The sequence below is a fragment of the Passer domesticus genome, unplaced genomic scaffold, assembly GCF_036417665.1.
Source record: "Passer domesticus isolate bPasDom1 unplaced genomic scaffold, bPasDom1.hap1 HAP1_SCAFFOLD_201, whole genome shotgun sequence".
In the NCBI taxonomy this organism is placed as follows: domain Eukaryota; kingdom Metazoa; phylum Chordata; class Aves; order Passeriformes; family Passeridae; genus Passer; species Passer domesticus.
The window spans coordinates 1-67,326 of record NW_026989982.1 but is presented as its reverse complement, the minus strand read 5'-3'; the positions used below and the strand labels follow the sequence as shown (position 1 = coordinate 67,326).

Sequence of the window (67,326 nt, the reverse complement as noted above, 5' to 3'; positions counted from 1 at the left end):
TAGGGTCTCAAATCCCATTTTTTTGGTCCCCAACCCCAATTTTGGTGTCCCCAATCCCAATTTCGGGGTCCCCAATCCCATTTTTGGGGTCCCCCAATCCCATTTTAGGGGTGCCCAACCCCATTTTTAGGGTCCCCAATCCCATTTTTGGGGTCCCCAATCCCATTTTTTGGCGTCCCCAACCCCAATTTCGGGGTCCCCAATCCCATTTTTTGGGGTCTCATCCCCATTTTTTTGGTCCCCAATCCCATTTTCGGGGTCCCCCCCCATTTTTGGGGTGCCCCGGGCCTCACCTGCTGCGGGGTTTGTTCAGGTACCCCCCCCCCGGCCCCGCCCTGCCCCCCGGAAGGTTTCGTAGCTGCCGCGACCCCCGTAGGGCCCGGGGGGGTACGGGTGGGATCCTGCAGGAAACAAGGGGTTAAAAAACACCCGAAAACGACCAGAATACCACCAAAAAAAATCCAAAAAAATCCCAAAAATATCCACCAAAAAACCGCCCGAAATATCCCAAAACCAACCAAAAAAACAACCAAAATATCCCAAAAATATCCCAAAAACCACTCCCCCCCCAAATCCCCCAATTTTCCCCAAAACCCCCCAAATCCCCCCAAAATCCCCCCCAATTTCCTCCAAATCCCCAATTTTCCCCGAAATCCCCTGAATTTTCCCCCAAATTCCCCCCAAACCCTCCCAAAATCCATTAATTTTCCCCAAATGCCCCCAAATCCTCCCAAAATCCCCCCAATTTCCCCCAAACCCCCCCAAACCCCCCCAGTTTCCCCCCAAAACCCCCTAAAATCTCCAAATTTTCCCCCCAAGTCCCCCCCAATTTTTCATAAATCCCCCCCCAAAATCCCCCCAAACCTCCTCAAACCCTCGCAAAATCCCCCAGTTTCCCCCCAAATCCCCCAATTTCCCCCAAAACCCCTTAAAATCTCCAAATTTTCCCCCCCAAATCCCCCCAGTTTCCCCCCAAATCCCCCAATTTCCCCCAAAACCCCTTAAAATCTCCAAATTTTCCCCCCCAAATCCCCCAGTTTCCCCCCAAATCCCCCAATTTTTCATAAATCCCCCCAAAACCCCCCAAACCCCCCCATCCCCGGTACCTCCGTAGCCCAGCATGGGGGGCCGGGGGGTCCCGTAGGGCATCAACCCCTGGGGGGACTGGGGGGGGTACGGGAGGGTCCCGGGGGCCAGGCCTGGGGGGACACAGGGGTCACACAGGGGTCAGGGGTCACACCGGGGTCACCCAGGGGTCAGGGGTCACCCCGGGGTCAGCCAGGGTCCCCAGGAGTGGCCCCAAGGCTGGGGAGGGGGGGGTTGGGGACAACGAGGGGGACACGGAGCACAGGGAGGTGGCACGGGGGGCACAGGAGTGACACACATGACACAGGAGTGACACACGTGACACACGTGACACAGGAGTGACACACAGGTGACACCGAGGTGACACACAGGTGACACACAGGTGACACAGGAGTGACACAGAGCCCAGGGGTGGCACTGAGGTGACACTCGAGGTGACACTGAGGTGACACAGAGGGTGACACAGAACATGACAGAGAAGACACAGGTGTGACGCAGGGGTGACACTGAGGTGACACTGGGGGTGACAGGGGTGGCACAGGGATGACACACAGGGGTGACGCAGAGCCCAGGGGTGACACAGCTGACACTGAGGTGACACAGGTGACATTGGTGACACACAGGTGACACACAGGTGACACTGAGGTGGCACTGACCGGCGTTGGGCCCCCCGGCGGGGCCCCCCTTGCCCCCCTCGGGCAGGGCCGGGCGCTTCGGGTCCATCAGGAAATTGTTGAAGAACAAAACCTCCTTGCGCACGGCGCCCATCTTGTCCCCGTGCTTGTTGAAGATGTGCTTGCGCACGAACTCGGGGCCCTGGGGGACACCGAGGGGGACATTTGGGGACATTGGGGGACACCCGGGGGATTGGGGACACCAGGGGCACCCAGGGGATTGGGGACATTTGGGGACATTGGGGTCACAGTGCCCATCCTGTCCCCGTGCTTGTTGAAGATGTGCTTGCGCACCAACTCGGGGCCCTGGGGACATTGGGGACATCCAGGGGACACTGAGAGGTTTGGGGACACTGACAGGATTGGGGACATCAACTCTCCATTGTCCCCAGGGTGTCCCCAAGGTGTCCCCACCTTGAACTTTTTCCCGCTGAGGGGGCACAGCCACTTGTCCTTGCCCAGCTCCTGGGTGTCCCCAATGGTTCCTGTGTGTCCCCAATGACCCCAAGGTGTCCCCAATGACCCTGACAATGTCCCCAAGGTGTCCCCAAGGTGTCCCCAGTGTCCCCACCTTGAACTTCTTGCCGCTGAGGGGGCACAGCCACTTGTCCTTGCCCAGCTCCTGGGTGTCCCCAATGGTTCCTGTGTGTCCCCAATGACCCTGACAATGTCCCCCAAGGTGTCCCCAAGGTGTCCCCAGTGTCCCCACCTTGAACTTCTTGCCGCTGAGGGGGCACAGCCACTTGTCCTTGCCCAGCTCCTGGGTGTTGGCGCTGACGAACTTCTCGAGCTCCTGCTCGGGGTCCTTGCGGCCGAGGCGCTGCGCCTCCTCCTCGGGGGACCGCGCCGGGGCCGGCCAGCAGCGGGGCCAGGCGCGCCTCGAACCCGCGCTGCCACTCGGCCACTGGGGACAGGACACTGGGGTTACTGGGAGAACTGGGAATGGGGAAAAACCTGAAAAAACCCCGTAAAAATGGCATAAACGGGGCAAAAACGGGGTAAAAACGGGGTTTGGGGTCACTGCAGCAGGGCCAGGCGCGCCTCGAACCCGCGCTGCCACTCGGCCACTGGGGACAGGGGACAAAGGGACACTGGGGTTACTGGGAGAACTGGGAATGGGGGAAAATCCCAAAAAAAACCCCGTAAAAATCGCATAAAAACCGAGAGAAACGGGGTAAAAACGGGGTTTGGGGTCACTGGGATCGGGGCCAGGCGCGCCTCGAACCCGCGCTGCCACTCCCACACTGGGGACAGGTTTTGGGGTGAATTCAGGGTTTTTTGGGGTCATTTTGGGGTGAATTTGGGGTCACATTCCCCGTGGGACACGCGGTTGGCTTTGGGGTCGTTCTGGGGTGGTTTTTTGGGGTGAATTCAGGGAATTTTGTCTCACCTTCGCCGTGGGAGACGGGGTTGGTTTCGGGGTGTTTTTTTTGGGGTAAATTTGAGTTATTTGGGGGTTTTTTTGCCTCACCTTCGCCATGGAGACGCGGTTGGATTCTGAGGGTTTCTGGGGTGATTTTTGGGGTTCTTTTGGGGTAAATTTGGGGTTTTTTGCCTCACCTTCGCCGTGGGAGACGCGGTTGGGCGGGCAGCGGGGCCCCGCACGTGGATGATCCCGCAGCGGTTCGGCATCTCGTCCTCGTTGGGGTACTCGGAGGTGTTGTAGTAATCCACCGAGTGCACGATGCGCAGGTACAGCAGGAGGCGGTCCAGCACCTGGGGGGACATTTGGGGACATTTGGGGACATTGGGGACATTGAGGGGATTTGGGACATTGGGGACACACCTTGAGCAGCTTCTCATCACACTCCATGATGACACCCTGGTGACACCTTGGTGACTTTTTGGGGACACCTTGGGGAGACTTTGGGGAGACCTTGGGGACACTCTGAGGACAGTTTGGGGACACCTTGGTGACACTCTGGGACACACCTTGAGCAGCTTCTCATCACACTCCATGACGACACCTTTGGGACTTTTTGGGGATACCTTGGTGACACCTTGGGGACACCTTGAGGACACCTTGATGACACCTTGGGGACACTTCAAGGACACTTTGGGGACACTTTGGTGACACTGGGGACGCACCTTGAGCAGCTTCTCATCGCGCTCCACGGTGACGCTTTGGGGACACCTTAGGGACACCCTGGAGACACTTTGGTGACACTTTGGAGACACTCTGGAGACACTTTGGGGACACCTTGGGGACACTTTAAGGACACCTTGGTGACACTTTGGGGACACTTTGGGGGACACTTTGGGGACAGTTTTGGGACAGTTTTGGGACAGTTTGGGGACAGTTTGGGACGCACCTTGAGCAGCTTCTCATCACACTCCATGATGACACCTTGGTGACACCTTGGGGACACCTTGGGGACACTTTGGGGACACTTTGGGGACAGTTTTGGGACAGTTTTGGGACAGTTTGGGGACAGTTTGGGACGCACCTTGAGCAGCTTCTCATCACACTCCATGATGACACCTTGGGGACACCTTGGGGACACCTTGGGGACACTTTGGGGACACTTTGGGGACAGTTTTGGGACAGTTTTGGGACAGTTTGGGGACAGTTTGGGACGCACCTTGAGCAGCTTCTCGTTGCGCTCCACGGGTGACACTTTGGGAACACCTTAGGGACACCCTGGGAACTTTTTGGGGACACTTTGATGACACCTTGGGGACACTTTGGGGACACCTTGGGGACAGTTTGGGGACACTTTGGGACTCACCTTGAGCAGCTTCTCGTCGCGCTCCATGGTGACACCTTGGTGACACCTTGGGGACACCTTGGGGACACTTTGATGACACCTTGGGGACACCTTGGGGACACTTTGGGGACACCTTGAGGACAGTTTGGGGACAGTTTGGGACGCACCTTGAGCAGCTTCTCATCACACTCCATGATGACACCTTGGTGACACCTTGGGGACACCTTGGGGACACTTTGGGGACACCTTGGGGACACTTTGGGGACAGTTTGGGACGCACCTTGAGCAGCTTCTCGTCGCGCTCCACGGTGACCTCGGCCGGGTTGGTCTCGCGCGCGGCGTCCTCGGCCGGGGCTGCGCCCTGGCCCTGGCCCTGGCCCTGTCCCTTGTCCCTGTCCCTGTCCCTGTCCCAGCAGCTCCTCCTCCTCGGCGCTCACCTCCTCGATCAGGTAATCGGTGATGTGCCGCAGCACCGGGTTCTGCGCCTGGGGACAGCAACGGGGACATTGGGGACACGTTGGGGACATCACTGGGGATGTGCCGCAGCACCGGGTTCTGGGCCTGGGGACAGCAATGGGGACACGTTGGGGACATTGGGGACATCAATGGGGACATCACTGGGGATGTGCCGCAGCACCGGGTTCTGGGCCTGGGGGGACAGTGGGGACAATGGGGACATCAATGGGGACAGCATCGGTGATGTGCCGCAGCACCGGGTTCTGAGCCTGGGGGGACAGTGGGGACATTGGGGACAATGGGGACATCAATGGGGACATTGGGGACATCACTGGGGATGTGCCGCAGCACTGGGTTCTGCGCCTGGGGACATCAATGGGGACATTGGGGACACGTTGGGGACATTGGGGACATCACTGGGGATGTGCCACAGCACCGGGTTCTGGGCCTGGGGGGACATTGGGGACACCCTGGGGACACCTTGGTGACATTGGTGACCCCACTGGGGACACCGGGGATTCCCTGCTAACACCTCAAAGAACCCCAGTGACACCCTGGTGACACCCTGGGGATACTGGGGACACCGGGGATCCCCTGGTGACACCCTGGTGACACCCTGGGGATACTGGGGACACCGGGGATCCCCTGGTGACACCACTGGGGACATTGGGGACACCCTGGGGACACCGGGGATCCCCATGTGACACCACTAGGGACATTGGTGACACCCTGGGGACACTGGAGATGTCACTGGGCACACCCTGGTGACACTTCAGTGGACCCTGGTGACACCGGGGATCCCCTGGTGACACCACTGGGGACATTGGGGACACCCTGGGGACACCAAGGATCCCCCTGGTGACACCCTGAGGACACTGGTGATCCCACTGGTGACACTGGGGATCCCCTGGTGACACCTTGGGGACACCCTGGTGATACTGGGGACACCAGGGATCCCCATGTGACACCACTGGGGACATTGGGGACACCCTGGTGACTCCACTGACAGTGCTGGTGACACCCTGGTGATACTGGGGATCCCACTGGGGACCCCTGAGGACACCCTGGTGACACAGGTGACACCACAGGTGACACCCTGGTGACACCCTGGGGATACTGGGGATCCCACTGGTGACCCCGAGGACACCCTGGTGACACCCTGGTGACACCGCTGACACCGCGGCGCCGCGTCTCACCCCGGGCTCGGCGGCGGGCGGCGGCTCGCTGTCCCCGGCGCTGTCCCCGGCGCTGTCCCCGGCGCCGTCCCCCGCGGCGGCGCCGGGGGGGCTCCAGAGGCGCGCGCGGGCGTCCAGCGCCTGCACCAGGCGCGCCGCCAGCTTGATGTCGTGGCGCACGATGGGCCGGTGCTGCGTCAGCCCCGAGACGTTGCGCACGCGCCGCGTCAGGTCCCGGTTCACGCCGGGGCTCAGCTCGCACTCCCGCAGCTGGGGACCCCGAAAATCATCAGAATCACCCCAAAAAAATCCATCAAAACAACCCCAAACCCCAGCCCCGGGACGTTGCGCACGCGCCGCGTCAGGTCCCGGTTCACGCCGGGGCTCAGCTCGCACTCCTGCAGCTGGGGACCCCAAAAACACCCCAAAAACACCCAAAAAAACATCAAAATACCATCAAAATCTATCAAAACCAGCCCAAAATCCATCAAAACAACCCCAAACCCCAGCCCCGAGACGTTGCGCACGCGCCACGTCAGGTCCCGGTTCACACCCGGGCTCAGCTCGCACTCCCGCAGCTGGGAACCCCGAAAACACCCCAAAAAACCATCAAAAACACCCAAAAAACCATCAAAATAACCCAAAAATCCATCAAAATCCATCAAAACCAGCCCAAAATCCATCACAATAACCCAAAAAACACCAAAACCAGCCCAAACCCCAGCCCCGGGACGTTGCGCACGCGCCGCGTCAGGTCCCGGTTCACGCCGGGGCTCAGCTCGCACTCCCACAGCTGGAGACCCCAAAAACACCCCAAAAACACCCCAAAAACACCCAAAAAACCATCAAAATAACCCAAAAATCCATCAAAATCCATCAAAACCAGCCCAAAATCCATCACAATATCCCAAAAAACACCAAAATAACCCCAAACCCCAGCCCCGGGACGTTGCGCACGCGCCGCGTCAGGTCCCGTTCACGCCGGGCTCAGCTCGCACTCCCGCAGCTGGGGACCCCAAAAACACCCCAAAAACCATCAAAACATTCCAAAAAACATCAAAATCAGCCCAAAAAACCTTCAAAGTATCCCAAAAAACACCAAAACCAGCCCAAACCCCAGCCCCGAGACGTTGCGCACGCGCCGCGTCAGGTCCCGGTTCACGCCGGGGCTCAGCTCGCACTCCCGCAGCTGGGGACCCCAAAAACACCCCAAAACCACCCAAAAAAACCATCAAAAATAATCCAAAAATCGATCAAAATCCATCAAAATTGATCAAATCCATCAGAATCACCAAAAAAAAACCCATAAAAATTCACCAAAATCCATCAGAATCACCCCAAAACCACCCCAAAACCCAACCCAGTTCACGCCGGGGCTCAGCTCGCACTCCCGCAGCTGGGGACCCCAAAAACACCCCAAAAACACCCAAAAAATCATCAAAATAACCCAAAAATTCATCAAAATAACCCAAAAATCGATCAAAATTCATCAAAATCCATCAGAATCAGTCAAAACCACCCCAAAACCCAACCCAGTTCACGCCGGGGGCTCAGCTCGCACTCCCGCAGCTGGCAACCCCAAAAACACCCAAAAAACCATCAAAATAACCCAAAACCCATCAAAACTACCCAAAAATTCATCAAAATCCATCAAAATCTATCAAATCCATCAGAATCACCGAAAAAACCCATCAAAATTCACCAAAATCCATCAGAATCACCCCAAAACCACCCCAAAACCCAGCCCAGTTCACGCCGGGGCTCAGCTCGCACTCCTGCAGCTGGGAACCCCAAAAACACCCCAAAACACCCAAAAAAACCATCAAAATAACCCAAAAACCATCAAAACTACCCAAAAATTCATCAAAATCCATCAAAATCTATCAAATCCATCAGAATCACCGAAAAAACCCATCAAAATTCACCAAAATCCATCAGAATCACCCCAAAACCACCCCAAAACCCAGCCCAGTTCACGCCGGGGCTCAGCTCCCATTCCTGCAGCTGGGAACCCCAAAAACACCAAAATCAGCCCAAAAAAACCCATCAAAATCCATCAAAATCACTGAAAAACCCAACAAAATCAGCCAAAAACCTGTCAGAATCACCCCAAAACCCAGCCCGGGGTCAAACCACGGCTCAGCTCACACTCCTAAAGCCAGAAACCAAAAAAATATCAAAATCACCTTGAAATTACCCCAAAATCCATCAAAATCAGCCCAAAATCCTTCGGAATCACATCAAAAACCATCAAAACCACCCCAAAAATCATCGAAATCACCCCAAATCCTTCAAATCGGCTCGATGTGCCCCAAAACGCACCCGGATGTTCTGCAGGCTCCAGCAAATCTCCTTGATGTTCACGCTGCGGTCGAAGGTCACCCAGCCCCTCCTGAAAAACCTGGGGGGAAAATTGCTGTGAGTCCCAAAAATCCCGAAATTCCACCCAAAATTCACCCAGCCCCTCCTGAAAAAACCTGAGAGAGGAAAAATCCCATTGTGAGCCCCAAAAACCCCAAAATTCCACCCAAAATTCCACCCAAAATTCACCCAAACCCTCCTGAAAAACCTGAGAGAAAAATTTCTGTGAGCCCCAAAACTCTAAAATTCCACCCAAAATTCACCCAGCCCCTCGTGAAGAACCTGAAAGGGGGAAAATCCCAGTGTGAGCCCCAAAAAACCCCAAAATTCCACCCAAAATTCCACCCAGACCCCCCTCCTGAAAGCCCTGAGGTGACCCCAAACCCCCCAAAAACCCCCAAAATTCACCCCAAAAATCCCCAAAATTCCACCCAAAATCCACCCCAAAATCCCACCCAACCCCCCCAAACACCCCGAGGTGACCCCAAAAGCCCCAAAATCCCCCGAATTCAGCCCAAAAGGGCCTCACCTCCTCTCGGGCTGCGGCTCCGACAGCGCCACGCGCATGAACCCGGGGTAGCGCTTGCACAGCTGGGGGGACAGGGAGATTTTGGGGAAATTTGGGGGATTTGGGGGTTTTGGGGGGATTTTGGGGGGCACTTGGGGTTTTTTGGGGTGGTTTTCGGGGCATTTTTGGGGTCCCAGGGCTGGTTTTGGGGTTCCCAGGATGTTTTTGGGGTGATTTCAGCGTATTTTCGGGGCTTTTTTCGGGGTCTCTGCCCCCTCTCACCGCCACGATCTCGGGTTTTGGGGTATTTTGGGGTGTTTTTGGGTATTTTCATGGTGGTTTTGGGTATTTTGGGGGCATTTTTGGGGTATTTTTTGTTCCCAGGATGTTTTTGGGGTATTTTGAGGGTCTTTTGGGGGTCTGTGCCCCCCGCTCACACGCCACGATCTCGGGTTTTTGGGTATTTCTGGGTATTTTGGTGTGGTTTGGGGTATTTTCTGGGTGTTTTGGGATATTTTTGGGGTGTTTTGGGGGTCTGTGCCCCCCGCTCACCGCCACGATCTCGGGTTTTTGGGTATTTTTGTGTGTTTTTGTGTATTTTCAGGGCGTTTCTGGGTATTTTTGGGTGTTTTCAGGGTATTTTGGGGGTCTGTGCCCCCCGCTCACCGCCACGATCTCGGGTTTTTGGGTATTTTTTGGTGTTTTGGGGTGTTTCCAGGGTATTTCTGGGTGTTTTCAGGGAATTTTGGGGTATTTTGGGTTATTTCAGGGTCTGTGCCCCCCGCTCACCGCCACGATCTCGGGTTTTGGGGTATTTTTGGGTATTTTGGGGTGGTTTGGGGTATTTTCTGGGTGTTTTGGGATATTTTTGGGTTATTTTGGGGTCCGTGCCCCCCGCTCACCGCCACGATCTCGGGTTTTGGGGTATTTTTGGGTGTTTTGGGGTGTTTCCAGGGTATTTCTGGGTGTTTTGGGATATTTTTGGGTTATTTCGGGGTCTGTGCCCCCGCTCACTGCCACGATCTCGGGTTTTTGGGTATTTTTGGGTATTTTGGGGTGGTTTGGGGTATTTTCTGGGTGTTTTGGGATATTTTTGGGTTATTTCGGGGTCCGTGCCCCCCGCTCACCGCCACGATCTCGGCCTGGGCGATGTTGGGCGCGATGTTCCTCATGAAGAGCGAGCAGGTTTTGTGCAGGGGCCGCGGCCGCGCCTCGGGGACCCCCCCCGGGCCCCCCCCCGGGCCCCCCCCCCGGGGGCCCCTCCTTGGCCTTGGGGGGAGGGGAGCCCCCCGCCGCGGGGGGAGGGGTCCCCGGGGCCGCCTCGGGGGGGGGTTTGTCCTCCTTGGGCTCCTCTGGGGGGCACACGGGGACGCGGGGTCACGGGGAGACCCCCGAAACACCGCGGGGGGACCCCCGGGATCGGAGCGCCCCGGAGACCCCAACCCAAATACCCCAGAGACCCCCAGAGACCCCAAACCCAAATACCCCAGAGACCCCAAACCCAAATATCCCAGAGACCCCAAACCCAAATATCCCAGAGACCCCCAGAGACCCCAAACCCAAATATCCCAAATATCCCAGAGACCCCCAGAGACCCCAAACCCCATCCAGAGACCCCAACCCAAATACCCCAGAGACCCCCAGAGACCCCAAAGCCAAATACCCCAGAGACCCCAACCCAAATACCCCAGAGACCCCCAGAGACCCCAAACCCCATCCAGAGACCCCAACCCAAATACCCCAGAGACCCCCAGAGACCCCAAACCCAAATATCCCAAATATCCCAGAGACCCCAAACCCAAATATCCCAAATATCCCAAACCCCACCCAGACACCCCAAAGACCCCTCCAGAGACCCCAAATCCAAACCCAAATATCCCAGAGATCCCAACTCCCCCCCAGAGACCCCAAAGACCCCAAACCCCAACCCAAATATCCCAAATATCCCAGAGACCCCAAACCCCAACTCAAATATCCCAAAGACCCCAAACCCCATCCAGAGACCCCCTCAGAGACCCCAAACCCCAACCCAAATATCCCAAACCCCACCCAGAGACCCCAAATCCAAACCCAAATAACCCAGAGACCCCAAACCCAAATATCCCAGATATCCCAGAGACCCCAAACCCCATCCAGAGACCCCCCAGAGACCCCCCCGGAGAACCCAAACACCCCCAAACCCCCCCCCAGAGACCCCAAGAGACCCCAAACCAAATATCCCAGAGACCCCAAACCCCATCCAGAGACCCCCAGAGACCCCAAACACCCCCAAAACTCCACCCCGAATACCCCAGAGACCCCAAACTCCCGGAATGTCCCCAATGTTCCCTCAAGGACCCCCCCAGGACCCCTCCCCTCACTGTCCCTGTGTCCCCATGTCCCCTCAGTGTCCCCAATGTCCCCAGTGTCCCCTCACCGTCCTTGTGGGGCTGTCCCCTGTGTGTCCCCTCAGTGTCCCCTCGCTGTCCCCTCAGTGTCCCCACTGTCCCCTCAGTGTCCCCTCACCGTCCTTGTGGGGCTGTCCCCTGTGTGTCCCCTCGCTGTCCCCGCTGTCGCTGTCCCCTCAGTGTCCCCAATGTCCCCAGTGTCCCCTCACCGTCCTTGTGGGGCTGTCCCCCCCGTGTCCCCTCGCTGTCCCTGTGTCCCCAATGTCCCCAATGTCCCCTCACCATCCTTGTGGGGCTGTCCCCTGTGTGTCCCCTCGCTGTCCCCGCTGTCGCTGTCCCCTCGCTGTCCCCAATGTCCCCAATGTCCCCTCAGTGTCCCCAATGTCCCCACTGTCCCCTCAGTGTCCCCTCACCGTCCCGGGGCTGCTGTCCCCTGTGTGTCCCCTCGCTGTCCCCTGTGTGTCCCCTCGCTGTCCCCTCAGTGTCCCCTCAGTGTCCCCAATGTCCCCTTGCTGTCCCCTCACCATCCCGGGGCTGCTGTCCCCTGTGTCCCCTCGCTGTCCCCTCAGTGTCCCCACTGTCCCCTCAGTGTCCCCTCACCGTCCCGGGGCTGCTGTCCCCTGTGTCCCCTCGCTGTCCCCTCAGTGTCCCCACTGTCCCCTCAGTGTCCCCAATGTCCCCAATGTCCCCTCAGTGTCCCCACTGTCCCCTCAGTGTCCCCTCACCATCCTTGTGGGGCTGTCCCCTGTGTGTCCCCTCGCTGTCCCCCGCTGTCGCTGTCCCCGTCCTCGCTGTCCCGGCTGCGCTGCCGCGGCCGCGCCTGCGGGGAAAGGGGCGGGGCGTAAGCGACTTAATGAGGGGAGGGGCCACCCACAGGGGTGAGGCTTGTGGGGAGGGGCGGGGCTTCGCAAGGGGAGGGGCTCTTGGGGTGGGGCTAACAGAAAGGGGTGTGGCTGAAAGAAAAGGGGTGTGGCTTGTTAGAAAGGGGTGTGGCTGAAAGAAAAGGGGTGTGGCTTGGTAGAAAGGGGTGTGGCCAACAGAAAGGGGGCGTGGTTTGTTAGAAAGAGGTGTGGTTTGTTAGAAAGGGGTGTGGTTTGTTAGAAAAGGGTGTGGCCAACAGAAAATGGGTGTGGTTTGTTAGAAAGGGGCGTGGCTTGTTAGGAAGGGGGTGTGGCTTAGCTGAAAATGGGCATGGTTGGTTATAAAGGGGTGTGGTTTGTTATAAATGGGTGTGGCTTAACATAAAGGGGTGTGGCTTGTTAGAAAGGGGTGTGGCTAACAGAAAATGGGTGTGGTTTGTTAGAAAGGGGTGGGGTTTGTTAGAAAGGGGTGTGGCTAAAATAAAGGGGTGGAGTTTGTTAGAAAGAGGCATGGCTTAACACAAAATGGGTGTGGTTTGTTAGAAAGGGGTGTGGTTTGTTAGAAAGGGGTGTGGCTAACAGAAAAGGGGTGTGGCCAGTTGGGGGCATGTCCACTGACCTTGGCCCCGCCCTCCTTGTCGCCTTCCTCGGCCTTGGGCCCCTTGTCCGGCCCCTCCTCCTCCTCTGGCCCCGCCCCTGCTGCAGGCTCCGCCCCTGGCTCCGCCCCTTCGGCCTGTGGGGAGGGGGGGGGGTCAGAGGGGACCCCAAAGAACAAGAGACCCCAAAAGAGACCCCCCAAAAAAACCCCAAGAATTAAAACAACCCTAAAAAAACCCAAAAAAAGACCCCAAGAATCAAAACAACCCTAAAAAACCCCCAGGGGACCCCAAAAAAAGACCCCAAAGTGACCCTAAAGAACCCCTGAGAATCAAAAGAATCCCAAAAACCCCCAAGGGACCCCAAAACCTCCTCGGGGACCCCAAAAAAGACCCCAAAGAACCTCAGAGATTCAAAGCAACCCTAAAAATCCCCCAGGGAACCCCAAAAATACACCTTAAAGAATCCCTGAGAATCAAAGAAAACCTTAAAAATCCCCCAGGGAACCCCAAAAAAACACCCTAAAGAACCCCTGGGAATCAAAACAATCCCAAAACCCCCCAGGGGACCCCAAAACCCCCTGGGGGACCCCAAACCTTGGCGCTGTCGTCGCCCTCGGGGCGCTCGGGGGGGCCCTTCCCGGGGGGCTCTGGGGGTCTCGGCTCCTCTTTCTTGGGGCCTTCGGCCTTGTCCGCCCGCTCCTCCTCCTCCTCCTGCTCCAGGATCCGCAGGTCGTGCTCCGTGCCCCCCTCCATCTTAATCACCGCTGGAAAAACGGGGGGAAACGGCCAAAAACTGGGTTAGAAACGGCCAAAAACGGGGTAAATGTGGCTGAAAATGAGTCAGGAATTCATGAAAATAGGATTAGGAATTGAGGAGAAGAATCCTTCTCCTCTTCGGTTTAATTGTTGCTTCAAATGAGGAAAAACATTAAAACTGGGAAAAAAACCCAAAACTGGATGAAAAAACCCTCAAAGACTGGCTTAAAAGAACCCAAACCCAGGCAATAACCACTTCAAAATGAGTTAAAAACACCTGAAATTGGAATAAAAACATTTTCAATTGAGTCGGAAACCTCCAAAATGGGTGTCCCCTCATGACCTCCCTCCACACCATTCCCTCACACTTTTCCTCCCTTTTCTCCCCTCACAGTTTCTCACCTTCTTTCTCCCCTCACACTTTCCTCTTTTTCTCTCCTCATTTTCCCCTTGTTTCTCCCCTCACACTTTCCCATTTTCCCCCCTCATTTTCCCCTTTTTTCTCCCCTCATTTTCCTTTTTCTCCCCTCATTTTCCTCTTTCTCCCCTCACACTCTCCCGCCATTTTCTCCCCTCACTTTCCTCTTTTTCTCCTCACATTTCTTGCCTCTTTCTCCCCTCACCCTTTCCCTGCTTTTTCTCCCCTCATTTTCCCTTTTTTCTCCCCTCATTTTCCTCTTTCTCCCGTCACACTTTCCCGCCATTTTCTCCCCTCACTCTCCTCTTTTTCTTCCCTACTTTCCCTCCATATCTCCCCTTTTTCCTTTTTCTTCCCTCACACTTTCCCTCCTTTTTCTCCCCTCATTTTCCTCTTTCTCCCCTCACACTTTCCTGCCATTTTCTCTCCTCACACTTTCCCGCCATTTTCTCCCCTCATTTTCCCTTTTTTCTCCCCTACTTTCCCTCCTTTTTCTCCCCTCATTTTCCTTTTCCCCCCCTCATTTTCCTCTTTCTCCCCTCATCTTCCTTTTTCTTCTCACATTTCTTGCCATTTTCTCCCCTCACGTTTTCCCGCCTTTTTTTCCCCCTCACGTTTTCCCGCCATTTTCTCCCCTCACACTTTCCCGCCATTTTCTCCCCTCATTTTCCCCTTGTTTCTCCCCTACTTTCCCTCCTTTTTCTCCCCTCATTTTCCTTTTTCTCCCCTCACTTTCCTCTTTTTCTCCCCTCATTTTCCTCTTTCTCCCCTCACACTTTCCTGCCATTTTCTCCCCTCATTTTCCCTTTTTTCTCCCCTACTTTCCCTCCTTTTTCTCCCCTCATTTTCCTTTTTCTTCTCACATTTCTTGCCATTTTCTCTCCCCTCACGTTTTCCCGCCATTTTCTCCCCTCACACTTTCCCTCCTTTTTCTCCCCTCATTTTCCTTTTTCTTCTCACATTTCTTGCCATTTTCTCTCCCCTCACGTTTTCCCGCCATTTTCTCCCCTCACACTTTCCCGCCATTTTCTCCCCTCATTTTCCCCTTTTTTCTCTCCTCATTTTCCCCTTGTTTCTCCCCTCACATTTCCTTTTTTCTCCCCTACTTTCCCTCCTTTTCTCCCCTCATTTTCCCTTTCATGGAAACCTCCCTTGTGGGGAATTTTCCGGGGCGTTTCCGCTCCTCCAGCACCCCCAAAAGACCCAAAAATCGCCATTTCGGGGTTACCCGCGTCCAGGGTCTTGATGATCTGCGGGGCGCGGTCGATGTCCAGCAGCAGGTTGTCGAACCAGCCGTGCTCCCAGAGGTAGAGGAAGACGCCCAGGCGGTTCCTGAGGGCGGCCTGCGCCTCCTGCTGCCGCCGCCCGGCCTCGTCGGGGTGGTACTTGGAGCGGAACCTGCGCATCGGGGCCAAAAACGCCCGGATCGGGGCTCAGCGCCGGCCCCGCAGCCCCCCCGGGCCCGCACGGTCCTGGAGGGGAGCCCCCCGAAAATCCAGGGGGTGGGGAGGGGGTTTGGGGGGGAAAATGGGGAGGGGGGCGCAGAGTTTTTGGGGGATTAATTTGGGTTTCTTGGGGGAAAAATGGGGAGAGGGGCTCAGAGTTTTTGGGGGATTAATTTGGGTTTTTTGGGGGAAAAATGGGGAGAGGGGCTCAGAGTTTTTGGGGGATTAATTTGGGTTTCTTGGGGGATTAATTTGGGGTTTTTTGGGGGAAAAATGGGGAGAGGGGCTCAGAGTTTTTGGGGGATTAATTTGGGGTTTTTGGGGGAAAAATGGGGAGAGGGGCTCAGAGTTTTTGGGGGATTAATTTGGGGTTTTTTGGGGGATTAATTTAGGGAGAGGGGCAAAAAGTTTTTGGGGAGGACTCAGAGTTTTTGGGGGATTAATTTGGGGAGGGCGCAAAAGTTTTTGGGGGATTCATTTGGGGAGCGTCCAAAGTTTTTGGGGGATTCATTTGCAGAGAGGGGCGCAAAGTTTTTGGGGGATTAATTTGAGGAGGGCTCGAAGTTTTTGAGGGATTAATTTGGGGTTTTTGGGGGGAAAAATGGGGAGAGGGGCTCGAAGTTTTTGAGGGATTAATTTGGGAGAGGGGCCCAAAGTTTTTGGGGGATTAATTTCTGGAGTCTGGTAAAACTGGGGAGGGGGACACCCCAAATTTATGGGGTCTGGGGGAGAGCTGAGCCCCCACAGAGGGGGTTGAGGTTTTTGGGCTTTTCTGGGGTTTTGAGGCATTTTTGGGTTTTTTGGGGGTTTTTTTGGGTGGTTTTGGGGTTTTTTTGGGGTGTTTTTGGGGTGTTCTGCACTGGTTTCAGAGGTATTTTGGACAAGATTTTCAGAGATAGTTTCTGGAATTTTTGGGAATTTTTTTGGCTCTCGGGAGTGTGATTTTTGTGTGATTTTATGGGTTTTTTGTCACATTTTTGGTGTGTTCTGGGCTGGTTTTGAGGCTCTTCTGAGAGCACTTTTGGGGGGTTTAGAGACGTTTTCAGGGCTGGTTTTTGTATTTTTTGGGGGTGTTCTGAAACATTTTCAGGGATGTTTTTAGGGGCTTTTTTTCATTTTTTGAGTGCTTTGAAACATTTTCTGGGGTGCTTTTAGGGCTCTTTATTGCATTTTTGAGGCCGTTTTGAGACATTTTGAGGGATGTTTTTGGGGCTGTTTTTTGCACTTTTGGGGGTGTTCTGACACACTTTCAGAGATGCATTTAAGGGTGTTTTTTGCCTTTGTGGGAGTGTTTCAACACATTTTCAGCTTTTTTTGTGTGTTTTTGGGGGTGTTTTAACACATTTTCAGGGCTGTTTTTTGCATTTTTGGGGGTGTTTTAACACATTTTCAGGGCTGTTTTTTGCATTTTCGGGGCCATTTTTTGGGGTATTTTAACACATTTTCAGCTCTTTTTTTTTTTGCACTTTTGGGGCCGTTTTTAAACAAGCATTTCCTTCAGATTCCTGGCTGTTTCCAGGATTTTTTTTTGGGCCGTTTTCACACCGTTTTGGGATCTTTTCCAGCACATTCTGCCCCATTTTTGACGCGATTTGAGGGAGTTTCCAGCAGTGGTTTTGGGGCGTTTTGAGGCCATTCCTGGGGGGTTTTTGGGGCGTCCCTGGGAGCAGTTTTGGGGTGTTTCTGGGGGGTCTCGGGGCTCTTTTGAGGGCGCTCCAGGTGTCCCGTGGGGGGGTTTGGGGGGGTCATACCTAAACTCGCCGCGAGCGTCGCCGTCCGCCGGGCCCCGAAAACTGCGGCGCTTTTAAAAACCCCAAATTCGGCCGCGCCTTTTTTTTTTTTTTTTTTTTTTTTTTTGGGGGGGGGCGTTTTTTTGGGGGGGCATTTTTCAAAACCGACCCCCGCAAAAAAAAAATTTTAAAAAAATAAAATAACAAAGGTCCCTGGCTAAGTCCTGCACTGTGACCTCGCCGCATTGTGCGCGGCCCCCGCCCTCTCTGCCTGCCCCGCCCGGCGGCTCCGCGGCTCCCGAGGGCGCTGGGGGAGAAGGGAAGCGTTAAAGCTGCAGAAATCCACCCAAAACCGCCCCGAAATCCACCCAAAACTGCCCCAAACACGCTGGGGGAGAAGGGAAGCGTTAAAGCTGCAGAAATCCACCCCAAATCCGCCCCGAAATCCACCCAAAACTGCCCCAAACACGCTGGGGAGAACGGAAGTGTTAAACCTGGAGAGAGGCGGAAAATGCAACCCAAAACTGCCACAAATCCGCCCCAAAACTGCCACAAATCCACCCCAAAACTGCCACAAATCCACCCCAAAGCTGCCCCAAAGTCCAGCCCAAAACTGCCCCAAACAGACTGCGGGAGAAGAAAAACGTTAAACGTGGAGAGAGGCGGAAAATGGAACCCAAAACCGCCCCAAAACCGCCCCAAAAACCAGCCCTGGGAGGGCTGGGGTACAACGGAAGTGTTAAACCTGGAGAGAGGCAGAAAATCCACCCCAAATCTGCCCTAAAACTGCACAAAATCCAGCCCAAAACTGCCCCAAATCCACCCAAAACCAGCCCTGAGAGTGCTGGGGTATAACAGAGATGTTAAACCCAAAAATCCACCCCAAATCTGCCTCAAATCCACCCAAACTGCCCCAAAACCAGCCCTGAGAGCGCTGGGGTACAACGGAGGCGTTAAACCTGGAGAGAGCTGAAAATCCACCCCAAAACTGCCCCAAAACTGCCTCAAATCCACCCAAAACCAGCCCTGAGAGCGCTGGGGTACAATGGAGGCGTTAAACCTGGACAGAGCTGAAAATCCACCCCAAAACTGCCCCAAAACTGCCCCACATCCACCCCAAAACTGCCCCAAATCCAGCCCTGAGGCGTTAAACCTGGAGAGAGGCGGACAATGCAACCCAAAACTGCCCCAAAACTGCCCCAATCCACCCCAGAACTGCCCCAAAACTGCCCCAAATCCACCCAAACGCGCCGGGGGAGAAGGGAAGAGTTTAACCTGGAGAGAGCTGGAAAACCCACCCCAAAACTACACCAAAACCTCCCATTTTTCCCCTATTTTTCACCACTTTTTCCCCATTTTTCCACCATTGTTTCCTCATTTTTTCACCATTTTTCCACCACTGTTTCCCCATTTTTCCACAAACACTCCCATTTTTTCACCACTACTTCCCCATTTTTCCACCATTTTCCCACCATTTTCCCACCACTTTTTCCCTATTTTTTCCACCACTGCTTCCCCATTTTTCCACCATTTTTTCACCACTATTTCCCCATTTTTTCACCATTTTTCCACCATTTTCCCCCTATTGTTTCCCCATTTTTCCACCATTTTTTCACCAACCCCCCATTTCTCCAGCCATGTCCTCCAGCAATGTCCTCGTTTTCTCACCATTGTTTCCCCATTTTCCCCCACTTTTTCCACCATTTCCCACCACTTCTTCACCACTATTTCCCCCTTTTTCCACCATTTTTTGCCATTTTTCCACCGCTTTTTCACCATTTCTCCCCCCTCCCTATTCCCCCCACCCCATTTCGGGGTCCTGTCCCCATTTCGTGCCCCGCCATTTTGGTGCCCCCCATCCTGTCCCCCATTTCGGTGTCCCCCCCCCCATCTCATCCCCATTTTGGGGTCCCCATTTTGGGGTCCTGTCCCCATTTTGTGCCCCCCATCCTGTCCCCCATTTCGGTGTCCCCCCCCCCCATCCCCTCCCCATTTCAGGGTCCCCCATTTCGGTGCCCCCCATCCTGTCCCCCATTTCGAGGTCCCCCATTTTGGGGTCCTGTCCCCCATTTCGGTGTCCCCCCATTTCGGGGTCCCCATTTCAGGGTCCCCATTTCGGGGTCCCCCCTCCCCATTTCGGGGTCCCCATTTCGGGGTCCCGTCCCCTCCATTTCGGGGTCCTGTCCCCATTTCGTGCCCCGCCATTTTGGTGCCCCCCATCCTGTCCCCCATTTCGGTGCCCCCCATTTCGGGGTCCCCATTTCAGGGTCCCCCATTTCGGTGCCCCCCATTTCGGGGTCCCCGTTCCGGGGTCCCCCCCGTCCCCCCGTGGTGGGCACGCACCACTCCTCGTCCTTGTGGGCCAGGAAGAACTCCTGCAGCTGCTGCCGCCGGAAGTCCAGCTTGTAGTCGTTGTAGCGCTTCACGGCCTCCGTCTCGTCCACGGCGTCGTCCAGCGACAGCAGGAACTCCTTGAAGCTCTTCATCACGGGGGGCGCCGCGCCCAGCTCCACCTCCGCGATCGTGCCCAGCCTGGGGGGGTATCGCGATATTAGAGACCGTATCGTGACATTTGGGATCGATATCGGGGGGTTAGGGGTGGATATTGGGGGGTTTGGGGTCACTATCGGGGGTTTTCATCACGGGGGGGCCGCGCCCAGCTCCACCTCCGCGATCGTGCCCAGCCTGGGGGGCATGTCGTGACATGGGGGAGTCATATCGGGGGGTTTGGGGTCACTATCGCGACATTTGGGGTCACTATCGTGGGGTTTGGGGGCGATACCGCGAGGTCTTGGTTGGATATCGTGACATTTGGGGTCACTATCGTGGGATATCGGGGGGTTTGGGGTCACTATCGTGACATTTGGGATCAATATCAGGGGTTTGGGGTCACTATCGGGGGTTTTCATCACTGGGGGGGCCGCGCCCAGCTCCACCTCCGCGATCGTGCCCAGCCTGGGGGGCCGTATCGCGATATTGGGGGCATATCGTGACATTTCATATCGATATCGTGACATTTCAGATCAATATCGGGGGGTTCGGGGTCACTATCGGGGGTTTGGGGTCACTATCGGGGGTTTTCATCACGGGGGGGGCCGCGCCCAGCTCCACCTCCGCGATCGTGCCCAGCCTGGGGGGGCGTATCGCGATATTAGAGATCATATCGTGACATTTGGGATCGATATCGTGAGGTTTGGGATCGATATCGGGGGGTTTGGGGTCACTATCGGGGGTTTTCATCACGGGGGGCGCCGCGCCCAGCTCCACCTCCGCGATCGTGCCCAGCCTGGGGGGCCATATCGCGATATTGGGGGGCATATCGTGATATTTGGGATGGGTATCGGGGGGTTTGGGATGGGTATTGGGGGGTTTGGGGTCACTATCGGGGGGTTTGGGGTCACTATCGGGGGTTTTCATCACGGGGGGGCTGCGCCCAGCTCCACCTCCGCGATCGTGCCCAGCCTGGGGGGCCGTATCGCGATATTGGGGTCACTATCGTGACATTTGGGATCGATATCGTGACATTTGGGGTCATTATCGTGGGATATCGGGGGGTTTGGGGTCACTATCGGGGGTTTTCATCACGGGGGGCGCCGCGCCCAGCTCCACCTCCGCGATCGTGCCCAGCCTGGGGGGGTATCGCGATATTGGGGGCATATCGTGACATTTGGGATGGATATCGGGGGGTTTGGGGTGGATATCATGAGGTTTGGGATCGATATCGCGGGGTTTGGGATGGGTTTTGGGGGGTTTGGGGTCACTATCGCGACATTTGGGGTCGATATCGTGGGGTTTGGGGTCACTCTTGCGGGTTTTGGGGTCGATCTCGTGGGGTTTGGGGTCACTCCGGGGCACTTTGGGGCAATTTCAGCAGAACTTGGGGTCGCTCTGGGGGGCTCAGGGGTTTGGGGGTCCCGAGTGTGATTTTTGGGGCCGTTTTGGGGCCGTTTTGGGTCTGGGTAGCTCAGGGAATTCCGGGATTTTTTGAGGTGATTTTTGGGGTCCCGAGTGGGATTTTTGGGGTGAATTTGGGCGGTTTTGGCTCACCTGGCCTGGATGGGCAGCAGCTGGTGCTGCAGGAGCTGCTGCTGCACCCCCCACACGTTTGGGGCCGTTTTGGGGCCGTTTTGGGGCCGTTTTGGGGTCTCACAATCTCAGGGAATTTCGGGATTTTTTTGAGGTGATTTTTGGGGATTTTGTCTCAGTTTTTGGGGTGAATTCGGGGGATTTTGGCTCACCTGGCCTGGATGGGCAGCAGCTGGTGCTGCAGGAGCTGCTGCTGCATCTCGTGGGGGCCCCAGGGCGCCTGGGGGGGGCCGTAGGTGGGCCCGGCCCCTCCCCCGCCGTAGGGCAGCTCGTAGCCGCTGTGGTAGGGGTCGCTGCCGTGGTCATCCCTGGGGTCACGCGGGGGGCAAACAGGGGTCAAAGGTCACCGAGGGGTCACCGAGGGGTCACCGAGGGGCAGGGGGTGGGGGTGGGGGGGAGTTTTGGGGGGAGTTTGGGGGGTTTGGGGTCTCTGGGCAGTCCCTGCGCGGCCGTTTCTGGGGGGGGTTGGGGACATTCTGGGGGTTTTTTTGGAATGTTTTGGGGATATTTTTGGGATATTTTTGATATTTTTGGGATTTTTTTAGGATATTTTTTGAGTATTTTTTTGATGTTTTTGGAATATTTTTGGGTGTTTTTTGGAAATTTTTGGGACATTTTTCGGGTATTTTTTGGATATTTTTGGGATGTTTTTTGGGTATTTTTTGGATAGTTTTAGGATGTTTTTTGGGTATTTTTTGGGTTATTTTTGGGATATTTTTGGAGTATTTTTTGAGAATTTTTGGGATATTTTTGGGGTTTTTTGAATATTTTTTAGATATTTTTGGAAATTTTTGTATATTTTTGGGATTTTTTGGGGAATTTGTCAGGTAATTTTTTGAGTATTTTTCCAATATTTTTGGGGATGTTTTTGGGTATTCTTTTGATAGTTTTGGGATATTTTCTGGGTATTTTCTGGATATTTTTGGAATATTTCTTGGGTATTTTTTGGATATTTTTGGGGATTTTTTGGGATTTTTTTGGGTATTTTTTGGGTTATTTTTGGGATGTTTTTGGGATATTTTTGGAGTATTTTTTGAGAATTTTTTGGGATATTTTTTGGTTATTTTTTGAATATTTTTTGGATATTTTTGGAAATTTTCTTGGGTATTTTTTAGGTATTTTTTGGATTTTTTTGGGATTTTTTGGGTATTTTTTGGGATACTTTTTGGGTATTTTCTGGATATTTTTGGGATGCTTTTGGGATATTTTTTTGACTGTTTGGGATATTTTTGCGATATTTTCTGGGTATTTTTGGGATGTTTTTGCGATATTTTCTGGGTATTTTTGGGACGTTTTTGTGCTATTTTTGGGGTGAATTTGGTGTAATTTCGGGCTCTCTCACCAGTCCCTGTGCAGCCGTTTCTGGGCCGGTTTTGGGGACATTTTTGTGATATTTTTTGTGATGTATTTGGGATATTTTTGGGATTTTTTTCAGGATATTTTCAGGGTGTATTTGGGATATTTTTGGGGTGAATTCCATGGATTTTGGGGTCTCTCACCAGTCCCTGCGCAGCCGTTTCTGGGGTGGTTTTTGTGGTATTTTTATGATAATTTTGGGATATTTTGAGGATATTCTTGTGATATTTTGGGGATATGTTCAGGATATTTTCGGGGTGTGTTTAGGATATTTTTGGGGTGAATTCCAGGGATTTCGGGCTCTCTCACCAGTCCCTGTGCAGCCGTTTCTGGGGCAGTTTTGGGGATATTTTTACGATATTTTTGGGATATTTTGAGGATACTTTTGTGATATTTTGGGGATATTTTCAGGATATTTTCAAGGTGTATTTGGGATATTTTTGGGGTGAATTCCAGGGATTTCGGGGCCTCTCACCAGTCCCTGCGCAGCCGTTTCTGGGGCGGTTTTGGGGATATTTTTACGAGATTTTTGGGATATTTTTGTGATATTTTGGGTATATTTTAGGGATATGTTCAGGATATTTTTGGGGTGTGTTTAGGATATTTTTGGGGTGAATTCCAGGGATTTCGGGGCCTCTCACCAGTCCCTGCGCAGCCGTTTCTGGGGCGGGCTCAGCTCGTGCCGGGGCGGGGAGAATCGCTCCCGCCGGCTGCGCTCGTAGTCCCGGTAATCGCGGCTGCGGCGCTCGCGGCCCCGCTCCCAGTCCCTGCGCCAAACTGGGAATTAGGGACCCCCCAGTGACCCCCCAGGGCCCAAACTGGGAACCAAGAACCCCCCCAGTGCCCCCCAACCGGGACAAACTGGCACAAACTGGGACAAACTGGGAGCGGGGCAGTGCCGGTAATCGCGGCTGCGGCGCTCGCGGCCCCGCTCCCAGTCCCTGGGGGAAACTGGGAATTAGGGACCTCCCCAGTGCCCCAACTGGGACAAACTGGGAGTGAGGGACCCCCCCAGTGCCCCCCAACCGGGACAAACTGGGACAAACTGGGACAAACTGGGAGCGGGGCAGTGCCGGCAATCGCGGCTGCGGCGCTCGCGGCCCCGCTCCCAGTCCCTGCGCCAAACTGGGAATTAGGGACCCCCCAGTAACCCCCCAGGGCCCAAACTGGGAACCAAGAACCCCCCCCAGTGACCCCCAGCTGGGATAAACTGGGACAAACTGGCACAAACTGGGACAAACTGGGAGCGGGGCAGTGCCGGTAATCGCGGCTGCGGCGCTCGCGGGCCCCGCTCCCAGTCCCTGGGGGAAACTGGGAATTAGGGACCCCCCAGTGCCCCAACTGGGACAAACTGGCACAAACTGGGACAAACTGGGAACCACAGACCTCCCCAGTGCCCCCCAACCGGGACAAACTGGCACAAACTGGGACAAACTGGGACAAACTGGGACAAACTGGGAGCGGGGCAGTGCCGGTAATCGTGGCTGCGGCGCTCGCGGCCCCGCTCCCAGTCCCTGCGCCAAACTGGGAATTAGGGACCCCCCAGTGCCCCAACTGGGACAAACTGGGAACCACAGACCCCCCCAGTGACCCCCAGCTGGGACAAACTGGGACAAACTGGGACACACTGGGAGTGAGGAACCCCCAGTGCCCCCCATCCTTCCCCAGTCCCTCCCAGTCCGTTCCCAGTCAGTCCCAGTCCCTCCCAGTGCCCCCATTGTCCCTCCCAGTGCTCCCAGTCCATTCCCAGTCCATTCCCAGTCACTCCAATCAGTCCCAGCTCATTCCCAGTCCCTCCCAGTTCAATCCAGTATCCCCAGTCCCTCACCGGTCACTCCAGTCCTCCCTCCTCCTCTCCTCCCTCTCCCGGGAGCGCTCGTAGTCGCTCCCAGTGCTCCCAGTTCATTCCAGTCCATTCCCAGTCCCTCCCAGTCCCTCCCAGTCCCCCCAGTGTCCCTCACCGGTCACTCCAGTCGTCCCTCCTCCTCTCCTCCCTCTCCCTGGAGCGCTCGTAGTCGCTCCCAGTGCTCCCAGTCCATTCCCAGTCCATTCCCAGTCCATTCCCAGTCCCTCACTGGTCACTCCAGTCCATTCCCAGACCATTCCCAGTCCCTCCCAGTTCAATCCCAGTCCCTCCCAGTATCCCCAGTATCCCCCCACCGGTCACTCCAGTCGTCCCTCCTCCTCTCCTCCCTCTCCCGGGAGCGCTCGTAGTCGCTGCGCTCCCGCCGGAACTTGTCCCTGCGCCGCCGGTCGTACTCGTCATCGCTGTCCCCCATCCTGCCCGGGGGTCACTGGGGTCAGCGAGACCCCCAGAGACACCCCCAGACCCACAAAGAGACCCCAGACCCACAAAGGGACCCACAAAGAGACCCCAGACCCACAAAGGGACCCCCAGGACACCCTCAAACCCCCCTTCCCATCATCCCCCGCGGCCCCGGGACCCCCTCAGACCCCCGGGACCCCCCCCAAAACCCCCTCAAACCGCCCCAAAAACCCTTCCCATGATCCCCCAGACCCCCCAGCCCCCCTCAAACACCCCTTCCCATCATCCCCCGCGGCCCGGGACCCCCTCAGAGCCCCTCAGAGCCCCGGGACCCCCCCCCCAAACCCCCAAATCCCCCTCAAATCCCCTCCCACGACCCCTCAGACCCCCTCAAACCCCCCTCCCATGATCCCCCGCGGCCCCGGGACCCCCAAATCCCCCTCAAACCCCCCTCCCATGATGCCCCGCGGCCGCCCCCAGACCCCCCGCGCCCCTCAGCGCCCCCATCCCGTCATGCCCCGCGCCCTCCCTCACACCCCCCCCCCGCCCCCCCCACACCCCTCAGCGCCCCCGTGACGTCACACCTCCCCTCCGTGACGTCACTGGGGACCCCCCCCCCCCCGGCCCCTCCCGGACCTGCCCGCGCGGCCCCGGCCCCGCGCGCCGCTGCCCGCTCCGCTTCCGCCGGAAGTGACGCGAGAGGGGGGGCGGCAACGCCGGAATGGCGCCGCCGGAAAACCGCGGAGGGGAGGGAGGGAGGAAGGGAGGACGGGGTCGGCTCCCGCTGCCCCAACCCCACCCCGGGGTCTCACCCGGGGCTGCTCCGGTGGAGGAGCGGCGGGAGGAGCCGCCCGAGGCCTCCGGGGCCGCTCAGGCCGCGCTCGTCTCTATGACCCCCGGCGGGGCCGCTCCGCCCCGCTCCTCTCTATGGTTGCGCTCCGAGGGAGCGCCCGCGCACTGCGCCTGCGCGGCCGCCGCGCTGCCATTGGCCGCCGGATTCTCCCGCGCGCGCTCGCGGCGGGCTCCGCCCCCCCGGTCCCGCCATCTTCTCCGCGCGCGTCACGTGACGCCGCCATTTTGTCGCGGCGGGATCCGCGCAGGCGCAGTGCGGCGCCGGGGGGCGCAGTGGGCGCCGCCATCTTGCCAGTGCCCCTCCCCCAGTGATCCCAGTGCCCTCCCAGTGCTCCCAGTATGACCCCAGTGGCCCCCTAGTGACCCCCAGTGCCCTCCCAGTACCACCCCAGTGCTCCCAGTATGACCCAGTGCCCTCCCAGTGCTCCCAGTGCCCCCCAGTGCCCTCCCAGTGCCCTCCCAGTCCGTACTGGTCTGTACTGGTCTGTACTGGTCCATACTGGTTTGTACTGGTCTGTACTGGTCCGTACTGGTCTGTACTGGTTTGTACTGGTTTGTACTGGTTTGTACTGGTCTGTACTGGTTTGTACTGGTCTGTACAGGTCTGTACTGGTCTGTACTGGTTTGTACCGGTCCGTACTGGTCTGTACTGGTCCCTACTGGTCCGTACTGGTCTGTACTGGTTTGTACTGGTCCGTACCGGTCCGTACTGGTTTGTACTGGTCTGTACAGGTTTGTACTGGTCTGTACTGGTCCGTACTGGTTTGTACTGGTCCATACTGGTCTGTACAGGTTTGTACTGGTTTGTACCGGTCCATACTGGTCCGTACTGGTCTGTACTGGTTTGTACTGGTCCGTACTGGTTTTTACTGGTTTTTATTTGTCAAAAATAGGTCGGAAACCGGACCCCAAATCCCTCCCAGTTCATCCCAGTTCCATTTTCAGCCCCCCCCAGTCCCTCCCAGTTTACCCCTGTCCCTCCCAGTATAAACCAGTTCCCCCCAGTCCCCCCCAGTTTATCCCAGTTCCATTTTAGGCCCCTCCAGTTCCATCCCAGTCCCTCCCAGTTCATCCCAGTTCCATTTTCAGGCCCCCCAGTTCCTCCCAGTTCCCGTCCCAGTCCCCCCCAGTATAAACCAGTTTCTCTCAGTCTCTCCCAGTCCCCCCCAGTCCATCCCAGTTTATCCCAGTTCCATTTTAGCCCCCCCCCCAGTGCTCCCAGTCCCCTCCCAGTTTATCCCAGTCCCTCCCAATCCCCCCCAGTATAAACCAGTCCCCCCCATTTCCCCCCCCAGTGCTCCCCAGTTTATCCCAGTCCATTCCAGTCCCCTCCCAGTCCATCCCAGTCCCCCCCTAGTCCATCCCAGTCCCTCCCAGTGCTCCCAGTTTCTTCTCCCAGTCCCTCCCAGTCCATCCCAGTTCCATTTTTGGCCCCCCCAGTTCCCCCCCCACTGCTCCCAGTCCCCCCAGTCCATCCCAGTTTATCCCAGTCCCTCCCAGTTCCATTTTTAGCCCCCCCAGTCCCTCCCAGTGCTCCCAGTTTCCCCCCCAGTCCCTCCCAGTTTGTTCCAGTCCCCCCCAATAACCTCCCAGTCCCCCCCCAGTCCATCCCAGTTTATCCCAGTCCCCCCCAGTCCATCCCACTCCCTCCCAGTGCTCCCAGTTTCTTCTCCCAGTCCCTCCCAGTTTATTCCAGTCCCCCCCAGTTCCCCCCCAGTCCATCCCAGTTTATCCCAGTTCCATTTTTGGCCCCCCCAGTCCCCCCCAGTATAAACCAGTTCCCCCCCCAGTTTATCCCAGTCCCCCCCAGTCCATCCCAGTCCCTCCCAGTGCTCCCAGTTTCCTTTCCCAGCCCTCTCAGTCCATCCCAGTTTATCCCAGTTCCATTTTTGGCCCCCCCAGTCCATCCCAGTTTATCCCAGTCCCTCCCAGTTCCATTTTCAGCCCCCCCAGTATAAACCAGTTCCCCCCCAGTCCCCCCAGTTTCCTCTTCCAGTCCCTCCCAGTTTATCCCAGTTCTATTTTAGCCCCCCCCAGTCCATCCCAGTTTATCCCAGTCCCTCCCAGTTCCATTTTTGGCCCCCCCAGTCCCTCCCAGTGCTCCCAGTTTCCCCCCCAGTCCCTCCCAGTTTATCCCAGTCCCCCCCAATAACCTCCCAGTCCCCCCCAGTCCCCCCCCAGTCCATCCCAGTTTATCCCAGTCCATCCCAGTCCCCCCCCAGTTCCTCCCAGTCCATCCCAGTCCCCCCCAGTTTATCCCAGTCCCTCCCAGTTCCCCCCCCCAGTCCATCCCAGTCCCTCCCAGTTCCATTTTCAGCCCCCCCCAGTTTATCCCAGTCCCTCCCAGTTTATCCCAGTTCCATTTTTGGCCCCCCCAGTCCCCCCCCAGTCCCCCCCCAGTATAAACCAGTCCCTCCCAGTTCCTCCCAGTCCGGCCCCTCCCGGGAAGCCCCGAACAAAGGCTCCTTTCCCGTGGGGGGAGGGGCTCCTTCCCGCGGGGGGGCCCCGCCCCTCCCCCCCCGCGCCCCCCGCCCCAAACGCGCCCGAATTCGCCCCAAAAACGGCGCCGGGACCCCCCGCGGCTTTTGGGGACCCCCTGGAAATTTTGGGACCCCCCCCCAAAGATTTTTTTTGGGACCCCCCGGAGTTTTTTTGGGAATTTCTGGATTTTTTGGGACCCCCTGGAATTTTTTGGGACCCCCTGGAAATTTTAGGACCCCCCCCCCAAAGTTTTTTTTGGGACCCCCCCGGATTTTTTGGGACCCCCCTGGAATTTTTTAAGACCCCCCTGGAAATTTTGGGACCCCCCCCCAAAGTTTTTTTTGGGACCCCCCGGGGTTTTTTGGGAATTTCTGGATTTTTTGGGACCCCCCTGGAATTTTTGAGACCCCCCCCACCGGATTTTTTTTGGGATCCTCTGGAATTTTTTGGGGTCCCCCGAATTTTTTGGGGCCCCTGAAGATTTTTTTTTGGGACCCTCCGGGACTTTTTGGGGTCCTTCCAAAAAGTTTTGGGACACCCCGGATTTTGGGATCCTCACTGGATTTTTGGGACCCCCCCCGGATTTGGGGACCCCCCCGGATTTTTGGACCACCCCCAGATTTGGGACCCCCTGGATTTTGGATCTTCACTGGATTTTTGGGACCCCCCCCTCGGATTTGGGGACCCCCCGGATTTTGGGATCCTCACTGGATTTTTGGGACCCCCCCGAATTTGGGACCCCCCCCCGAATTTGGGCCCCCCCCCCCCGCCATGGGGCTGTGGCTGTTTTGGCTCTGGGTCCCCCTGGGGCTGGCGGAGGAGGGTGAGTGACCCCCCAAAAACCCCCCAAAAATCCCCGAGACCCCCAAACCCCCCCGGCACCCCCAAAACCCCCCAAAATCCCCCCAAAACCCCCAAAACCCCCCCAAAAAAAACCCCAAGACCCCCAAACCCCCCCGGCACCCCCAAAACCCCCCGGGACCACCTGAGACCCCCCAAAATCCCCCCAAAACCTCCCCGGGACCCCCCTGGCACCGCCCAGGGACCCCTGAGACCCCCGGAACCCCCCAAAACCCCCCCAAAAACCCCTCCGAGACCCTCGAGACCCCCCCAAAACCCCCCAAACCCCCCCCAAACCCCCCAAAATCCCCCCCAAAACACCCCGAGACCCTCGGGACCCCCCCCAAAATCCCCCGGGACCCCCAAACCCCCCCAAAACCCCCCCGGGACCTCCCCAAAACCCCTGAGACCCCCCCGAAACCCCTCCTGAAACCCCCCCGGGATTTGGGGGGGGGGGATTGAATTTGGGGTCCCTGGGGATGGAATTTGGGATTTTTGGGGCAAATTTGGGGTCTCTGGGGGGTGTTTGGGGGTTTTGGGGGGCGAATTTGGGATTTTTGGGGCGATATTTGGGGTTTTTGGGGTTTTTTGGGGGGGGTATTTGTGGGGGTTTTTTGGGGTATTTGGGTTTTTTTTCAGGTAATATTTCAGGTTTTGGGGTGAATTTTGTATTTTTTGGCTTTTTGGGGGATTTTGTGGGGTTTTTTTTGGTTTTTGGCGGGCATATTTGTGGTTTTTTCAGGGAATATTTGTGGGGTTTTTGTCTTGTTTTGGGGTTTTTGTGGTTTTTTTGGGCGGATATTTGTGGTTTTTCCGGGGAATATTTGGGGCGGGGTTGTGGTTTTTGGGGTTTTGGGAGGTTTGTGATTTTTGGAGGGTTTTTGTGGGTTTTTTGGGGTTTTTTGTGGTTTTTTTTGGGGGGATATTTGTGTTTTTTCCAGGGAATATTTGAGGTTGTGGGGTGAATTTGTGGTTTTTTGGGGTTTTTTGTGTTTTTTTGTGATTTTTGTGTGGTTTTAGGGGGGGATATTTGTGTATTTTCCAGAGAATATTTGAGGTTTTGGGGTGAATTTGGGTTTTTTTTTGTTTTTTGGGGGGTTTTGTGGTTTTTATGTTTTTTGGGGGGGATATTTGTGTTTTTTCCAGGGAATATTTGAGGGTTTGGGATAAATTTATGGTTTTTTGGGTTTTTTGTGGTTTTTTTTTGGTTTTTTTGACCCCCCCAGAGACGCTGCTGGACACGCGGCTGGAGACGAGCGAGCTGCGCTGGACCGTGCACCCGCCGGGGGAGGGGCAGGTGACACACCTGGGACACACCTGGGGGGTGGGGACACACCTGGGGACACCTGGGGACATCACAGACACACCTGGGGACACCTGGGGGGTGGGGACACACCTGGGGACATCACAGACACACCTGGGGACACCTGGGGACACCTGGGGACATCGGGGATACACCAGGGGACACACTTGGGGACATCACAGACACACCTGGGACACACCTGGGGGGGTGGGGACACACCTGGGACACACCTGGGGGGGTGGGGACACACCTGAGACACACCTGGGGACATCGGGGGACACACCTGGAACAGACCTGGGGATGTCACAGACACACCTGGGACACACCTGGGACAGCTGGGGACACCTGGGGACATTGGGGACACACCTGGGACACACCTGGGGGCATCACAGACACACCTGGGACACACCTGGGACACTTGGGGGGGTGGGGACACACCTGGGGACATTGGGGACATTGGGGCCAGCGCCGCTCACCTCTCTGTCCCCCCCGTGTCCTCCTGTCCCGTGTCCGTCTGTCCCTGTCCGTCCGTCCGTCCGGCAGTGGGAGGAGCTGAGCGCGCTGGACGCCGAGCTGGGCGGGGCCGTTCGCACCTTCGAGGTCTGCTCGGGGCGGGGCGGGGCCGGCCCCGCCCACAACGACCGGAGCCCCGCCCACAACAGCTTTAGCCCCTCCCATCACAGCTTTAGCCCCTACCACAACAGCTTTAGCCCCGCCCACAATGACCGGAGCCCCGCCCAGAACAGCCTTAGCCCCGCCCACGATGGCCGTGGCCCCACCCAGAACAGCCTTAGCCCCGCCCCTGAGGGGCGTGGCCCCGCCCAGAACAGCTGGCTGCGCTCGCGCTGGGTGCCGCGCGGCGACGCCACCACGGTGCTGGCAGAGCTGCGCTTCACCGTGATGGCGTGTGACGGCCTGGGGACACCGGGGGGGACACGGGGGGGGACACGGGGGGGGACACGGGGGACACGGGGGACACGGGGGACACGGGAGACACGGGAGACACGGGAGACACGGGACAGTGACGGCCTGGGGACACCGGGGGGGACACGGGGGGGGACACGGGGCACACGGGACACGGCCAGGGACAGGGGACACGGGGGACACGGGAGACACGGGAGACACGGGACAGTGACGGCCTAGGGGCACCGGGGGGGACACCGGGGGGGACACGGGACAGCCCGAGGACACGGGGGACACGGGACAGTGACGGCCTGGGGACACCGGGGACAGCTTGGGGCAGCTCAGGACACACCTGGGGACACACCTGGGGACACACCTGGGGACACACCTGGCGACAGCCACCTCGATCTCCATGGCAACGGCCCCGAACACCTGGATCTCCATGGAAACAGCCCAAAACTCACTGATCTCCATGGAAACCACCCCGAACCTGTTGATCTCCATGGCAACGACCTCGAACTCTTCAATCTCCATGGCAACCACCATGAACTCCTTGATCTCCATGGAAACAACCCCAAACTTGTCGATCTCCGTGGAAACGACCCCAAACCCATCGATCTCCATGGCAACGACCATGAACTCCTTGATTTTCTTGGAAACCACCCCAAACCCATCGATCTCCATGGCAACGACCATGAACCCCTCAATCTCCATGGAAACCACCCCAAACCCATCCATCTCCATGACGACCACCCCAAACCCCTTGATCTCCATGGAAACCAACCCAAACTTGTCAATCTCCATGTAAACGACCCCAAACCCATCCATCTCCATGGCAACCACCCAAAACCTGTTGATCTCCATGGAAACCAACCCAAACTTGTCAATCTCCATGTAAACGACCCCAAACCCATCCATCTCCATGGCAACAACATCGAACTCCTTGATTTTCATGGAAACCACCCCAAACACATTGATGTCCATGACGACCACCCCGAACCCCTCGATCTCCATGGAAACGACCCCGAACCCCTCGATCTCCATGACGACCACCATGAACCCCTCGATCTCCATGGAAACACCCTGAAACCCTTGATCTCCATGGAAACCACCCCGAACCCCCCGACCTCCACGACAGCGACGCCCCTCCCCAGCTGTTCCACCCGCGGGGCCCCGCCCGGCGCCGCCGCGCCGCGCCGCGCGCCTGCAAGGAAACCTTCTCGGTGTTCTACCACGAGTCGGACGCCGACACGGCCACGGCCACCTCGCCGCCCTGGATGGAGAACCCCTACGTCAAGGTGGACACCGTGGCCGCCGAGCACCTGGCGCGCTGGCCGGGGAGCGGCGGCGCCGGGCCGCGGGGCCGCGTCAACCGCAAGGTGCTGCGGCTGGGCCCGCTGAGCCGCGCCGGCTTCTACCTGGCCTTCCAGGACCTGGGCGCCTGCATGGCGCTTGCTCTCCGTGCGCCTCTTCTTCCGCCGCTGCCCGGCCGCCACCGCGCGCCTGGCGCGCTTCCCGGCCACCGTGCCCGCCGAGCTGGTGGCGCCCGTGGCCGGGGCCTGCGTGCCGGGCGCCGTGCCGGCGGGCGAGGGCCGGCCGCTGATGTACTGCCGCGAGGACGGGCGCTGGGCCGAGCCGCCCGCGCTGGGCTGCGTCTGCGGGGTCGGCATGGAGCCCAGTGAAGAAACGGGGTGCCGGCGTGAGTCTGGGGGGATTTGGGGTCTTTTGGGTTGATTTTGGATGTTTTTTGGGGGTTTTGGGGTGGTTTTGGGGTGTTACAGGGTGTGGGAAGGGCGCTGGGCCGAGCCGCCCGCGCTGGGCTGCGTCTGCGGGGGTCGGCATGGAGCCGAGCGAAGGGACGGGGTGCCGGCGTGAGTTTGGGGCGATTTCAGGGGATTTTGGGGTGTTTGAGGGATTTTGGGTGGTTTTGGGGTGTTAAAGGGTGTGGAACGGGCGCTAGGCCGAGCCGCCCGCGCTGGGCTGCGTGGTGCGCGGTGGGGATGGAGCCCGGCGAGGGGACGGGGTGCCGGTGTGAGTTTGGGGTGGTTTTGGGGTGATTTTTGGGATTTTGGGGTGTTTTGGGGCGTGTTTGGGGTGGTTTTGGGGTGTTTTGGGCTGTTTTAGTGCATTTCAAGGTGTTTTGGTGAGTTTTAGGGTATTTTCCTGTATTTTAGGGTGTTTTTTGGGTATTTCAGTGTGTTTTAGGGCATTTTGGTGTATTTTGGGGTGTTTTGGTGTGGTTTTGGTGTCTTTTAGGGTGTTTTGGTGCGTTTTAGGGTATTTTACTGGTTTTGAGGTGTTTTTGGGTATTTTGGTGTTTTTTTGGGGTGTTTTGGCGCTTTTTAGAGTGGTTTTGGTGTGTTTCAGGGTGTTCTGGCGTATTTTGGGGCGTTTTTGGGCGTTTTAGAGTGGTTTTGGTGTGTTTTTAGGCTATTTCCCTGTACTTTAGGGTGTCTTTTGGTTATTTCAGCGTGGTTTTGAGGTGTTTTAGGGTATTTTGGTGTATTTCAGGGTGTTTTTGGATATTTTACTGTGTTTTTGGTGCATTTTAGGGTATTTTGGTGTGTTTTGGTGTGGTTTTGGTGTATTTCAGGGTGTTTTTTGGATATTTTACTGTGTTTTTGGTGTATTTCAGGGTGTTTTTTGGATATTTTACTGTGTTTTTGGTGCATTTCAGGGTATTTCAGCATGGTTTTGAGGCGTTTTAGGGTATTTTGGTGTATTTTAGGGTATTTTGTGGATATTTTATGGTGCTTTTGGTGCATTTTAGGATATTTTGGTGTGGTTTTGGTGTGTTTTAGGGTATTTTGGTGTGTTTTGGTGTGGTTTTGCTGTATTTCAGGGTGTTTTTTGGGTATTTCAGCGTGGTTTTGAGGTGTTTCAGGGCATTTTGGGGTGGTTTTGGGACATTTTACGGCGTTTCAGGCCATTTCCCCGTACTTTGGGACATTCCGGGGGGGTCTCCGGCCCCTCCCCGGTGACCCCCCCCCCCTTGTCCCCAGCCTGCCCCCCCGAGACGTTCAAGGCGGAGGCGGGGGGGGGGTCGCTGCCGGCCCTGCCCCCCCCAGAGCGAAGCCCCCTCCCCCGGCGCCGCCGCCTGCCCCTGCCGGGCCGGCTTCTTCCGCGCCCCCGGAGAGGGACCCCCGGACCGCTGCTCCGGTGCCGGATCTGGGGGGATTCGGGGGGATTCGGGGGGATTCGGGGCATTTTGGGTGGGATTCAGGGCGTTTTGGGTGGGATTCAGGGCGTTTTGGGGGGATTTGGGGGGATTCGGGGGGATTTGGGGTGTTTTAGGGGATTCGTGGGAATCTTGGGGGGATTTGGGGGGATTTTGGAGGGGATTTTGGAGGGGATTTGGGGGGATTCGGGGCATTTTGGGGGGATCTTGGGGGGATTCGGGGGGATTTGAGAGGGATTTGGGACATTTTGGGGGGATCTTGGGGCATTTTGGGGGGGATTTTGGGTGGGATTCGGGGTGTTTTGGGGGGATCCTGGGGGATTTGGGGCATTTTGGGGGGATTTGGGGTGGATTTGGGGGATTTGGGGGGATTTGGGGCATTTTGGGGGGATTTGGGGGGATTTTGGGGCATTTTGGGGGGATTTGGGGCATTTTGGGGGGATTTGGGGGGGATTTTGGGTGGGATTCGGGGTGTTTTGGGGGGATCCTGGGGGGATTTAAGGGGATCTTGGGGGGATTTGGGGCATTGGGGGGGATTTTGAGGAGATTTGGGGGGAGTTTGAGGGATTTTGGGGGTGTTTGGGGAATCTTGGGGGGATTCGGGGGATTTTGGAGGGGATTTGGGGGGATTCAGGGCATTTTGGGGGGATCTTGGGGGGATTCGGGGGGATTTTGGGTGTTTTGGGGGGATTTTGAGAGGATTTGGGGGGATTTGGGGGGTTTTGTGGAGATTCGAGGGGATTTGGGGGGATTTTGGGTTTTTTTGGGGGGATTTTGAGGGGATTCGGGGCATCTTGGGGGATTTGGGGGATCTCGGGGGAATTTTGGGGGTCCTGGGGGAGTTTCTCTCCCGGGTGTGATTTTTGGGGGGGGTCCTGAGTGGTTTTTGGGGGTCCCAACGAGGGGGGATTTGGGGGGTCCTGGGGGAGGATTTTGGGGGTCTCAAGGGGGGGGATTTACCGGGTCCTGGTGGTGATTTTTGGGGGGTCTCAGGGTGGATTCGGGTGGTCCTGGGTGGTTTTTGGGGGTCTCAAGGGGGGGGGGATTTGGGGGGTCCTGGGTGGTTTTTTGGGGGTCCTGGGGTTGATTCGGGGGGGTCCTGGCTGTGTTTCTGTCCTGGGGATTTTTGGGGGGTTCTGGGTGGGTTTTGGGGGTCCCAAGGGGGGATTTGGGGGGTCCTGGGTGGTTTTTTGGGGGTCCCGGGGTTGATTTGGGGGGGTCCTGGCTGTGTTTCTGTCCTGGGGATTTTTGGGGGGGTCCTGGGTGGTTTTTAGGGGTTTTAAGGGGGGGATTTGGGGGTCTCAAAGAGGGAGGACTTAGGGGGTCCAAAGGGGGGATTTGGGGGGTCCTGGGTGGTTTTTTGGGGGTCCCGGGGTTGATTCGGGGGGGGTCCTGGCTGTGTTTCTGTCCTGGGGATTTTTTGGGGGGGGGGGGTCCTTGGCGGATTCCCCCCCCCAGCGGCGACTCGGGTGGCCCCCCCTGACCTCGCCCCCCCTCCCCAATTCCGCGCAGCGCCCCCCTCGGCCCCCCGCGCGCTGGCGGCGCAGGTGAACGGCTCGGGGGTCCGCCTGTCCTGGAGCCCCCCCCGGGCGGGGGGCGAGCGCCCGGACCTGCGCTACCACGTGGGGTGCCGGGCGTGCCCCCCGCCCCGGGGCGCGCCCCCCGCCTGCGGGCCCTGCGCCGGCCTGGCCTGGACGCCCCCTCCCCAGGGGCTGCGGACCCCCGCGGTCAGCGCGGCCGGGCTGCGCCCCGCCTCACCTACAGCTTCCGCGTCAGCGCCCGCAGCGGGGTCACCCCCCCCGGGACCCCCGAGCCCCCCGCGGCCGAGATCAACGTCACGGCGGGGGCCGACGGTGAGACCCCCGAAAACAGCCAAAACACCCCAAAAACCAGCCTAAAACGGCTCAAAACGGCCCAAAATACCCCAAAATACCCCCAAAACCCACCCAGAGACCCCCTAAAACCCACCCCAACCCCCCCCCCGAGCCCCCCGGGGCCGAGATCAACGTCACGGCGGGGGCCGACGGTGAGACCCCCGAAACAGCCCGAAAATAACCCTAAAACAGCTCAAAACGGCCCAAAATACCCCAAAATACCCCCAAAACCCACCCAGAGACCCCCTAAAACCCACCCAAACCCCCCCCCGAGCCCCCCGGGGCCGAGATCAACGTCACGGCGGGGGCGGATGGTGAGACCCCCGAAACAGCCCAAAACAACCCAAAATCCACCCAAAACCACCCTAAAAACAGCTCAAAACACCCCAAAACAGCCCAAAATCCACCCTAAAATCACCCTAAAACACCCCAAAAACCTGCCCAAAAACCAGCCTAAGATCACCCCGAAAAGACCCCTAAAACTGCCCCAAAACCAGCTGAGAACAGCCCCAAACCACCCAAAATACCCCAAAACCACCCTAAAATAGGGCATAAACCACTGAAAATACCCCAAATTACCCCAAAAACCCACCCAAAAACCCACCCAGAGACCCCCCCCGAGCCCCCCCGCGGCCGAGATCAACGTCACGGCGGGGGCCGACGGTGAGACCCCCAAAATACCCCAAAAACCCCCCAAAAACCAGCCTAAACCAACCCAAAACGGCCCAAAATCTCCCCCCCCAAAAAAAACGCAAAAAACTGCCCCAAAATCACCCCAAAACCCCCTGGGATCCCCACAAAAAACCCAAAATCCTCCCAAAATCACCCCAAAAACCCCTTAAAAAAACCCCCATCCCCCCAAAATCACCCCCAACCCCCCCCAAAAAAACCCAAATCCCCCCAAAAAAACCCCAAAAGCCCCAACTCCTCCAAAAAAACCCCCAAAAAACCCCCAAACCCCCAAAATCACCCCCAACCCTCCCAAAAAAAAAACCCCAAAAATCCCCCCCAAAACCCCCAAACCCCCCCAAATAAACCCCAAAAAACTCCAAAAACCCCTCCAAAAACCCAAATCCCCCCCCAAAAAAACCCCAAAACCCCCAGCCCCCCCAAAAACCCCCCAAAAAACCCAAAACCCCCAAAATCACCCCAAACCCCCCCCAAAAAACAAAAAAAACCCACAATCCCCCCCCCAAAATCACCCCAAAGTCCCCCCAAAAAACCCAAAACCTCCCCAAAATCACCCCAAAACTCCCTGAGACCCCCCACAAAATCCCCAAAATCCCCCCCAAAAAACCAAACCCCCCCAAAACCCCCCCAAACCCCCCCAAAACCCCCCCAAAACCCCCCCAAAACCCCTCAAAAAACCCCAAAAAACCCAAAAACCCCAAAAAAAAACCCCAACCCCCCCTGCCCCCCCAGTGCCGCCCCCCGTGTGGGACGTGGTGCGCGTGGGGGGAGGGGCCCGGGGGGGTCACCCTGGCCTGGCCCAGCCCCCCCCCGGGCCCCCCCGGGCCCCCCGTGCTGGACTACGAGGTCAAGTTCTACCAGAAGGTGGGAGGGGGCGGGGGGGGCGGGGGGGATTTGGGGGGTTTGGGGGATTTTGGGGGATTTTAGGGGATTTTTGGGGATTTTGGGGGGAATTTGGGGGCATTTTTTGGGGGTCTGGGGGGATTTTAGGGGATTTTTCGGGGGATTTGGGGAGGGTTTGGGGGTGTTTTGAGGGGTCTTGGGGGGATTTTAGGGGATTTTTGTGGGATTTTTGGGGGGATTTTTGGGGATTTTTCGGGGGATTTGGGGAGGGTTTGGGGGTCTCGGAGGGATTTCAGGGGAATTTGGGTGGGATTGGGGGGGCTCGAGGGGGATTTTGGGGGATTTTGGGATTTTTGGGGGGATTTGGGGAGGGTTTGGGGGGTCTTGGGGGGTCTTGGGGGATTTTAGGGGGATTTGGGTGGGATTGGGGGGATTTTGGGGGGGTTTGGGGGGATTTAAGGGGGATTTGGGGGGGATTTGGGGGGGATTTGGGGTATTTTAGGGAGGGCTTGGGGGGATTTGGGGAAATTTTTAGGGGGTCTGGGGGAGATTTGGGGGGATTTGGGGGGTTTATTTGGGGGGTTTATTTGGGGGGTTTATTTGGGGTATTTTTCGGTTTCTTTTGGTGAAGTTTTTGGGGTTTAATTTTGTGTTAATTTGGGGTTTTTCTGTGTTAATTTTGTGTTAATTGGGGGTGGTATTTTTGGGTTAATTTGGGATATTTTGGGGTTAATTTGGGGTTTTTTGGGGTTGTATTTCTGTGTTAATTTGGGTTTTTTTGGGCTGGTATTTCTGTGTTAATTTGGGGTTAATTTGGGTTTTTTGGGCTGGTATTTCTGTGTTAATTTGGGGTTTTTAGGGCTGGTATTTCTCTGTTAATTTGGGGTTAATTTGGGGTTTTTTGGGCTGGTATTTCTCTGTTAATTTGGGGTTAATTTGGGCTGGTATTTCTGTGTTAATTTGGGTTTTTTGGGCTGGTATTTCTGTGTTAATTTGGGGTTAATTTGGGGTTTTTTGGGCTGGTATTTCTCTGTTAATTTGGGGTTAATTTGGGCTGGTATTTCTGTGTTAATTTGGGTTTTTTGGGCTGGTATTTCTGTGTTAATTTCGGGTTTTTTGGGTTAATTCGGGCTGGTATCTCTGTGTTAATTTGGGGTTAATTTGGGGTTTTTTGGGCTGGTATTTCTGTGTTAATTTGGGGTTTTTGGGCTGGTATTTCTGTGTTAATTTGGGGTTAATTTGGGGTTTTTTGGGCTGGTATTTCTCTGTTAATTTGGGGTTAATTTGGGCTGGTATTTCTGTGTTAATTTGGGTTAATTTGGGGTTTTTGGGCTGGTATTTCTGTGTTAATTTGGGTTAATTTGGGCTGGTATTTCTGTGTTAATTTGGGGTTAATTTGGGGTTTTTGGGCTGGTATTTCTCTGTTAATTTGGGGTTAATTTGGGTTAATTTGGGGTTTTTTGGGCTGGTATTTCTGTGTTAATTTGGGTTAATTTGGGGTTTTTTGGGCTGGTATTTCTGTGTTAATTTGGGGTTTTTTGGGCTGGTATTTCTGTGTTAATTTGGGTTTTTTGGGCTGGTATTTCTCTGTTAATTTGGGTTAATTTGGGGTTTTTGGGCTGGTATTTCTGTGTTAATTTGGGTTAATTTGGGGGTTTTTGGGCTGGTATTTCTGTGTTAATTTGGGTTAATTTGGGGTTTTTTGGGCTGGTATTTCTCTGTTAATTTGGGGTTAATTTGGGGTTTTTTGGGCTGGTATTTCTCTGTTAATTTGGGGTTTTTTGGGCTGGTATTTCTGTGTTAATTTGGGTTAATTTGGGGTTTTTTGGGCTGGTATTTCTCTGTTAATTTGGGGTTTTTTGGGCTGGTATTTCTGTGTTAATTTGGGTTAATTTGGGGTTTTTTGGGCTGGTATTTCTGTGTTAATTTGGGTTAATTTGGGGTTTTTTGGGCTGGTATTTCTCTGTTAATTTGGGTTAATTTGGGGTTTTTGGGCTGGTATTTCTGTGTTAATTTGGGGTTTTTTGGGCTGGTATTTCTGTGTTAATTTGGGTTAATTTGGGGTTTTTTGGGCTGGTATTTCTGTGTTAATTTGGGGTTTTTTGGGCTGGTATTTCTCTGTTAATTTGGGGTTAATTTGGGCTGGAATTTCTGTGTTAATTTGGGTTAATTTGGGGTTAATTTGGGCTGGTATTTCTGTGTTAATTTGGGGTTAATTTGGGGTTTTTGGGCTGGTATTTCTCTGTTAATTTGGGGTTAATTTGGGGTTAATTTGGGGTTTTTGGGCTGGTATTTCTCTGTTAATTTGGGGTTAATTTGGGCTGGTATTTCTGTGTTAATTTGGGTTAATTTGGGTTTTTTGGGCTGGAATTTCTGTGTTAATTTGGGGTTTTTTGGGCTGGAATTTCTGTGTTAATTTGGGTTTTTTGGGCTGGTATTTCTCTGTTAATTTGGGGTTAATTTGGGGTTAATTTGGGGTTTTTGGGCTGGAATTTCTCTGTTAATTTGGGTTTTCTCTCCCCCGCCCAGCTGGGGGGCGGCGAGGGGCCCCCCCAGTTCCTGACGGTGCCGCGGCCGCGGGCGGAGCTGGGGGGGCTGCGCCGGGGGGGGCTCTACGGGGTGCGGGTGCGGGCGCGCTCGCCGGGGGGCTACGGCGACTTCGGGCCCGAGACCACCGTCAGCATCCCGGGAGCTGGTGAGGGCAAAAACACCCCAAAAACTGCCCCAAAATACCCCAAAATCACCCCAAAATAACCCTGAGACCACCGTCAGCATCCCGGGCAGTGGTGAGGGCAAAAACACCCCAAAATACCCCAAAATACCCCAAAAACACCCAAAAACACCCCAAAATCACCCCAAAATACCCCAAAATCACCCCAAAATACCCCAAAATACCCCAAAATCACCCCAAAATCACCCCAAAATAACCCTGAGACCACCGTCAGCGTCCCGGGCAGTGGTGAGGGCAAAAAACACCCCAAAATACCCCAAAATCACCCCAAAATACCCCAAAAACTGCCCCGCAATACCCCAAAAATACCAAAAAACCGCCCTGAAATATCCCAAAAATACAAAAAAAACACTGCCCAAATCCCCCCAAATCCCCCAAAAACCCTTCCCAGGACCCCCCCAATCCCCCCAAACTTCCCCAAATCCCCAATTTTCCACCAAAATCCCCCCCACAACCCCCCAAATCCCCCCTAAATCCCCCCAACCCCCCCAAACCCCCCCAAATCCCCCCCAAATCCTCCCTATAATCCCCCCAAACCCTTCCCAGGACCCCCCAAACCCCCCCAAACTTCCCCAAATCCCCAATTTTCCCCCAAATCCCCCCCAAATCCCTCCAAAACCCTTCCCAGGACCCCCAAAATCCCCCCCCAAACCCTTCCCAAAACCCCTCAAATCCCCCCAATTCCCCCAATTTTCCTTCAACCCCCCCAACCCCCCCAAATCCCCTCAAATCTCTCCCAAATCCCCTGAAATTCCCCAAATTTCCCCCAAATCTCCCCCCAAAACCCTTCCCAGCACCCCCCAAACCCCCCCAAATTTCCCCAAATCCCCAATTTTCCCCCAAATCCCCCCTAAATCCCCCCAAACTTCCCCAAATTCCGAATTTCCCCCCCAAACCTCCCCCAAATCCCCAAATCTCCCCCCAAAACCCTTCCCAGGACCCCCCAAATCCTCCCCAAACCCCCCAAATCCCCCCAAATCCCCCCAAATCCCCCAAATTTCCCCAAATCCCTCTAAAATCCCCCCAATTTCCCCCAATTTCCCCCAATTTCCCCCAATTTTCCCCCAAACCCCCCGCCCCCCCCCGACTGCTGTCCCCGCAGAGGGGTCCCGGGGGGGTCCCGGGGGGGCCGTGGCCGGAGCCGCTGCCCTGGGGGGGCTCCTGGTGCTGGCGCTGCTGGGGGGGGCCCTGCTCGGCCTCAGGTGAGCCCCGGGGGGGTCTGGGGGGAATTTGGGACATTTGGGGGGATTTGGGGGGATTTCGGGACATTTCGGAGAGATTTGAGGGGATTTGGGGGGAGATTTCGGGGGGTTTGAGGGGGGATTTGGGGGAGTTTGGGGGAGAATTTGGGATTTTGGGGGGGATTTGGGGGGGATTTGGGGAGATTTGGGGTGAATTTGGGGGATTTAGGGGGATTTGGGGGGAATTTGGGGCAGATTAGGAGCGAATTGGGGGAATTTGGGGGGGATTAGGGGTTCAAAAATGGGTCTGGGGGTCTCTCAGGGTGGATTTGGGGGGTTCTGGGAAGGGTTTGGGGGGATTTTGGGGGGATTTGGGGTCCCTGGGGTGGATTTTGGGGTCCCTGGGGGGTTTTGGGGGGATTTTTTGGTTGGATTTTGGGGTGTTTTGGGGTGTTTTGGGTGGGTTTGGGGCATTTTGGGGTATTTTGGGGTGGATTTTGGGGGGTTTTGGGGTGTTTTGGGTGGGTTTGGGGTATTTTGGGGTGGATTTTGGGGTGTTTTGGGCGGATTTTGTTCTGTTTTTGGATGTTTTGAGTGGATTTTGGGGTGTTTTGGGTGGATTTTGGGGTGTTTTGTGGTGTTTTGGGGTGTTTTGTGTGGGTTTGGGGGGCATTTTGGGGTATTTTGGGGTATTTTGGGGTGGATTTTGGGGTCCCGGGGGTCTCCGTCCCCCCCTGTCCCCGCAGGCGCTGGCGGCTCCGGGCGGAGAAACGGCAACGAGACCCCGGGGGGCGCGGTAAGGGCACCCCAAAACGGCCCCAAAATTGCCCCAAAATGGCCCTAAATGGCCCCAAAAAGGGCCCCAAATATCCCTAAAAATGACCCCAAATGTCCCCTAAAAACGTCCCCAAAAATAGCCCCAAATGTCTCTAAAAATGTCCCCCAAATGTCCCCAAATATCCCTAAAAATGTCCCCAGAAATGACCCCAAATATCCTTAAAAACGGCCCCAAAACTGTCCCCAAAAACGTCCTCAAAATTGTCCCAAAAATGTCCCCAAAAATGTTCCCAGAAATGGCCCCAAAAAGCCCCCAAATGTCTTCAAAAATATCCCCAAAAATGTCCTCAAAATTGTCCCAAAAATATCCCCAAATATGTCCCCCGAAATGTCCCCAAATGTCCCTAAAATGGCCCTAAGAATGTCCAAAAATATCCCCAGAAATGTCCCCAAATATTCCTAAAAACGGCCCCAAAAATGGCCCCAAAAATGACCCCAGGTGCCCCCAGGTGCCCCCAGGTGCCCCCAGGTGACCCCAAATGACCCCAGGTGACCCCAGGTGACCCCAGGTGACCCCAGGTGACCCCAGGTGACCCCAGGTGACCCCAGGTGTGACCCCCAGGTGTGACCCCAGGTGTGACCCCAGGTGTGACCCCGGGGTGTGACCCCAGGTGACCCCAGGTGACCCCAGGTGTGACCCCAGGTGCCCCCAGGTGTGACCCCAGGTGACCCCAGGTGTGACCCCAGGTGACCCCAGGTGACCCCAGGTGACCCCAGGTGTGACCCCCAGGTGTGACCCCAGGTGTGACCCCAGGTGTGACCCCAGGTGTGACCCCAGGTGACCCCAGGTGACCCCAGGTGTGACCCCAGGTGCCCCCAGGTGTGACCCCAGGTGCCCCCAGGTGTGACCCCAGGTGTGACCCCAGGTGTGACCCCAGGTGACCCCAGGTGACCCCAGGTGTGACCCCAGGTGTGTCCCTGTCCCCGCAGGCGGCGCGTTCTACATCGACCCCCCTGACCTACGAGGAGCCCGAGGTGGCGCTGAGGGACCTGGCGCAGGAGATCGACGTCACCTGTGTCACCATCTGCGAGGTCATCGGGGCAGGTGAGACCCTGAGACACACCTGGGACACACCTGAGACATCATAGATACACCTGGGACACACCTGGGACACACCTGAGACACCTGGGGACACCTGAGGCACACCTGGGGGCATTGGGGGCATCACACACACACCTGGCGCAGGAGATCGACGTCACCTGCGTCACCATCTGCGAGGTCATCGGGGCAGGTGAGACCTTGGGGACATCACACACACACCTGGGGACACACCTGGGACACAGCTGGGGGCATTGGGGACACACCTGGGACACACCTGGGGACACCTGAGACACAGCTGGCGGCATTGGGGACACACCTGAGACACACCTGAGACACCCGGGGCTGTGCTTTGGGGGCATTCGGGGCCATTTTGGGGTGTCTCACCTGGCCCAGGTAAGGTCAGTGAGGTGCGGGTATTTTTGGGTGCCTTTATCCACATTTTGGGTATTTTTGAGTGCATTTATCAGGATTTTGGGTATTTTGAGGTGCATTTATCCACATTTTGGGTGCATTTATCCATATTTTGAGTCCGTTTACCCGGATTTTGGGTAATTCCGGGTGCATGTCTCTGGATTTCCCGTCGCCAGGCGAGTTCGGCGAGGTGTGGGTATTTTTTGGGTGTATTTATCCATAATTTAGGTGTATTTATCCACATTTTTGAGTGCGTTTATCCACATTTTGGGTATTTTCGAGTGCATTTACCTGGATTTTGGGTCATTTCGGGTGCCTTTATTCACATTTCCCGTCGCCAGGCAAGTTTGGCGAGGTGTGGGTGGGGTTTGGGTGTATTTATCCATACTTTAGGTGCATTTATCCATATTTTAGGTGCATTTATCCACATTTTGGGTGGATTTATCCATATTTCGAGTGCATTTACCCGGATTTTGGGTAATTTCGGGTGCATTTATTCACATTTCCCATCGCCAGGCGAGTTCGGCGAGGTGTGGCTGGGATTTAACTGGATTTTGGGTGCATTTATCCATATTTTAGGTGCATTTATCCACATTTTGGGTGCATTTATCCACATTTTGGGTGGATTTATCCATATTTTGAGTGCATTTTGGGTAATTTCGGGTGCATTTCTCTGCATTTCCCATCCCCAGGCGAGTTCGGCGAGGTGTGGCGCGGGCGGCTGGCGCTGCCGGGCCAGCCCGAGGCCGAGGTGGCCGTCAAGACGCTCAAGGGCGGCGCGGGCGAGCGGCAGCGGCGCGAGTTCCTGCGCGAGGCCGCGCGCATGGCGCAGTTCCTGCACCCCAACGTGCTGCGGCTGCGCGGCGTCGTCAGCGCCGGCTCGCCCGCCATGATCGTCACCGAGTTCCTGGAGCACGGGGCCTTGGACGCCTTCCTCAGGGTGGGGACACCAAGGGGACAATGGGGGCGTTGGGGGGATTGGGAAGATTGGGGACATTGGGGGACACTGGGGACACCAAGGGGATTTGGGGACATTGGGAAGATTGGGAGGACTGGGGACATTGGGGGGATTGGGGACATTGAGGGGACAATGGGGACATCAGGGACATTGGGGACATCGAGGGGATTTGGGGATGTTGGGGACATTGGGGACATTGGGGACCATTGGGGACATTTGGGGGATTTGGGGACGTTGGGCACCCGCCATGATCGTCACCGAGTTCCTGGAGCACGGCGCGCTCGACGCCTTCCTCAGGGTGGGGACACTGGGGACACCAAGGGGACATTGGGGACAATGGGGACATCGAGAGGATTGGGAACATTGAGGGGACATTGGGGACATTGGAGGGATTTGGGACATTGGGGGGATTGGGGACACCGAGGGGACAATGGGGACATTGGGGACATTTGGGGCGCTGGGGGACATCGGGGACATCGAGGGGATTTGGGGACATTGAGGACATTGGGAAGATTGGGGGGATTTGGGGACTTTGGGGACATTGGGGACATTGGGACCCCCGCCATGATCGTCACCGAGTTCCTGGAGCACGGCGCGCTCGACGCCTTCCTCAGGGTGGGGACATTGGGGACATCGAGGGGACAATGGGGGCGTTGGGGGGATTGGGGGCGTTGGGGACATTGGGGGGATTGGGGACATTGGGGACATTGGGGACAATGGGAGGATTGGGGACATCGAGGGGATTGGGGACATTGGGGACATTGGGGACACCGAGGGGACAATGGGGGCGTTGGGGGCATTGGGGACATCGGGGACATTGGGGACACCAAGGGGATTTGGGGACATTGGGGACATTGGGAAGATTGGGAGGATTGGGGACATTGGGGGGATCTGGGACATTGGGGACAATGGGAGGATTGGGGACATTGAGGGGACAATGGGGACATCGGGGACATTGGGGGCATTTGGGGGATTTGGGGACATTGGGGGTGTTGGGGATGTTAGGGGGATTGGGGACTTTGGGGGCGTTGGGGACATTGGGGACATCGAGGGGACAATGGGGACATTGAGAGGATTGGGGACATTGAGGGGACACTGGGGACATTGGAGGGATTTGGGGCATTGGGGACAATGGGGACACCGAGGGGATTTGGGGACATTGAGGGGACAAAGGGGACATCGGGGACATTGGGGGCACTGAGGGGATTTGGGGGCATTGGGGGTGTTGGGGGCATTGGGACCCCGCCATGATCGTCACCGAGTTCCTGGAGCACGGCGCGCTCGACGCCTTCCTCAGGGTGGGGACACTGAGGGGACAATGGGGACATTGGGGGGGATTTGGGGACATTGGGAAGATTGGGAGGATTGGGGACATTGGGGGGATTGGGAAGATTGGGGGGATTTGGGGACTTTGGGGGCGTTGGGGACATTGAGACCCCGCCATGATCGTCACCGAGTTCCTGGAGCACAGCGCGCTCGACGCCTTCCTCAGGGTGGGGACATTGGGGACACTGAGGGGACAATGGGGGCGTTGGGGGCGTTGGGGACATCGGGGACATTGGGGACACCAAGGGGATTTGGGGACATTGGGGACATTGGGAAGATTGGGAGGATTGGGGACATTGGGGACATTTGGGACATTGAGGGGATTTGCGGACTTTGGGGACATGGGGGACATTTTGGGGGGATCGGGGACATTTTGGGGACATCGGTCACTCCACACCTTCCTCAGGCCACAGGGGCACGAGGACATGACCCCCCCGTCCCCTTTGTCCCCCTGTGACCCCTGCGTGACCCCTGTGTGACCCCGGTGTGACCCCAGGGCCGGGAGGGGACGCTGTCCCCGCTGCAGCTGGTGGCCATGCTGCGCGGCATCGCCGCCGGCATGCGCTACCCTGGCCGAGGCCGGCTTCGTGCACCGCGACCTGGCCGCGCGCAACATCCTGGTGGACGCGCACCTCGTCTGCAAGGTCGGCGGGTTTGGGGGGATTTGGGGTGATTTCAGCAGGTTTTGGGGTGATTCTGGTGGTTTTGGGGGGATTTCGGGGGGTTTTGGGGGATTCTGTTTGGTTTATGGGGTGATTTCGGGGGGTTTTGGGGCACACAACATCCTGGTGGACGCGCACACTGGTCTGCAAGGTGGGACCTCTGCAGGTTTTGGGGGGATTTGGGGTGATTTTGGTGGTTTTGGGGAATTCTGTTGGATTTTGGGGTCATTCTGTTGGGTTTCGGGGTGATTTTGTTGGATTTTGGGGGCATTCCCGCGGTTTTTGGGATGATTCTGTTGGATTTTGGGGTTCTGTTGGATTTTGGGGGGGATCCTGTTGGGTTTTGGGGGGATTCCGTTGCATTTTGGGGTGATTCTGTTGGATTTTGGGGGTTCTGTTGCATTTTTGGGATGATTCTGTTGCATTTTTGGGGGGATTCTCTTGGATTTTGGGGGTCCTGTTGGATTTTTGGGGTCATTCAGTTGGATTTTGGGGTTCTGTTGGATTTTTCAGGTCATTCTGTTGGATTTTGGGGTTCTGTTGGATTTTGGGGTCATTCCGTTGGGTTTTGGGGTCACTCCGTTGGGTTTTGGGTCCAGGTGTCCGACTTCGGGCTGTCGCGGGCGCTGGACGGGGACAGGGACAACGACCCCACCTACACCAGCTCCCTGGTGAGACCCCCGGGAGCGGGACTGGGGCGTTCCGGCGGGGTTTGGGGCAATGTCAGCAGGTTTTGGCAGATTCCAGTGGGTTTTGGGGGGATTTTGGGGGGTTCTGGGGGATTCCAATGGGTTTTGGGGGGATTCCAGCGGGTTTGGGGGGATTTCAGTGAGTTTGGATCTTCCTGGGTGGGTTTGGGTTTTCCTGGGGGTTTTTGGGGTTTCCTGGGAGGTTTGGGGGTTTCCCAGAGGATTTGGGATTTCCCAGGTGGTTTTGAGGTTTCCCAGATGGAAATTTGGGGTTTCCTGGGCGGGGTTTGGGGTGTTTTGGGGTTTCCCAGGTGGTTTTGAGGTTTCCTGGGTGTTTCGGGGGTTTCCTGGGCGGGATTTTGGGATTTCCTGTGGGATTTTGGGGGGTTTCCCGGGTGTTCTGGGATTTCCCAGTTGCTTCTGAGGTTTCCCGGGGTGTCTCGGGGTCCCCCTGACCCCCCGGGCCCCCGGGCAGGGCGGGAAGATCCCGATCCGCTGGACGGCGCCCGAGGCCATCGCCTTCCGCACCTTCACCTCGGCCAGCGACGCCTGGAGCTACGGCATCGTCATGTGGGAGGTGCTGAGCTTCGGCGAGCGGCCCTACTGGGACATGTCCAACCAGGACGTGAGTCGCCCCAAATCCGGCACCCCAAAAACCCCAAAAGACCCAAAAAAACCCCAAAGAAAACCCCAAATTCACCAAAAAACCCCAAATCGGCCCAAAAAACCCCAAATCGGCCCAAAAAACCCCGGGTTCATGAGGAGGTGCGGCCCTACTGGGACATGTCCAACCAGGACGTGAGTCGCCCCAAAATCCGGGACCCCAAAAACCCAAAAAAACCCACCAGGAACCGCAAATCCCCTAAATTACCAATATCACTAATATGATCAATACCTAGGTGATCAATGCGATCAAGCAGGACCATTACTAATGCTATCAATGTAATCAATATAATCAATACCCCAGGTGATCAACGCAATGGAGCAGGACCGTTACCAATGCTATCAGTGTAATCAATGTAACCAATATTACCAATATGATCAATATTATCGATCTCGCAAGTGGTCAATGCAATCGAGCAGGATCATTAGCCATGTTATCAATGCTTTATGTTTCCAATATCACCAATATGATCAATACCCCAGGTGATCAATGCGATCGAGCAGGACCATTACCCATGTTATCAATGTAACCAATATCACCAATATAACCCATATTATTGATACCCCAGGTGGTCAATGCCATGGAGCAGGACCATTACCAATGCAATCAATGCCATCAATCCAATCAATACAATCAATATTATCGATACCCCAGGTGATCGACGCGATCGAGCAGGACCATTACCCATGTTATCAATGTAACCAATATTACCAATATATGATCAATACCCAGGTGATTGACGCGATCGAGCAGGACCATTACCAATCTAATTGATCTAATCAATGTGATCAATGTGATCAATACCCAGGTGATCGACGCGATCGAGCAGGACCATTACCCATGTTACCAATGTAACCAATATCACCAATATGTGATCAATACGCAGGTGATCGACGCGATCGAGCAGGAGTACCGGCTGCCGGCGCCGCCGCGCTGCCCGGCACCGCTGCACGCGCTGATGCTGCAGTGCTGGCAGCGCGAGCGCAGCGCCCGGCCCAGCTTCCCGCAGCTGCTGCGCGCCCTCGACCGCCTGATGCGGCACCCCGAGCGCCTGCGCGCCCCGCCCGGGTCAGCGGGGGCTGGGGAGGGGGCTGGGGGGGCTTGGGGAGGGGGCTGGGGGGCTTGGGGAGGGGGCTGGGGGGTCTGGGGGGGCTGGGGGTGAACGCCTGAGTTCATGGGGAGGGGGCTGGGGGGTCTGGGGGGGCTGGGGGTGAACGCCTGAGTTCATGGGGAGGGGGCTGGGGGGCTTGGGGAGGGGGCTGGGGGACTGTGGGGGGCTGGCAGTGAATGTCTGAGTTCATTGGGGAGGGGTCTCGGCACATCTGAGTTCATGGGGAGGGGGCTTGGGGGGTCTGGGGACTGTGGGGTCTGGCAGTGAACACCTGAGTTCATGGGGAGGGGTCCCCAGCACTCCTGAATTTGGGGAGGGGTCCCAGTTCGTGGGGAGGGGTCCCAGCACTCCTGGATTTGGGGAGGAGTCTCAGCACACCAGAATTTGGGCAGGGGGTCCCAGTTCATGGGGAGGGGTCCCAGCACACCTGAATTTGGGGAGGGGTCCCAGTTCCTGGGGAGGGGTCCCCAGCACTCCTGAATTTGGGGAGGGGTCCCAGTTCGTGGGGAGGGGTCCCAGCACACCTGAATTTGGGGAGGGGTCCCAGCACTCCTGAATTTGGGGAGGGGTCCCAGTTCATGGGGAGGGGTCCCAGTTCATGGGGAGGGGTCCCAGCACTCCTGAATTTGGGGAGGGGTCCCCCAATTCTCACGGCTCTGACCCCCCCTCTTTGCCCCCGCAGCCCCTCCCCCCCCCTGCCTGGAGCCCACCCCCCCCGAGCCCGCCCCCCCCGGGGGTCTCGGGGGGTACCAGGAGCCCCTCGGGGTCGCCGGGGTCAGCGGGGTCAGCGGGGTCAGCGGGGTTGCCGGGCTGGAGCTGCTGCCGCGGCTGTGCCGAGAGTACGGGGGGCACGGGGGGGGGTACTGGGGGGCACTGGGGGGCACTGGGGGGGTACTGGGGGCACTGGGGGGCATTGGGGGGCACCAAGGGGTATGGGGGGCTGGGAGGGGTGGGGGTTGGGGGGCACCGGGGGGCACCAGGGGACACTGGGTTGATACTGGGAGCACTGGGGTCATACTGGGAGGGCTGGAGGGCACTGGGGGCACTGGGAATGGGGGTTGGGGGGCACTGGGGATGACACTGGGGGGCACTGGGAGGGCACTGGTGGACACTGGGAGGGCATTGGGGTGATACTGGGATGACACTGGGGGGCACTGGGAGGGCACTGGGGGGCACGCGGTGACCCCGTGGTGACCCCGTGGTGACCCCGCGGTGACCCCCGTGCCCCTCCCCAGGGACCTGCTGCGCATGGGGGGTGACGCTGCCCGGGCGGCAGAGCCCCCCCAAAGGGGACCCCCGGTGCTGACCACGCCCCCGGCCCCGCCCCCGGCAAGATGGCCGCCGCTAAAGAACAAAGGTGGATGGGGGAGCAAGATGGCTGCCGGGACAACATGGCTGCCAGGGACAATATGGCTGCCATTCCAACATGGTTGCCAGGACAATATGGCTGCCAGGACAGTATGGCTGCAATTCTAATATGGCCGCCATTCCAATATGGCCACCAGGACAATATGGCCGCCAATCCAACATGGCTGCCAGGACATATGGCTTCCAATCCATCATGGCTGCCATTCCATCATGGCTGCCGATCCATCATGGCTGCCATTCCAACATGGCTGCCAATCCAATATGACTGCCAGGACAATAAGGCTCCGCCCACCAATGGCCCAGTGGGCGGGGCCTGCACTGGGCGATCTCGGGGCGGAGCCCGAGTGGGCGTGGCCACCAGTGGGAGTGGTCAAAGCCGAGTGGGCGTGGCCAACACGGGTGTTGTCATTGATGGGCGTGGTCATAGTGGGCGTGGTCACCGGTGGGCGTGGCCCCGCTGCTTTTATTGTCCCCCATTCCGCTCACAGCCAATAAACGCAGCCGATGCAAATGAGGGGGCGGGGCTGTCCCCAAGGCCACTCCCCCTCCCCCGTCCCGGTGTCCCCAAAGTCCCCGGGGGTCACCAGGGGCCACCCCCGCCCCGAGCGTCCCCAGGGCCCCCAAAATCCCCCCCGATGTCCCCAAAATCCCCTCAGATGTCCCCAAAGTCCCTTTTGATGTCCCCAAGGTCCCTTTTGATGTCCCCAAGGTCCCCTCAGATGTCCCCACGGCCCCCGATGTCCCCAGGGTCCCCAAAATCCCCTTTCCTGTCCCCAAAATCCCCCCCGATGTCCCCAAGGTCCCCCCTGATGTCCCCAGGGCCACCCCCCTCCCAGCTGTCCCCATGGCCCCACAAGTCCTCCCTGTCCCAGCTGTCCCCAAGGCCACCCCCGATGTCCCCAAGGCCACCCTCGAGGTCCCCAAGGCCACCCTCGATGTCCCCGAGGTCCCCGATGTCCCCACGGCCACCCCACTTGTCCCCACCTGCCCTGTGTTTTTCCCTGATGTCCCCAAAGTCCCTGAGTTCCCCGAGGTCCCCGATGTCCCCAAGGCCACCCCCGCTGTCCCCGCTGTCCCCGAGGTCCCCGCAGTCCCCGCCGTCCCCGAGGCCGCCCCCGATGTCCCCGATGTCCCCCGCGTCCCCGCTGTCCCCGGCCAGCGCCCCGGCCGTGCCGCGCAGGGTCCAGGCCAGCAGCGCCAGCCGCAGCCGGGCGCTGTCCCCCCCCGCTGTCCCCAGGGTCCCCAGGGTCCCCGTGCCGCCATCCCCGCGTGTCCCCTCGCTGTCCCCTCCTGTCCCCAAGGTTCCTGCGCTGTCCCCTCGTGTCCCCAGTGTCCCCAACCCGTCCCCGTGTGTCCCCACGCCGTTCTCTCGTGTCCCCACGTTGTCCCCTCGTGTCCCCGTGCCATTGTCCCCTCGTGTCCCCACGTTGTCCCCTCGTGTCCCCGCTGTCCCCAGCTCGGCCACCAGCGCCGCCAGCGTGTGGCTGCCGCGGCCCAGCAGGACGTGACGGAACGGGGACACCAGAGGGGACACGAACGGGGACAGCAGCGACGCCTCGGCCTGCGGGACACGGGGACAGCGTGAGGGACACGTCAGGGACATGGGGACACCTCAGGGACAGTGTCAGGGACACGGGGACAGGGACACAGGAACACCTGAGGGAACAGGGACAGGGACACGGGGACAGGGACACGGGGACAGAGGGGACATGGGGACACGGGGACACGGGGCACAGGGTCAGAGGGGACATCTCAGGGGACAGGGACAGGGACAGGGGACATGGGGACATTGTCAGGGGACACAGGGGACGAGGGACACAGGGGGGACACCCTCAGGGGACACGGTCAGGGGACACAGGAGACAGGGACAGGGGGGACACAGGGGACGCAGGGACACCATCAGGGGACAGGGACAGGGGGGACACAGGGGACACCCAGGGGCTGGGCAGGTGACACTCGAGTGGCCCAGGAGACACTGAGGCGGCCCAGGTGACATCGGGTGACACTGGAGTGACACTTGGTGACACACAAGTGACACTCAGGTGACACACAGGTGACCCCAGGTGACACTCAGGTGACACCCAGGTGACACCCAGGTGACACTCAGGTGACACATGGGTGACACTCAGGTGACCCCAGGTGACCCCAGGTGACACTCAGGTGACACCCAGGTGACACACAGGTGACACTCAGGTGACACCAGGTAACCCCAGGTGACCCCAGGTGACACAGGTGACCCCAGGTGACACTCAGGTGACACTCAGGTGACACTCAGGTGACCCCAGGTAACCCCAGGTGACCCAGGTGACCCCAGGTGACCCCAGGTGACACAGGTGACCCAGGTGACCCCAGGTGACCCAGGTGACCCCAGGTGACACTCAGGTGACCCCAGGTGACACTCAGGTGACCCCAGGTGACACTCAGGTGACACACGGGTGACACAGGTGACACTCACGGCCATGAGGCGCGCGTTGAAGCCGCGGTTCAGGCGCTCGTTGCCGCTGTCGGCTCCGGCCATGTCCCGGCGCAGCGCGGCCGCGGCGCGCACCACGCCGCCGCGGGCCGAGGAGAGGCACTGCAGCCACAGCCCGCGGGCCTGGGGACACCATACTGGTTATACTGGTTATACTGGGAGTACTGGGAGCACTGGTTATACTGGGATTGGTTATACTGGGAGCACTGGGGGCACTGGTTATACTGGGATTGGTTATACTGGTTATACTGGTTATACTGGGAGCACTGGGGGCACTGCAGCGCGGCCGCGGCACGCACCACGCCGCCGCGGGCCGAGGAGAGGCACTGCAGCCACAGCCCGCGGGCCTGCACAGGTTATACTGGTTATACTGGTTATACTGGTTATACTGGGATTGGTTATACTGGGATTGGTTATACTGGTTATACTGGGAGGGACTGGGATATACTGGGTTATATTGGAATGAACTGGTCTGACCAGAAGTGTCCCCCCAGTCCCCCTCCCAGCACCACACTGGTCCACACTGGTCTGTACTGGTCCGTACTGGTCCGTACTGGTCTGACCTGCAGCGGCGCCAGCTGCCCTCCCAGTGTCCCCAGTGCCATACTGGTCCATACTGGTCTGTACTGGTCCATACTGGTCTGACCTGCAGGGGGGCCAGCTGCCGCACCAGCGCGTCCCCGACACCCCCCAGTGTCCCCAGTGCCATACTGGTCCATACTGGTTTATACTGGTCTGACCTGCAGCGGGGCCAGCTGCCGCACCAGCGCGTCCCCGACACCCCCCAGTGCCCCACTGGTCCATACTGGTTTATACTGGTCCGTACTGGTCTGACCTGCAGCGGGGCCAGCTGCCGCACCAGCGCGTCCCCGACACCCCCCAGTGCCCCACTGGTTTATACTGGTCCGTACTGGTCTGACCTGCAGCGGGGCCAGCTGCCGCACCAGCGCGTCCCCGACACCCCCCAGTGCCCCCAGTGCCCCACTGGTCCATACTGGTCCATACTGGTCCGTACTGGTCTGACCTGCAGCGGCGCCAGCTGCCGCACCAGCGCGTCCCCAACACCCCCCAGTGCCCCACTGCTCCATACTGGTCCATACTGGTCCGTACTGGTCTGACCTGCAGCGGCGCCAGCTGCCGCACCAGCGCGTCCCCAACACCCCCCAGTGCCCCACTGGTCCATACTGGTCCATACTGGTCCGTACTGGTCTGACCTGCAGCGGGGCCCAGCTGCCGCACCAGCGCGTCCCCAACACCCCCCAGTGCCCCACTGCTCCATACTGGTCCATACTGGTCCGTACTGGTCTGACCTGCAGCGGGGCCAGCTGCCGCACCAGCGCGTCCCCGACACCCCCCAGTGCCCCACTGGTCCATACTGGTTATACTGGTCTGACCTGCAGCGGGGCCAGCTGCCGCACCAGCGCGTCCCCGACACCCCCCAGTGCCCCACTGGTCCATACTGGTTTATACTGGTTTATACTGGTCTGACCTGCAGCGGGGCCAGCTGCCGCACCAGCGCGTCCCCGACACCCCCCAGTGCCCCACTGGTCCATACTGGTTTATACTGGTTTATACTGGTCTGACCTGCAGCGGCGCCAGCTGCCGCACCAGCGCGTCCCCGACACCCCCCAGTGCCCCCACTGGTTTATACTGGTTTATACTGGTTTATACTGGTCTGACCTGCAGGGGGGCCAGCTGCCGCACCAGCGCGTCCCCGACACCCCCCAGTGCCCCACTGGTTTATACTGGTCCATACTGGTTTATACTGGTCTGACCTGCAGCGGGGCCAGCTGCCGCACCAGCGCGTCCCCGAGCGCGCGCGGCTCCAGCGGCAGCCGGGGGGTCGTGGGCCAGGCGGAGCAGGAGCTGCGCGGCCACCGCGGCCACGGCACGCGTCACCGCGGGCAGCCGGCCCCGCAGCCCGCGTCCCCAGGCGGGACAGAGTGTCCTCGCGTGTCCCCAGAGCCGCGTAGGAACCGCCACCCGCCTGAGGGGACACAGGGGACACAGGGTGACACAGAGTGACACACACAGAGTGACACAGAGTGACACAGGGACATCGCGGGCAGCCGGCCCCGCAGCCGCGTCCCCCAAACGGGACAGAGTGTCCTCGCGTGTCCCCAGCGCCGCGTAGGAACCGCCACCCGCCTGAGGGGGACACACAGAGTGACACAGAGGGACACCGAGTGACACAGAGTGACACAGGGTGACACAGAGTGACACAGGGACAGACAGTGACACAGGGACAGACAGTGACACAGGGACACACAGGGGACATGGAGGGGACGCAGAGTGACACACAGGGGACACACAGAGTGACACAGAGGGACACACGGTGACACAGGGACACACAGGGACACACAGGGTGACACAGGGACACACAGAGTGACACAGGGACACACACAGGGACACACACAGAGTGACACAGAGTGACACACGGTCACACAGAATGACACACGGACACACAGAGTGACACAGGGACACACACAGGGTGACATAGGGACACACACAGGGACACGGACACACAGAGTGACACAGAGTGACACAGAGTGACACATGGTCACACAGAGTGACACACAGGGACACAGGGACACACACAGGGTGACACAGAGTGACACACGGTCACACAGAGTGACACAGGGACACACAGAGTAACATAGGGACACACACAGGGTGACACAGGGACACGGTACGGGCATGGGGACAGCCGGGACACAGGGGCGGTGTGGGAACGCCTGGGGACACCTGGGGGACACTCGGGAACACTTTGGGGACATTCGGGGACACCTGGGGGACACTGGGGACACCTGGGGGACACCTCAGACCACCTGAGAACACCTTGGGGACACCTTGAAGACACTCAGGGACACCCTGGTGACACCTTGGGGACACCTTGAAGACACTCAGGGACACCCTGGTGACACCTTGGGGACACTTTGGGGACACCTTGGTGACACCTTGGGGACACTTTGGGGACACCTTGGTGACCCTTTGGTGGCACTTTGGGGACGCCCGAGAACACTCAGGGACACTCGGGAACACCTGGAGACACCCTGGGGACACCTGGGACCACCTGAGGACACGTGAGGACACTCGGAGACACTCAGGGACACTTTGGTGACACTTTGGTGACACTTGGTGACACCCTGGGGACACTTCAGGGACATTGGGGACACTCAAGGACACTTGGAGACACTTAGGGATACCTGGGGACACCTGGGGACACCTGAGGGCACTTGGAGACACTCAGGGACACCCTGGGGACACTTTGGTGACACCTTGGGGACACCTTGGGGACACTTTGGGGACACCCTGGGGACACCTGAGAACACTCAGGGACACTCGGGAACACCTGGGGACACTTGAGGACACCTGAGGGCACTTGGAGACACTCAAGGACACCCTGGTGACCCCTTGGTGACCCCTTGGTGACACCTGGTGGCACCTGGTGGCACCTGGTGGCCCCCGTGCCCACCTCCTCGAAGGCCAGCTCCAGCGCCGGGACCCCCCGCGGCCGCCGCGAAGGGGAAGGCGCCGCCCTGGGGGTCCAGGGGGCGGATCCTGGGGGGCACAGGGGGGGGTGGGTGGCACGGGGGACACCCCAAATGTCCCCAAGGTGTCCCCAAGGGTCCCCGAGGGTCCCCGAGTGTCCCCAGGCTCACAGGTCGCTCTCCCAGCGCCGCCCCGGCCGCCGCCTCAGCTGCTCCAGGAGGCTCCTGCCGCCCTCGTTGGGGCTCTCCACCTTTTGGGGAGGGGGTTTTTAATTCGGGGAGGGGGCGGCCCAGCCCCTCCCCCCCCGGCCCCTCCCCCACCTGCTCCAGCGCGCTCTCCACCAGGCTCGCCAGGGTGGGGCTGCTCCGCACCACGAACCGATCGGCGCCTGGGGGTGGGGGAGGGGTCAGGGGGGGGTGGGGGGGGTGGGGGGGAGGGGCGGGGACCCCCCCCAGCCCTCGTGGGGGGGGAGGGGCGCACCCAGCACGGCGCGGTCCAGGCTGATGTAGGCGGCGACCTTGGTGTGCAGGAGGCCGGGGTAGCCCTGGGGGGGAGGGGCGGGGTCACGGCGGGGTCACGGGGGGGGGAGGGGGCGCGCGGGGGGGGAGGGGCGCGGTCACCCTCGAGCCACTCGGTGGCCCCCAGGTGGCCGAACTCGCCCCCGTCCCAGCTGGCGAAGAGGAGGGTGCGGGCGGAGGCGGAAGCCTGGGGGGGGAGGGGCGGGGGGGAGACCCCCCCCCAAATGAGGGAGGAGACCCCCAAAAGTGGGGCAGACCCCTCCCCAAAATGAGGGGGGGGGCGCCCCCCTGGGTAATTCGGGCCCCGCCCCCTCCCGGTTTGGACCCCGCCCCCCACATTGATGGACCCTCCCCCACGCTCTGGAGACCCCCTCCCCTAAATTTGGGGCGCCCTCAACCCCCAAATTCCCTGATTTCAGACCCAAATTTTTCAATTCCAGACCCACATTCTTAAATTTTGGGCCCAAAAATCCCTCAATTTCAGCCCCAAATTCCCCAAATTTCAGCCCAAATTTCCTCAATTTGCAATACCAAATTCCTCAATTTCAGGCCCAAATTCTCAAATTTCAACCCCTAATTATCCAATTCCAGCCCCAAATTCCTCAATTTTGACCCCAAATTCCCCGAATTCCAACCCCAAATTCCCCAAATTTCAGCCCAAATTTCCTCAATTTGCAATACCAAATTCCTCAATTTCAGGCCCAAACTCTCAAATTTCAACCCCTAATTATCCAATTCCAGCCCCAAATTCCTCAATCTTAACCCCAAATTCCCCAATTCCAAACCTGAATTCCCCAAATTTCAGCCCCAAATTTCCTCAATTTACAATCCCAAATTCCTCCATTTCAGCCCCAAAATCTCAAATTTCACCCCCCAAATTCCCCAACTTTAACCCCAAAATCCCCAATTTCACCCCCAAATTCCCCAATTCCAGCCCCAAATCCCCAATTTTTACCCCAAATTCCCCCAATTCCAGCCCCAAATTCCCCAATTTTGACCCCAAATTCCCCAATTCCAGCCCCAAATCCCCAATTTTTACCCCAAATTCCCCAATTCCAGCCCCAAATCCCCAATTTTGACCCCAAAATCCCCAATTGCAACCCCAAATCCCCAATTCCAGCCCCAAATTCCCCGATTCCCGCCCCAAACCCGTGGCCCCGCCCCCCGGCCCCGCCCTCACCCTCTCGTCCAATGGCGGCGAAGAAGCGGGCGAGCTCCAGCAGGAGGGCGGTGCCCAGCGCCGAGGCCGCCGCCCCCGGGCCCAGCGAATCGCGTTGGGCGCCCACGATGATGTAACAGTCTGGGCGGGGCCGGGTCAGCGAGGCCACGCCCCCTCCAGGCACCGCCCCGCCCGATCGGCCACGCCCGTTTAGTGCCCCGCCCATCAAACCCCTGCATTGGCCACGCCCCCGACCGCACCCAATTTAGCCACGCCCACTGTGCTCTTAATTCACATGGCCACGCCCATCTTCTGACCACGCCCAATTTAGCCACGCCCCCATCCTCATTATTCTTGTTGCTCCGCCTTCCTCTGGTCCCTCCCCTCCCATGGCCACGCCCATCCCCTGACCACGCCCCCTTTGGTGCCCCTCCCACATTGACCACACCCAATTTAGCCACGCCCCCACCCTCATTATTCCCACTGCCCCGCCCTCCTGTCACCCCAGCCCCGCCCACACTCCCATGACCACACCCACCTCGACCACGCCCCGAACCCGGCCACGCCCACAGGGCCGCACCCGGATTTAGCCCCGCCCCCTTTTTTCCCCTTTCCCCTTTTCCCACGGCTTTGGCCCCGCCCCTTTTGCCTTGGCCCCGCCCCCCGTGCCCGGCCCCGCCCTCACCGGGCTGGCTCCGCCCCCGCAGCGCCCCCAGCACGCTGGTGAGGGTCCCGGGGCGCGTCCCCCCCCCCCCACGCGCAGCTGCAGCCGCCGCCCCTCCCCCGCGCGGGGCCGGAACCGCAGCGCCCCCCCCGGGACCCCCCCCCCGGAACCAGCGCGGGGGGGCGGGGGGCGGGCCCAGGGACCTGGAACGGGGGGGGACACGGTGAGACCCCTCCCCAAATTATGGGATGGGAGGGGAGAGACCCCCACCCCCAAAGGGGTCTGGGGGGTTTTGGGGAGGGGTCCTAGGTGTAATTTGGGGAGGGGTCTCGGGTGTATTTGGGTCTCAGTTAATTTGGGGAGGGGTCTCGGGTTAATTTGGGGAGGGGTCTCAGGTTAATTTGGGGTCTCAGTTAATTAAGGGAGGGTCTGTGTTAATTAGGGGAGGGGTCTCAGTTAACTTGGGGAGGGGTCTCGGGTGTATTTGGGGTCTCAGTTAATTAGGGGAGGGGTCTCAGGTTAATTTGGGGGTTCCAGGGTTAATTTGGGGAGGGGTCTCAGGTTAATTTGGGCTCTCAGTTAATTAAGGGAGGGGTCTGTGTTAATTAGGGGAGGGGGTCTCAGTTAATTTGGGGAGGGGTCTCGGGTGTATTTGGGGTCTCAGTTAATTAGGGGAGGGGTCTCAGGTTAATTTGGGCTCTCAGTTAATTAGGGGAGGGGTCTCAGTTAATTAGGGGAGGGGTCAGTTAATTAGGGGAGGGGTCTCAGTTAATTAGGGGAGGGGTCAGTTAATTAGGGGAGGGGTCAGTTAATTAAGGGAGGGGTCTGTGTTAATTAGGGGAGGGGTCTCAGTTAATTTGGGGAGGGGTCTCAGTTAATTAGGGGAGGGCTCTCAGTTAATTAGGGGAGGGGTCTCAGGTTAATTTGGGGTCTCAGTTAATTAAGGGAGGGGTCTGTGTTAATTAGGGGAGGGGTCTCAGTTAATTTGGGGAGGGGTCTCAGTTAATTAGGGGAGGGCTCTCAGTTAATTAGGGGAGGGCTCTCAGTTAATTTGGGGAGGGTCTCAGTTAATTAGGGGAGGGGTCAGTTAATTAGGGGAGGGGTCTCAGGTTAATTTGGGCTCTCAGTTAATTAGGGGAGGGCTCTGTGTTAATTAGGGGAGGGGTCTGTGTTAATTAGGGGAGGGGTCTCAGTTAATTTGGGAGGGGTCCCGGGTGTATTTAGGGGTACCCAGGTTAATTAGGGGAGGGGTCTCAGATTAATTTGGGGTCTCAGTTAATTTGGGGAGGGGTCTCAGTTAATTTGGGGAGGGGTCTCAGTTAATTAAGGGAGAGGTCTGTGTTAATTAGGGGAGGGGTCTCAGTTAATTTGGGGAGGGGTCTCGGGTGTATTTGGGCTCTCAGTTAATTAGGGGAGGGGTCTCAGGTTAATTTGGGGGTTCCAGGGTTAATTTGGGGAGGGGTCTCAGGTTAATTTGGGCTCTCAGTTAATTAGGGGAGGGGTCTCTGTACCTCATTAACCTCGCGGCCGTGCCGAAGCTGACCGGGTGGGCGGGGATGGGGGGCGAGCCCGGGGGGGTCCCGGGGGGGGCGCGACCCCCCAGGGAGGGGAACCCGCGGCTGAAGGGGTCCCCCGCCCCCCCCTGCACCTGCGGGGGGGCTCAGACAGGAGACCCCCTCCCCAAAACACCCCGGGACCCCCGAAACAGCCCCACATAACCCCGAGACCCCCGAGACCCCCCAGAGACCCCCCCAAATCCCCCCAGAGACCCCCAGAGACCCCAAATTTTCCCACAATCCCCCCAAATCTTCCCCCCAAATCCCCCCCAAAGACCCTCAAAGACCCCAAATCCCCCCCAGACCCCCCCCCGATACACCCCCAAATCCCCCCCAATCTCCCCCCAAGACCCCTGGGACCCCCCCAAAGACCCCCAATGTCCCCCCACCCCAAAACCCCCCAATACCCCCCAAATCCCCCCAAAGACCCCCACATGTCCCCCAAAGACCCCAAATCTTCCCCCCAGACCCCCAAAAGACCCCAAAAAAGACCCCTGGGACCCCCCCAAATCCCCCCCCAAAGACCCCAAAGTCCCCCCCAATCCCCCCAAATCTTCCCCCCAAGACCCCCAAAAGACCCCTGGGACCCCCCCCCCAAAGCCCCCCCATCCCCAAAACCCCCCGATATCCCCCTAAAAACCCCCCAAATGTCCCCCAAAGACCCCAAATCCCCCCAAAGACCCCAAATCCCCCCCCAAATTCCCCCCCAAATCTCCCCCCCAAGACCCCCGGGCCCCCCCCCCCAAACCCCCCCCAGCCCCTCCCCCACTCACGTGCACGGTGGGGGTCGCGCCCCCCCCCCAGCGCGGGGCCCCCCCCGGGCCCGGCCCCGTCCCGGGGGTCCCGGTACAGCAGCGCCCCCGAGACCCCCGCCCGCGCCAGCGCCCACACCTGGGGGAGGGGCGGGAACGGGGGGGAGGGGCGGGAACGAGGGGGGAGGGGCACGGGAACAATGGGGGAGGGGCACGGGAACAATGGGGGAGGGGCACAGGAACAATGGGGGAGGGGAACGAGGGGGGAGGGGAACAGGCGGGGGCGGGTCAGGAATGGGGGGAGGGGGGGAGCAGCCCCCGGCCCCTCCCCCAGCCCCGCTTTGGGGGGGGCGTGTGTCCCTCCCGTCTGGGGGCGGGGCCTCGCGCGTTGGGTGGGGTCGCCCCTCCCCCAGCCCGGGGGCGTGTCCCCTCATTGTGGGCGTGGCCTCGCCTGCTGGGCGGGGGCCGCCCCTCCCCCAGCCCCAGTCCCATCAGGGGGCGTGTCCCCGGCCCCGGGGGCGTGTCCCCGATCAGGGGGCGTGGCCTCTCACCTGCTGGGCGGGGGCTGCCCCGCCCCATCCGCAGCAGCGCCAGCCGCCCCCGCAGCCCCACCCCCCGCGCCCGCAGCTGCGCCAGGTCCTGGGGGCGCCCGAAGTGCGCGTAGACCAGCCCGCCCTGGGGTCAGAGGTCAGGGGTCACCGGGGGCAGGGGTCAGGGGTCAGCAGGGGTCAGGGCCTGGGGACACCCAGAGTGGGCGTAGTCCGACCCACTCTGGGGTCAGAGGTCACGGCTCAGGGCTCAGCGGGGTCAGGGGTCAGGGGTCAGGGGTCAAAGGTCACTCACGGTGGCCGTGCCGGGCGCGCTCCAGGCGCAGAAGGCCTTGGGGTCCAGCGGGAGCCGCTCGAGCTCCTCCCCCCCCGGCCCCACCCAGCGCAGGGGACACCGCCCCCCTGGGGTCAAGGGTCAGGGGTCAGGGGTCAGCATTAACCCAGCACCGCCCCCCTGGGGTCAAAGGTCAGGGGTCAGAGGTCAGCATTAACCCAGCACCGCCCCCCTGGGGTCAAAGGTCAGGGGTCAGGGGTCAGCCCGAACCCAGCACCGCCCCCCAGCCCGAACCCATCCCCCACCCACTGCAGTGTCCCCACCTCCCGGGGTCAAAGGTCAGGGGTCATCCCCCCCCCAATCCCGGGGGTTTTTGACCTTTTGACCCCTCCCGATTGACCCCTCCCCTACCCCAGTGACCCCCCAATGACCCCTGACCCTCCCATGACCCCCCAATGACCCCTGACCCCCCGTGACCCTCTCCGTGACCCCGCGGTGACCCCGTTACCTGACCGGCAGGGGGAGGGGCTGGGGGCGGCTCCAGGCCCGGCTCAGCCCCGCCCCCGCCAGGGCGCTGAGCACCGATTGGGCGAAGAGCGCGGCCACGCCCCGACCCCGCCCCCCGCGGCACCGAGCTGAGCGCCCTGCACGGGGGAGGGGCAGGGGTCAGGGGTCACTCAGGGGTCAGGGGTCACTCAGGGGTCACTCAGGGGTCACTCAGGGGTCAGTATTGGTCACTCAGGGGTCAGTACAGGTCAGGGGTCACTCAGGGGTCACTCAGGGGTCACTCAGGGGTCTCTCAGGGGTCAGTACAGGTCAGGGGTCACTCAGGGGTCACTCAGGGGTCACTCAGGGGTCACTCAGGGGTCACTCAGGGGTCAGGGGTCACTCAGGGGGTCACTCAGGGGTCAGAGGTCACTCAGGGGTCTCTCAGGGGGTCAGTACAGGTCAGTACAGGTCAGGGGTCACTCAGGGGTCACTCAGAGGTCACTCAGGGGTCAGAGGTCACTCAGGGGTCACTCAGGGGTCAGTACAGGTCAGGGGTCACTCAGGGGTCACTCAGGGGTTACTCAGGGGTCAGTACAGGTCAGGGGTCACTCAGGGGTCACTCAGGGGTCACTCAGGGGTCACTCAGGGGTCAGAGGTCGCTCACCTGGCCCATCTCTCCACCCTCTCCTCGCTCAGGTGCCGCCGCAGCAGCTCCCGCAGGCGGGGCCGGGGGGGGCGGGGCCTCGGCGCTGGCCCCGCCCCCAGAACCCCTCGGGGGCGGAGCCTGCGGGCAGAGGCCCCGCCCCCCGCGGCCCCGCCCGGGCAGGGGGCGTGGCCAAGGCCGGCCACCAGCAGCCCTGGGGGCGGGGCCAGAGGGGGCGGGGTCAGAGGGGGCGGGGTCAGAGGGGGCAGGGTCAGAGGGGGCGGGGCCGGGACAATGGGGGAGGTCCCTGGGGGGGGTTTGGGGGTTTTGGGGGGGTCTCGGGTGGTTTTTTTGGGGTCCCTGGGGGGTTTTGGGGGTCTCTGGGGGTCCCAGGGGGTTTTTGGGGTCCCAGGGGTGTTTGGGGGGGGGTCTCTGGGGTTTTGGGGCATTTTTGGGTGGTCCCGGGGGTCTCTGGGGTTTTAGGGGTTCCCGGGGAGGGCTGGGGGGACTGTGGGGGTCTCGGGTGGTTTTGGGGAGGGGTTTGGTGGTCTCGGGGGGGTTTTGGGGGGTCCCGGGTGTCTCTGGGGGTGTTTGGGGTCTCTCAGGGGTCCCGGGGTGTTTTGGGGTGTTTTTGGGGGTCCCTGGGCGGTTTTTGTGTGGTTTCGGGGGGTCTCTCGGGGTTTTAGGGGTGGATTTTGGGGTTTTTGGGGTCTCGGGGGTGGTTTTGGGGCGTTTTTTTGGGGCGTTTTTTGGGTTTTTTTTTGGGGGGTTTTGGGGGTCTCTTGGGGGTCCCTGGGGTGGATTTTGGGGTATTTTGGGGAGTTTTTGGCGGTCCCTGGGCGGTTTTGGGGGTGGTTTGGGGTGGATTTTGGGGTTTTGGGGTGTTTTGGGGGGTCTCTTGGGTGTCCCAGGGGGTTTTTGGGGGGTTTTTGGGGGGGTTTTCGGGGGTCTCGGGGGTCTCTGGGTGGTTTTTGGGGTCTCTGGGTGGTTTTGGGGTGGTTTGGGGTGGGTTTTTGGGGGTTTTTGGGGTTTTCGGGGGTCTCGGGGGTCTCTGGGTGTTTTTTGGGGCGGATTTTGGGGTTTTCGGGGTCCCCCGGGGGTCCGTACCCAGCAGGAAGGCGCCGGCCGCCCCCAGCCCCAGCGCGGCCGGGGGGCGGAGCCAGGGGCGGGGCCGGGGGCGGGGCCTGCGCCGGGGGCGGGGCAGGCGCACGGTGGGCCCCGCCCCCTCCTCATCTTCCTCCTCCTCCTCTTCCTCGTCCCGGGGGTCCCTGTGCCGGGAGTAGGAGACGGGACCCCCGGGGGGGGGCCTGGGGGGGGTCAGGACCTCCGAATTGGGGAGGGGGCGGGGCCAGGACCCCAAAAATGGGGGAGGGGCCCCAAAAATGGGGGAGGGGCGTTACCCGTCCGTGGAAGAAGCGTCGCAGGGTCTCCATGGCAACCGGGGGGGTCCCGGGGGTCTCCGGGGGGTCCCGGGGGTCTCCGGGGGGTCCCGGGGGTCTCTGGGGGGGTCCCGGGGGTCTCTGGGGCTGCGCTTCCCCTCCCCCACCCCCAGCCCGGACTTTGCCCCGGCCGCGCTCCGCCCCTCCCCCACCCCGAACCCGCCCCCCCCAAAACCCCCCCCGGGGACCCCCCCGGGAGACCCCCGACCCTCCCCGAGCCTCCCCGAGCCCCCCGAGCCCCCCGAAACCCCAAAATGCCCCAAAATGCCCCCAAAATTCCCCCAAAATTCCCCAAAACCGCCCTCACCGGCCGCGCGCGCTGCCCCGCCCCCACAGGTGAGGAAAAGGGGCGGGGCCTCGGGGAGGGGGCGGGGCCGGAGGGAGGGGAAGGGACGCGATTGGTGGAGAGGAGGGTGGGGTCGGTGGGGGGGCGGGGGCCGGGGGGGAATTCGGGGGGATTTTGGGAAATTTGGGGGAATTTTGGGAGATTTTGGGGATTTTGAGGGGAATTTTGGGAATTTTGGGGGATTTGAGGGGGGTTTCGGGGGGATTTTGGGGGATTTTGTGGGATTTTTGGGGAATTTAGAGGAATTTTGGAGGAAATTTTTGGGGTATTTTGGGGATTTTGGGGGAATTTTGGAGATTTGGGGGGATTCTGGGGAAATTTGGGGGGATTTCGGGGGATTTTGAGGGATTCGGGAGGATTTGGGGGATTTTGGGGTGAATTTGGGGGATACTGGGGAAATCTGGGGATCTGGGAGATTTGGGGGGACTTTGGAGGTTTTGGGGGTCTCAGGGGATTTTTGGGGGGATTTTGAGGGATTTTTTTGAACATTTGGGGGGATTTGGGGGATTTTGGGGCATTTTGGGGGAGTTTTGTGGCTCCGGGGGGGCTGGGGGCGTTTGGGGGGTCCCGGTTTGGGGGTCCCAGCGGGTTTTGGGGGTCCTGCTTTCGGGTCCCAATTTGGGGGTCCCGGTTTTGGGGCCTTGGAGCAATCAGGGGTCCCAGGTTGGGGGTCCCGGCTTCTTTTGGGGGTCCCGAATTTGGGTCCCGGTTTTGGGGGTCCCAGGTTTTTTGTGGGATCCCGGTGTTTTTTGGAGTCCGGTGTTTTTTGGGGGTCCAGTGTGGGATTTTTTGGGGGTCCCGGGATATTTTTGGGGTCCCGATGTTTTTTGGGGTCCTGGTGTTTTGGGGGGGGTCCCGGTGTTTTTTGGGGGTCCCGATGTTCTTTTGGGGTATTTTTGGGGGTTCCGGTGTTTTTTGGGGTCTCTCATAAATATTCTCGTGTTTGCATTAAGTTACACAGTGGGGGGAGGGGCGCGGTCTCCCCTGAGTGACAGCTGTCAATCAATCACCCGCGGGGCCTGGCGGCGCGGGGCGCTCAGGCGGGGGGGATGATTGACAGCTGTCAATCACCTGCCGGCACGTGCAACGTGCCGGGGGGAGGGGAGGGGGGAGACGGCTCCTGGGGCCGGTGATTGACAGCTGTCAGCGCTGATGAGTGACAGCCACAGTCCTGCTGAGCGGGGGGGGTCCGAGATGATTGACAGCTGCTGCTGATGGTGATTGACAGTTCCTGATGATGATTGACGGCTGCTGGTGATGATTGACGGCTGCTGCTGGTGATTGACAGCTGGTAGTGGTGATTGACGGCTGCCGACTGCGAGTGCTGCCTTTGGGCGATGATTGACAGCTGGTAGTGATTGACAGCTGTCTCTGGCAGTGAGTGACAGCTGTCTGCAGTGATTGACAGCTGTCTCTAGTGCTGATTGACAGCGCACTCTAACGATGATTGACAGCTGTCTCTAGCGGTGATTGACAGCCATCCCAGGCGGTGATTGACAGCTGTCTCTATCGATGACTGACAGCAGTCTCTATCGTTGATTGACAGCCGTCCGGATGATTGACAGCTGTCTCTATTGATGACGGATAGCTCTACCGATGATTGACAGCCCCTGGCTGTGATTGGCAGCTGTCTCTATCGCTGACTGACAGCCGTTCCCAGGGATGATTGGCAGCTGTCTCTAGTGTTGACTGACAGCCGTTCCCCTCGTTGATTGACAGCTGTCTCTGTTGATGATTCCCAGCTCTCTCTATCATTGATTGCCCGCCGTTCCAGGGGATGATTGGCAGCTGTCCCGGGATGACTGACAGCTCTATCTCTGACTGACAGCCGTTCCCCTCGATGACTGACAGCTGTCGCTCAGGTGCAGGCGCACCTTGCCCCGCACGAAGCCGCTCAGCACCGCCAGGAGCCGCGACAGCGACCGGACCCGCACCGGGGCGGGGGGCGGGGCGGGGGGCGGGGCCTGCGGGGGCGGGGAGGGGTCAGCGGGGAGAGACCCCCCAAAAAAACCCAAAACCCCCCCAAAAAACCCCAAAATCCCCAAAAAACCCCCCCCAAAAATCCCCAAAACCCCCCCCCCAAAAAAACCCCAAAATCCCCTCCAAAGCCCCCCAAAAAACCCAAAAAAAAATCCCCCAAAAAACCCCCAAAAAAATC

At 58.5% G+C, this 67,326-nt stretch overlaps 2 protein-coding genes and 2 long non-coding RNA genes across 4 annotated transcripts; 1 reads left to right on the top strand and 3 right to left on the bottom strand.

Annotated features, from left to right (window-relative positions):
• Window positions 1-246: 246 nt before the first annotated feature.
• Window positions 247-25,663, bottom strand: SRRT (serrate, RNA effector molecule). The gene is given in 24 exon segments (XM_064406338.1): window positions 247-401; window positions 1,107-1,199; window positions 1,743-1,902; window positions 2,470-2,598; window positions 2,600-2,664; window positions 3,321-3,351; window positions 3,354-3,476; window positions 4,749-4,836; window positions 4,877-4,953; window positions 5,052-5,117; window positions 6,121-6,369; window positions 8,422-8,500; window positions 8,990-9,051; window positions 10,096-10,320; window positions 11,638-11,698; window positions 12,081-12,175; window positions 12,835-12,948; window positions 13,409-13,578; window positions 15,217-15,386; window positions 19,507-19,695; window positions 21,402-21,557; window positions 23,247-23,372; window positions 24,766-24,885; window positions 25,508-25,663. Coding segments are annotated over 23 exon segments (2,739 nt in total). The 5' UTR covers window position 24,885; window positions 25,508-25,663; the 3' UTR covers window positions 247-309.
• A 3,308-nt stretch (window positions 25,664-28,971) lies between these two features.
• LOC135292101 (ephrin type-B receptor 4-like) lies at window positions 28,972-51,329 on the top strand. Its single transcript, XM_064406337.1, is given in 21 exon segments — window positions 28,972-29,027; window positions 30,271-30,341; window positions 30,891-31,252; window positions 32,311-32,701; window positions 32,703-32,949; window positions 34,253-34,409; window positions 35,941-36,281; window positions 40,397-40,530; window positions 41,669-41,768; window positions 42,494-42,543; window positions 43,515-43,629; window positions 44,730-44,977; window positions 46,818-46,889; window positions 46,891-46,965; window positions 47,583-47,654; window positions 48,148-48,297; window positions 49,223-49,448; window positions 50,130-50,286; window positions 50,683-50,776; window positions 51,119-51,257; window positions 51,304-51,329. Coding segments are annotated over 21 exon segments (3,279 nt in total). The 5' UTR covers window positions 28,972-28,975.
• Window positions 51,330-56,752: 5,423 nt separating this feature from the next.
• On the bottom strand, window positions 56,753-57,365 carry LOC135292099 (uncharacterized). The gene is made up of 4 exons (XR_010354634.1): window positions 57,261-57,365; window positions 57,101-57,168; window positions 56,951-57,030; window positions 56,753-56,849 (listed from the first exon to the last, which is right to left on the bottom strand). It is a non-coding gene; the product is annotated as an uncharacterized LOC135292099 (long non-coding RNA).
• Window positions 57,366-61,977: 4,612 nt separating this feature from the next.
• LOC135292100 (uncharacterized) lies at window positions 61,978-62,896 on the bottom strand. Its single transcript, XR_010354635.1, has 3 exons — window positions 62,760-62,896; window positions 62,273-62,379; window positions 61,978-62,104 (listed from the first exon to the last, which is right to left on the bottom strand). It is a non-coding gene; the product is annotated as an uncharacterized LOC135292100 (long non-coding RNA).
• Window positions 62,897-67,326: the final 4,430 nt, after the last annotated feature.